The 72,089-nt window shown below is 43.7% G+C and overlaps 2 protein-coding genes and 1 pseudogene across 2 annotated transcripts; 2 read left to right on the forward strand and 1 right to left on the reverse strand.

The window, feature by feature from the left end:
- Nucleotides 1–25,494: 25,494 nt before the first annotated feature.
- Nucleotides 25,495–28,388, forward strand: LOC136463156 (uncharacterized). Its single transcript, XM_066462180.1, has 6 exons — nt 25,495–26,186; nt 26,301–26,377; nt 26,529–26,586; nt 26,663–26,882; nt 26,992–27,403; nt 27,525–28,388. The coding sequence occupies exons 1-6, from the start codon at nt 25,604–25,606 to the stop codon at nt 27,876–27,878; spliced, it is 1,704 nt and encodes a 567-aa protein (XP_066318277.1). The 5' UTR covers nt 25,495–25,603; the 3' UTR covers nt 27,879–28,388.
- A 3,301-nt stretch (nt 28,389–31,689) lies between these two features.
- LOC136465448 (uncharacterized) lies at nt 31,690–32,585 on the reverse strand. The gene is made up of 2 exons (XM_066464175.1): nt 32,117–32,585; nt 31,690–31,712 (listed from the first exon to the last, which is right to left on the reverse strand). The coding sequence occupies exons 1-2, from the start codon at nt 32,583–32,585 to the stop codon at nt 31,690–31,692; spliced, it is 492 nt and encodes a 163-aa protein (XP_066320272.1).
- A 27,104-nt stretch (nt 32,586–59,689) lies between these two features.
- On the forward strand, nt 59,690–60,268 carry LOC136465450 (uncharacterized; annotated as a pseudogene).
- Nucleotides 60,269–72,089: the final 11,821 nt, after the last annotated feature.

Genomic DNA, 72,089 nt, shown 5'->3' on the forward strand with positions numbered 1-72,089 from the left:
ACATAGGGTTCAAGATATATTTCTAGACAAGGAAATTATATGCATCAAGTGGTTCCAATCAACTCTTATAACCTAATGCATCAAACACAAAAGATTCAAGTAATATTTGTAAAAACATAGGAGGCTTAGAATGTTTCGGGGCTTGCCTTTGAGAAAAGAAGTGGGCGGTGATCTGGGCACTCAAGGAGCTCTTCTGGAGTCTGCTCCCCTTCTTTAGGAGCTACGGCTTGAGGAGTCCCCTACTGATCCCCTTCCTCTTCTTCGTTGAATTCCAGCAACGTTATCCCCTCGGTCGATCCTATATGCATGATCATGGAATAAGATATCACGAATGCATGTATGACAACACGTATAATATGATAAAAGGTGGTGAATGCATCCTCATAAGTATTTTCAACAACATGGTGCTAAAGTAATGACAAGTGCATCCTATTTTACTAAGTAGGTGCATATCTTTTCTCTATTACTTAAGCAAACACTTTTGCAATTTATTTATCGAACTACCAAAACAGCAGCTACTTGTTTTAATCATAACTGGAGTTATATATAGCACAATCATATGGTTGTGGATATTCTAAAAATCTTATGAAATTGTCTACAATTTTATTTTGATACTCTCAGGGTGATTCAATAGTTATCTAGGTCAAAAAAAACCAGTCAAGCAAATCTGTCCAGAGAACAAACAATTAGGGCAGCAAACTTCTAATAGCCAAAACTCTTAAACCCTAAGGCCTATGACCATGAACATTTAACACAAGGTAGATTAGTAAGTTATCTACAACTTTGTTATTAACAAGTTTTACAGAAAAGGCCATTATCAACATGAAATCATCCACAAAACCGAAACTATACATGCAGCCCTTTATTTGAATTATAAAGTGATAATTAGTTAGTTGCATACAATGAATTGCTTCTAAGCCTTACTATGAACATAAACAGTCACTATGCATCACAAGCACCATAGAAAACATCATGGTCAATCACAATTTAATTACTTAAATGCCTTTATTAATTTAATTAGATAATTAGGGTAAATAACAAACATACACCAAAAGTGCACAATAAATTCTCATAAAATTACAGTAGCTTCCTAGTGCTTTCAATAGGCTACTGTGAAAATTTCATAAGATTTGGTCATGCAAAACATCATATGCAAAAATGACAAGCTAGCAAAGGTTATTTCAATGAAAATAGTAAACCCTATAGAAAAGTGTCAAACAATAGATTATATAATTTTTCTACCTTCATATTAGTGACATACTACTTTACAAAAATTTGCATAGCAATAAGTTACATATTTTTATCCCTATAATTTTCCTCAGAAAATGGCATTTATTAATAGATAAATAGAAAGATCATATTTCAATCAAGTTTACTACAAGCTTAATATTTTTTCTAGCTAGAGCATGTCAACACAAGACTAACAAAATTGGAATTACAATTTTATCACATTTCTAGCTCAAGATATATAATTTACAAGATTGTAAACATTCAAAAAACATTTATCTAAATACATTTTAATAACCAATAAAAATACTATAAACTGTACATATCATATTTTTATAAAATACTACACTTCCTAAGGAACACAACAAAATTGGAATCACTCAAATCGGACCTCTGTAGCTCTAGATATTGAATTTACAAGATCCTCACAAAATCTGAAAAAAGATTAAAACGAAAACGACCAAACCCTAACATATGCTACGCGTACACAGCCTACTTCACCCGAGGGGGCTGACGGCTGGGCCCCTGGGTCAACTGACCCCACATGTCATATGGACAGAAGCAGGGGCTGCGCTTTGACCGGCCGTAGCTCGTCGGCGGTGAACTTTCTAGAGACGCGACCACCACCAACGGACTCCTCTCGTCGAGACGCATCTATCGGTATAGGTTAGCAATCGATTTTCACAACTTCTATGCACACAGCGGTGGACAGAGTGGCTCAGTGGCGTGGTTGTACGGTCAGCGGCAGTGAGCTCGTCGGTTCCGACGAACTGACGGTGGCTCGGCCCTAATGGCCACCGTGGGAGCATCTATGGCTCGAGTCGGACACAGAGCGATGGAGAGGAAGAGCGGTTAGAGCTCAGGGAAGTATGGCCGTGTACAAGCTCGCACATGGCGGCAACAATGGCGGACGCGGCGGAGCTGCGGACTCGCTCGGCTTACCTACTATCGAGGGAAGGTGCAGCTAGGTCGAGAACGCAGCGAGGTCGTGGTGGTGTTGTTGGTGGGAGGAGAAAGATGGAGGCGCTGCTGCGGCGATGGATTTCATGGCGGTGGCGCTGCTCTATTCAGCATCCGTTCAAGGCGGAGAAAGAAGAACAGGCAAGGAGAAGCAAGCAAGTGAATGGAGAGGAAGACAGCAGGCGCGACGCTCGGTTATTCACTATGACCCGCCGCGACATGTGGGGGCAGCACCGGTGCACTGCTTCCACATGGCGCGCGCAAGCTGAGTCGGTCGGCCACTTAGTCAGATTCAAAAAAACTGAAGGAGCTGCTAATACTACCTCAAAAATGCGCCTGAAACCCAAACTTTCTCCCTCCGTAACTCCTAATTTGTGGCTCATAAGCGAAATCTTCCTTAACCAAAGTCATAGCCCTATATACCATCTACAACTTCTCTTAAAATACCAAAGTCTAATTCACAACAAATAAGGAGTAAAATCATCTCAAAGTCAGCTCAGCGAAACTGTAAACGCGCTAGGACTTAGAAAAATTCTTAGTGTTGAAAACTTGAGTTTTACTGATTTTTGTGAGCTAATTTCAGGCATGTTAGGAGCTTAACTAGCCTATGACCCAAAAATAAAAGTTGTTGCTCTACTCAAATACTACAACTTTGCTTTAGTGAACACATCCATGCAAAGTCTCTATGACATAGTTCAAACTAGGTCAAACACACCACTTTTAAATGATGGCTTACACTAGAACTATAACTTAGTGACCAAACTAGCCCTAGTCATGAATACCAAGGTTGTTCATAATGACATTCTAAACATGTTTAATGTATTCTTAAGGTCACACAAGCATTTTATACATTGGGTACATATTTCACTTCCTAGGTTATCATGCATATCACCACTTAGGAGCTTGATTAAACAAAGTGGTCTACATGAACATTGTTCCATTAGTCATCCTATGTGTAGATAAGGTGTTTTAGTGACTAACATTACCCACTTGCACTCATTCATACATGATCATTTGCATACATACAAGGAAACATGAAATAACAAAGCATGTTTCATATGTTTCAATCATATGTTTCAAATATAAAAGCTTATATATGAATGCTTGATGCTCATGCTCATGCAATGTAAGTCAAATTATGCAAGGCTAACACCTAGGGTGTTACAGCCCCTCCCCCTTATAAAAATCTCATCTCAAGATTTGCAAGACCTACCATTCTTGGAAAAAGGTGGGATAAACCTCACGTAAATAATCCTCCCGTTCCCACATGGCATCTTGTTCACTGTGATTATTCCACACCACCTTATAGAACTTAATGATCTTACTCCATGTTACTCTTTCCATCTCTTCTAACACTCGGATTGGTTTCTCTTCATAGGTCAAATCCGATTGGAGCTTAATGTTGGTGGGTGTAATGACTTCCTCAGGTATACGAAGACATATCTTCAACTGAGAAACATGGAAGACATCGAATATGGCACTCATTTCTAGTGGAAGTTGTAACTTGTAAGCGACCTTCCCTTTCCATTTAGTAATCTTGTATGGCCCTACATATCTAGGCGCAAGCTTTCTTTTCACTCCAAACCTCTGTACTCCCTTCATGGGTGACACTTTTAAGTATACATAGTCTCCTACTTTAAAAGTCAGTGGTCTTCTTCTTTTATCAGCATAACTCTTTTGTCTTGACTGAGCTGCTTTCATATGCTATTGGATAATGTGCACCTGCTCTTCAGCTTCAGTGACAAAGTCAATACCAAAGTATCTTCTTTCATCGGGCTGAACCCAATTCAACGGAGTTCTACATTTCCTACCGTACAAAGCTTCAAAAGGAGCCATTTGATGCTTGCTTGATAACTGTTGTTGTAGGAGAACTCGGCCAAAGGTAGCCATTTCTCTCATGAACCCTTGGAAGATATAACACAAGCTCTCAGCAAATCTTCTAAGATCTGGTTCACTCGCTCAGTCTGTCCAGATGTTTGTGGATGGTATGCTGAACTTCTGATTAACTTAGTCCCCAAAGCCTGGTGCAAGTGTTCCTAGAAACGAGCTATAAACTATGGTCCTTGATCTAAGATTATGGTCCTAGGTACTCCATGTAGTCTCACAATCTGGGAAACATACAGCTCAGCGTATCTCCTAGCTAGATACCGTGTGTTCACCGGTATAAAATGTGTTGACTTGGTGAGACGATCTACAATGACCCATATGGAATCATGACCTTGCTGTGTCAAAGGAAGGCATGTAATGAAGTCCATACTTATTTCCTCCCATTTCTAGCCTAGAATAGGCAATGGCTCAAGTAATCCGGCAGATTTCAAATGAATGGCCTTTACTCTACTGCAATTATCTCACCTAGCGACATAGGCTGCGATCTCCTTCTTCATTTTGGTCCACCAAAAACGGGTTTTCAAATCTTGATACATTTTACTACTACCCGGATGGATAGACAACTTGGAAGAGTGAGCTTCATCTAAAATTTGATTTCTAAGCTCATGGTCCTTCGGTACCATAAGTTGGTCCTCAAACCATAGCACACCTCTTTCATCTAATCTGAAATGCTTGATTTCTTGCTCTTGCATCTTTCTCTTGATGTGAAATATACCTACATCTGTCTTCTGTAGTTCTATGATTTTGCTCTCAAGTGAACAACTGATAGTGATATTATGCAGTACAACAGGATGTAGCAAATTAAATCCATCTTCCAACAATGCTTCCACAGTGTTGCAATGAGACCTCCGACTAAGTGCATCGGCCACAACATTGGCTTTCCCTGGATGGTAATGCACTTCCAAATTGTAGTCCTTAATCAGCTCTAACCATCTTTGCTGTCTCATGTTTAGCTCAGGTTGGGTAAAGATATATTTAAGACTTTTATGGTCAGTATATATGTGACATACATTGCCCAACAAATAATGTCTCCATATCTTTAATGCATGAACAACTGCTGCAAATTCCAAATCATGTGTAAGGTAGTTGACTTCATGTTTTCTCAATTGCCGAGAAGCATAGGCAATAACTCTTCCTGCTTGCATGAGCACACACCCCAAACCTATACCCGATGCATCACAGAACACATCGAAAGGCTTTTCAATGTCGGGCTATGCTAAAATAGGAGTTGTTGTTAATAGAGTCCTTAGGGTGTGAAAAGCTGCTTCACACTCTGGTGTCCATCTAAACTTTTCATCTTTCTGAAGGAGCCTAGTCATGGGCTTAGCTATCTTGGAGAAATCTGGAATGAAACGACGATAATAACCTGCTAACCCTAGAAAACTCTGAACTTCATGAACCGAAATCGGTGCCTTCCAATCCATGACCTCTTATACTTTAGATGTGTCTACAAAAATTCCATCTCTCGATAAGACATGACCCAAGAAAGGTACCTTGCTCAACCAAAATTCACACTTGCAAAACTTTGCATATAACTTATGTTCCCTCAATCTGGACAGAACAATTCTCAAATGCTCTGCATGATCTGCCTCATTCTCCGAGTAAATCAAGATTTCATCAATAAACATAACCACGAACTTATCGAGCTCGGGCATGAATACCAAATTCATCAAGTACATGAAGTAGGCAGGAGCATTCATTAGTCCGAAAGACATGACCAAATACTCATACAAGCCATACCTAGTGGAGAAAGCAGTTTTAGGTATGTCCTCTGGCCTGATCTTTATCTGGTGATAGCCTGACCTCAAGTCAATCTTAGAGAATACCTTTGCTTTTGCCAACTAATCGAACAAGATATCGATACGAGGCAAAAGATACTTGTTTTTGATGGTCACATCATTAAGTGGCCTATAATCCACACACATTCTCAAGGACTTGTCCTTCTTCTTCACAAATAAAGCTGGACATCCCCATGGAGATGAACTAGGTTGAATGAGACCTTTGTCCAACAGTTCTTGTAACTGAATTTTAAGTTCAGCTAGCTTATTTGGTGGCATCCTATAGGGTCTTCTTAAGATAGGTGTCGTACCTGGCACTAACTCAATCTTAAATTCCACATTCCTATCAGGTGGTAAACCCAGTAACTCATTTGGAAATACATCAGAAAACTCACAAACCACTGGAATATCACAAAGGGTAGTGGCTTGGATAGCACAAGACAAGTTTTGGAGTTCAAAGTTGAGGGAAAGTGGTACTAGGAAAGCATTACCTCCCTTTGGCTCTCTCAACATAACTGTCCGAGTACTAGTATCAATGAGAACACCATGATGTTTCATCCAATTCATGCCTAAGATCACATTTATAGATAATCCGGGCAATATTATCAGATCCGTTGTATACTCCCTCCCTTGTATAGAGATATGCACATTTTTAACCATCTTATTTGTAGAGATAGTGGCCCCAGTAGAATTTATACTATAACCACCCTTACTCACCTCAACTATTTTCTGATCATGTCTAGATGCAAATGCTTGGCTCATAAACGAATGAGAAGCTCCCGAATCGAATAAAATAATTGCAGGATGCTTGTTAACAAGGAACATACCAGCAGTGACAACTTCTCCCGCAGTAACCTCTTCAACAACAGTATAATGCACGTGTCCAGGGAGTGCCTTATGATTCACCTGCCTCTGATTTCCCTGGTTCTGATTGTTGTTCTTCCTGGGATGGGGGCATTCCTTGACCCAATGACCCACTTAATTACAGTTGAAGCAGGGTTGATTGCTCTTGGGTCCTATTGAGCTTCCTTGCCCTCCATTCCCCTTGGGTAAGGCAATAGTGAGTGCCTTACAGAACACTTTCTGAGGTCGGGCAGAAGGCCTGGCCAAGGAGGGGACGACGCTCGCTTCTGACTCCGACCCGCTTCTCCGATAGGAAGGCCTGGCCAAGGAGGGGACGACGCTCGCTTCTGAGTCCGACCCGCTTCTCTGACCGGAAGTACACCGAACCTCTACTTATAGCTCTTCTCCGACCGGCGTGGTCGGAGCCGACTGGAAAATGACCGAACGGGGACGCCCGCTCGGTAAGGACCCAAAGAATCAGGCGGGGCAAGTAAGGCAGGGCGCTCAAGTCAACCACAATATCGAGGACCGTACCCTACACACCTGTAGGATAGTACTGCTAGACCATGTCAGAAGGGTGCTCTGCAACCTTCCAGACATGTCAGAACACGAACAGTGTTGTGGACGCCGACATTTGTCCTACAGTATGGTAGGCGCCGACATTCACCATACCAGAAGAACACGATGGAGCCTACCACATGCATCTGAGCGTCAACAGTATTGTGGGCGCCGACAAACCGTCTTATACCCGACAGCGTGGGCAACAAGACTAGGTAGCACACACATTCTCTCTCTCTTGTAAGGCCATCCCATTAACCTATAAAAGGGAATGCGCTCCCTCCTAGAAAGGGGGAGAAACGAACAGATAACAGATGGATCATTCCGACTCACTCTCTGCTAGCTTTAGACATTATAAAGCTATACAGAGCATACGTTTCAATACTTAGCGCACGTAGGAGCTCCCGTCACTCTCGGCCCTTCGGTCCAGTGTCCGACCGGACCTCTAACACCCACATCTTACTCTCACTCGTTTGTAACCCTACAGCATACTTCGAGCACCTGGGCTCAGGAATAAAGTCACCGACCGACTCAAACTGGACGTAGGGCATGTTGCCTAAACCAGTATAAACCATGTGTCATTGAGTGCTAGGCCACATCCGATCACAACGTACATCAAAACGACAAATATTTACTTGTTAGTCACTTCTCGCACCGACAATTAGGAAGATCAAGGATGGGATGGCAAGCTTCATGTCGGCGGAATTGGTTCATGAGAGCAGGAACTCGAGTGCTGGTGCTCATAGATTAGCCAAAAGCTCGGTTTATGAATCTATAGGACGACATGTATGGTTGTTATCTCCTCTGCATGGAGTTTATACTCGCTACTATGATATTGAATAAAGTCGGTACTCTTTTTCTCAGAAAAAAATGAGTCGAGGCTTACCTATTAAAATATCACTGCAAAGGACTGTTATTGACGTCAGACACGGCATGAAACCCCTAGCCGCTCAGTTCTGAATTTTCTATTGTTTCTTAGCGATGATCGAACGAAGCATTGGAGTTATCAAACCGAACTTCATATCATCAAATTTCGTCTATTCAGTTCGACAAAGGACTAGAGCTGCCCTTAGTCCTATCTATACAATATATGTCTATGTAGGAGAGAGAGAGAGAGAGTAGGAGAGAGAATATCATGTCACTAGGTCTGACAAGAGCTGCTAGCGTGACTTTTGAGGCTGAGCGAGAACATATGTGCTCGTCCGCGTCTATCTCTCCTAAAATCCCCCACCAAATCTCAATCTCAATCTCTGATGCCGACTTCGCCTACTTTACGAAGCTGGTGTTCCTACATGCTCGCTCTGCCATGCCCAATTTCTTAGATGACCGGGAGGCATGGCAAGGTAAAGGGCGTGAAGGTGAAAGGCAACAACACGAGGATGAAGGGCAGGTGGAGGCGCCAACACTGACGCCAATAGTGGCGAGCTCGCTAGGCGTAATAGAGCTATGACCAAGCGAAAGGCATGGCACCAGCCATGTTGGAGACAGATAGAGGTAGGACCAGGAGGATTTGAGGTGCAGTGTTGACAAGGGCAATACTGACTTTGGCCTATGTGGATGGGATAGAGGCATGTTTCCTTCGGGGCTGCAAAGGACCACAATTGACGATGATTGTAAAACCTAGGTATCATCATGGAAGACATATCCATCTCCTTAACATAAAGTGGATCAAGATGACTTCTATATGTATACAGTGTATCTCACCAAGGTGGCAAGGTACTATAGTAGGCATACTGCCATACCCCGATTTATAAAGATTCTTTTTGTAACGGGTTAGAAAACCAATCAAGATCATGACTTTCTATAACCCTACTCCCTCAGACTACATAAGAAGGGGTAGAGAGCCCTGGGACTACCATCCTAATGTTTATCTAAAAGTTGTCTTTCTTTTTCCAGATATGAAACCAATGTCTTGCCATAGATGACATTTTTAAAGGGGGAAGTATGTATAAACATTAATGGGGAAAATGGCCCTTACTTCATGACTCATAGGGGTCTCAAACAGGGGGGTCCTCTTTCCCCTCTACTTTTTAACTTAGTAGGGGACGTGGTTTTCTTTTTCGGACGAAATCTCCTAATATTTTCGATATATCATTTTTATTCGTAGGTGCCGATAAGAAAATATCTATCTTTTTCGTACAAATTTTGTTTAAATTTACTTAAATTCAAATTATATTTTATTTGAATTTGGTCCGATATTTCCGATATATCATGTTTATCCTCTTTATCTGTGACCCCCGATAAATTTTAATTTTCGAAAATGATAACCTTGGTAGGGGATGCTTTGGCTTCTATATGTTAAATTCTGCTAAGCAAAAATGCTACATAAGGGGGTTAATCCCACACCTTGTGGATGGGGGGTTAACACTACTCCAATATGCTGATGATACAATTCTCTTCATGGACTATGATGGGAAATCTATTAGAAATGTCAAGTTCATACTTTACTGTTTTGAATGGATGAGTGGCTTGAAGATAAATTATCGACTGAACAAAATGAAGTTGCTAATATGTTGAAGTATAAAGTGGGTTGTCTGCCAATGGTTTATTTGGGTATACCAGTCTCTGATAGACATTTGGGGATTAATGCTTTGAAAGGGGTACCTAAAAAATTACAAAAGCACTTACAATCTTGGAAGGAGAAGAATCTGACCTGGGGGGGGAGATTGATTTTAACTAATTCATCTCTAAGCAGCCTAGCAATTTACAGGATGGGGTTTTATTTACTACAAGAAGGTATACATTAGCAGATAGACACTATTCGAGCGAACTTCTTTTGGCAAGGGGCGGGGGACAGTTTCAAATACCACATGATTAAATGGAGGAGTTTATGTATTCCAAAAGATTTTGGGGGTATAGTTATATCATTGATACTAGGCTGATGAAGGAGGCTTAATAGGAAAATGGGGGGGGGGGGGGGGGGGGGGGTGGAGAATCTTACAAGCTGATATGACAGATCAATGCATTAAACTGGTACACAGGAAATATCTAAATAGACATGCCTTTTTTTCAAGCCTCAGGAGCGGGCCGTTCGCAATTTTGGAAAGGGGTCTTAAAAGCCAAAGAAATTCTGAAGTGGGGCTGTCAGGTTCAAGTAAATAATGGGGATAGTACTAGATTTTGGGAAAAAGTATGGGTAGAAGATATATCTCTCAAGTTGGAATTTCCAACACTATATGAGCTCTGTAGAGACCAGGACAGTTTGGTAAGCGATTATTGGGCAGGGGATGGTTGGAACATTGAGTTCAAAAGAGCTCTGGGGGAAAAAGATTTTAAAGAACAATGGGAAAGACTAACTGGTATCCTAGTAGATGGTTACAGGCTATATGAGGGGAAGGATCAATTTAATTGGGGACTAGAAAAGTCAGGAAAATATTCCACAAGATCAATGTACAGGAGATTGATTTTTAGGGGCGTTAATAATAAAATAATGAAAAAAACTCTGGAAAAGTAACACAAGATTGAAGTTTTTTGTGTGGTTGGCTACACAAGATAAGCTTCAAACTGTGGGGTCAATTTAGGCAAGAGAAACTAGAAGGGGAACATAAATTGCTGTCTTTGTGGGGTTAGGGAGCAGATCATATTTTCTTTCAGTGTCGTGTGATCTGGTTTTGTTTATAGAAGCTCTTGGTTGGGATAAGGTCTCAGTAACTCTACAGGAGGTCTTTGAGGAATGGATCCCTCTGGGTGATACTAATTACCATACCAAACTTTTCATTCTTGCAACTGTGATGTGGGGCGTTTTCTTCAATCTTCTAACGAATTTTTTTCACAAAATTCTTCGTTTTGCTCAGAGTTGGTGCGTTCGGTTGAAGGAACAAGATGTAGGGTTTCTGGACGACAAGATAAGAAGAACGGAGGCCTGGCTGATGGACTTCTGGAAGCGAACTGAACATCTGGAGATTGAAGGAGCGTTGTAGACCTTTCTAATCTTTTGGAGTAATAGGGTGTTTTAGTGGGTTTGCTTCTTGGCTTTTAGTAGTGGTTTTGCTTATGCCGCTGGTGGCCGGTGAAGTGCAAATGGTTTTGGAGACGCTCCCTTTTTTCTTTTGCGAATGTTTTGGAGACGCTTTCTGTGTGTTCAGCCTTGTTAAGCTTAAGCAGGTGTTTCCAGCAATACTGTGTTGCCTTTTTTTTTTGTTTTTCCTATATCAGACTCTGTATCGAATTTGCTATTTATTAAAGCAGAGTTTTCCTCGGTCAAAAAATGTCATTTTTACTTTATAGACATTCTCCAAAAATTTCAGGATTGAAGTACTAATCTAAGAGCATCCTCAACGGTACGACAACAACTAGCTTATACATGTCATAATGTCACTGTCACTTTATTATGTGAACTCTACATGTAAATGATTTTTATTCTACACCTTTTTTCCTTCCTTTCCTCTTTCTTTATGAGCAGGCCTATAAATGGTCTCGTATTCTGTGTGAGATAGGTGTAGAGATAAGAAATAGCCTCTTCTATTTTCTATCTTCTCTCGTCCACATAAGCAAAGTACTGACATGAGTTCCTATGAGCTAGCTGAAGTGGCAGACCTAAGGGTACTATCTTACTGCTTTTGTTTAGCAGGTAGCTCAACATCACCCATGTAGGAGCGGGTTACCTAGATATAAAACACTATTAACGCTGCAAGAGGGATCATGGAAAATAAATTATGAAGATATCATTCCAGTTCAGCTTGAGGGCATAAACCAAATGCGAAGTTTTTCTCTATTTTATTTAGTGACATTAATTGTCTAGATTTTTGCGGTTGTAGTAGGCCTCATAAATCTCCAGTTTGTAATAGTTATCATCAGCCTTGTGTACGAGCTGGTGAAGCGATCGACAATGACTACTGAGTAGTCGCCATTGCTAGCGACATTGAGGCGGGCATGGAGAGATGGTGATGCATGGTAGAGTTGACAGTAGCACCTAGCAGGATACACTGACGGCTTTTGCATGCGGCTTGTCGTGCATGTTGTAGGGCAACACTTTTTATCCTATCAAAACATCAAGATTACAAGTGGCTTTATCAAAACGTTATCGGAAATTCTCCCTGCAGGGCGTCCGGACGACAGCTTGCGCAACGGACCGGCCCAACAGGCCTACGCTTCTCTATTAAAAAAAATTGTCGGACATCGATTCCCCAATCCTCCTTGCTTGCTCGTCACGGCATTCTCCACCACCGGTCCACCGCACCACACCATCGACTGCCGCGGTAGATTCAACCGCATCGCCAGCCGCTCGCCTTATCTAGCACGGGGTCGCTCACCACGACGTTCTCCAGTGCGGGGGCGTCTCCCCGCGGGCACAACACCAACCCACCGTGACCTTCCCTTCTCTAGCACGGGGGGCCTCGCTGCAGGAGGCGGCACCCGCCTGACCGCCGCCGCCGTCTCCACCACGGGGGCTGCTCGCCGGGGCGCCACCTCTCTCCGCGACGTTCTCTAGTGCTGGATGCTAGTGGTGCTCGCGCATCACCGCTCGCTCTGGCTCCCACCGCCACGTCCAGGATCTACCGGCACAGGCGCCCCCTATGTTGCAAATACATGTTTTAAGTGTTTGAGACGTTTCAGAGGTAAGTTGCAGTTGTTTCATATGCATGTTGCAAAAATAGATCGGGGATGTTGCACATGTTGCATATGTTGCAAGTGTTTCGGAGGCATGGTGCAAGTGTTTGTTCAAAATGTTTCATCTGTTCCAGACGTATGTTGCAAACGTTTTGATCTGGATGTTGCATTTGTTTCACACATATGTTGTAACAATATGTTTCCAAAGGTTTCATCTGTTCCAGTCTTCTGTTGTAATAAGTGTGGTTTATGTTGCAAGTTGCAGGTGTTCTATCTGGATATTGCATATGTTTTCACACATATGTTATAAGTGTATGTTCCAGATATTTCATTTGTTTCAAACATATGTTGCATTCATGTGTTTCATATTGCATGTGTTTCATGTTGTTTGGAGAGTCAGAGGGTCCGGGGGAATCATAGTGGCACGGCACGGGCGCCGTGGAATGGGGCTCGGTGAGCCGGCCGTGTCCGACAGATGTGGCGTGCGGCGCGCTGGAGCTGGCGGTCGGGGGCACGACGGGGTGGCGTGCGCCTGTGGGGCGGGGCGAACGGATGGGGGCGGGTCGAATTGAGGGGGACTGGGCGTTGCAAGTGAGTCATACGGATACGATGACGGCACGATGCATATGCGGACAGGGCGGTTTGTGCAGGCGCGCGTGGGAAACTACTGACAGAATCCTATCCCGTTAGCTCGGCGTGCCAGCACATCCCAACTGTTATACCCGGTGTTGAGTCGCATGTGCTTCATCGATTCAATTCTTCCGGCCCTACCATGAGTAATATTAGTGTGGCCCAATGGGAGGGGAGAAAAGAATAAACAGCGGTCCACAAACTAAAAACATAGCCCAATAGTGGTCAGCGGCTCCACCTTCTGTGCTCTGGAGGTAAGGGTGGGCGTTCGATTATCGGTTCGGTTCTCTCGGTTATTGATGAAATTTGGTTCCTGGAAAATGGGAACCGATCGGTTCCAAAAAATTTTAGGAACCGAGCATTTCGGTTCTCGGTTATTTCGGTTAGGTTCCGGTTCTAACCGAACTAACCGAATTTTTTCATAAGACCTTAGGACAATAATAAATATACCTGTTGTAAGGCAAATTTATGCAACACTATGTTCATTTTTCATAATAATAATGTATAAAAAAAACAATAGCAATACAGTAACACAAATATATAGCAGTTCAAATATAAAACACTACACATAAACCAAACATAATCTTACAAATACAAGTAAGTGAAGTGTAATTCATGTAATTCGGTTCTTTCGGTTAATTCGGTTAACCGAGAGTAGGAACTGAATTTTCTTCGGTTATTTCGGTTCCTGAATATTAGAAACTGAATTTTTTGGTTTCGGTTCATCCGGTTTCGATTCCGATTCTTTCGGTTCTCGGTTAAATTTGCCAGGGACGACTCGGAGGTGCGCCAACAAGAGATCGAGCACCGGAGTCCAGGTTCCTGGCTGAATAGCCTTTTCTATTTGTTTTCAAAATGGAACACTAGCCTGTTAGATTCTGTGGCAGACGGCAGTACAGCACAGCGAGGAATCTCTCGCTTTCCCTTTTTCTTTTTGAGCAAAATCTCTCGCTTTCCTAGAATGGTCTGTCGGCCAGTGTCTGAGTCCGGCCTCAACTTCCCTCTGCACCGGGCCGAAAGGAGGAAAAAATGTTTCGAGTGGGTAAATTAGGCCCAGTGATAGGTCCAGGATTAGGCCCAATCCAGTCTCTAACCTTAATTCAACCACCCACTTTCATCACTTCTTTTGGATTGCATTTGAGCTTACAGCTTTGGTCAATCACCCAATAAACCTAAAATATATGGGGTTCTTGGTTGTCCAAAGTCAAATAATCCTAAATATTTACAAAGTTTGTAGAAAAAAAAATTATGATTCAAAAGAGTTTCTTTACGTGCATTATGAAATGTACTTCTTAAATTTATCTTTTTGATATTTTAGCATGGTAGCTGCTAGTAATTACCTCTCAGTGTCTCCCTACAGCGTGGCGCCTCCTTGCATCGTGTGGTGTCATTCAATGACCCTCGGTGTTGTGCGGAGTCACTTGTTATCACTCAATGTCCTACGACGGCGTTCTTGGCATTAGACGGCACCACTCAATGCATGCCAATAACGTTGTTGGTCTCCACATGAGTTAGTCACGCTGCTGCCGGGGCGACATCGGCGGGCACAAACCACTCAGGCATGCCGCCATCGGCAACATCATCGGGGCTCGACCACTTAGGCACGCCGTCATCAGCAACGCCACTAAGCTTCGCTCGAGTCGGTCACACACCGTTGACAACGTCACTAGAACAACCTGAGTCCGTCATGTCGCCGCTGACAACACTAGGCTCAACCCGGTTTGGTCACGCCCTCGTGTAAGGACGGAATGGCTCCAAGTAATTTAAGCTTTGACAAAGATTTGTTTGAAGGTATTACAATATAGGCCCCGTTCTCTTCGCTGAAAAATCAAGTCGAAACACTGTTCCGGCTGATTTGTTGGGAGAGAAAAACGCTGTTCCGGCTAAAAAAACAAGCTGAAAAAGACGGATTATAAGAGAAGCGAACAGAGCCATAATGTTTATATCAACTATACCGTAACAATTAGAAAGTACTTTCAAGTGTGAATCTAGTGATGTCATCTTCGCAAAACAAAATTTAGGTCATAAGGGGCTAATTGTTTGAACATAATGATATTTAAATCTTAAAATGCTTGCGTAGAATGAAATAGAGGGGTACCTATTATATTGCTTTGTCATTGTGTTGGTAAATCATTAAAAAAAATTAACCTTGAATAATAGGCCACCTTAAGAAAATGGGAAGATACTTCATGACTAAGGGTATAAGGAACATTTATAACGGACGTCGACCTTAAGTTGGATATCAAGGACTCTAAGGCCGACCCCTGCTACATTTGAGACCAGAGCCTACCTTTAAAAGTGTTTAGTTCTAGGAATGGCCTACGATGAGGTCCGATGTTGCACCCAGTCCTGGTGTTTGGTTTTGAGAGATGTGTGGTAGAACTATCCCTATAAGAGAATATTCCTCTAGAATTTGGGACATTGTTCAAGTTTGTTTATGCATACACATCCCCTCTTCTTCCTCTCCTTCACATCTAGGCCCTGTCGTGTCCCCGTGGGCTCTCCAACAGGCTCCGACTAACGAGGGCGGTCGTGATGGGCAAGCCGCCTAGTCTGGCCAAGGCAGGCAAAGGGTTGTCAGTGGCCATGCCGGGCGTGAGCAGTGACCACATTGGGAGGTGGCGGCGATGGTCACACTACGACGACTGCAACAAGCCAAGCCACCTAGTTGGACCGGAGCAAGCGGGAGCGACATTGGTGGCCATGTGGGGTAGAGGCTGTTGCAGCTCTGTTTATGGATGGGTGCCGCTCTCGGTAGGAAGAATGAAGAAGAAGGTGAAATAGAGTGACATACAGTCCCCACTTGATGGTTTTCTAATAGATCCAAAATAGCGTCGCATGTTCTTCATCCATGTCCCTCATACCAAAAACATTCATCGTATCCCCTCAACCAAACAAAGTGATGGGATCATTCTAACCAGAATGCCACTGTCTTGTCCCATCTTGTGATAGAACCAAACATTAAATGGTGCCTGGTTAAAAATAAAAAAAATAGGTACCAATGTTCCTTGATGGTCCTCGCTGCTCTGTCTGGCACCGCTAGCACACCGTTCCCCCCTCCTGTATCCATCCCAAATCCACAATTCCTCGGCCACTACTTTCTAATTGCACAATGTCTTGCCTCTGCAACGTTATTTGACTGTGCCATGTTCTACAACTAACAAGGGATGAGGGGACAAAGATGTAGAGTTGCGTCGTGGTGGCCATTGTGAGGCGGAGGTGCGTGATACTAGCAGTTGCTGGGGACTACATGGAAGGTGTGGTGACGCTCCCTTTCTTTGTGGCCTTGGTATCTAGGGGTGTGCTTTCTTGTTCTGTCTCCCTCCTCGGCCTTGCAGGGCAGGCCGGTGGTAGCAACTACTACTAGTGGCCGAGGCAAGCGACTTCGATCATGGCATATGCTAGTCTTCAAGGATGAGCAACTGGTTCTGATTTCCACTCATGTATTTTTTCCATTGCCTAACCACATGTTTTTTATACTTAAGAGCAATTCTCTAATACTACTTGGAATTTGTTGTGAAACATATCGCCAACGGTTAGAATATTTTTCTCTTTGTCTCTCATGATTAATGCATACAATATATAAAAGTAGAAAAGCATAGAGACATAAAGTAAGGAAACTATTTTTTATTCTTTGGATATTGATAATTATAATATAAACCTCCCATACAAAAAAGTTTTAATAACAGAACCGAAGAATTTAATAAAAATCTACATAGAGAATGGACTTGTACTATGATTAGGATTCTTATCATCCTTTCGTTGGTTCATATATGTTTTACAACAAAATTGACGTCAAACTGTCAAAGACGCCACATCGTTCTTGCAGGCACCCGTACCACGTAACTCTGAATTTTGTAGCAACTAGTAGCTACCTAATCCTGACATCATGGGGATGCTATGATTCCCCTGATCACAGTTGACCTTCTCTCGTCTCGATGCAGACAGGGCCCGTCGCGTCCCCTCCCCGGTATACAAGAATCATCGCCCGATCCAGATTAGCTAACCACGGCTTATCCTGCTGCATTTCTTTAATCTTGTGCATGTGTTCATCACATGCCCCGACATACCGTCCAAAATTCCTCTTTGTCTCGGCTCACCATGGTCGCCCATCGCAGATTCCGGGCAAAGTGATTTTTTGGGACTGTGTGGGGGAAGACACACCCATGCTAGCTTGGTCCGCCCCGCCCGGGAGAGACGGAGACTGTTGCTCTGTCGCCTTCTAGGGCAGTAGTATCACTGCTCGAGTATAGGCTCTACTACGACTGAGGTCAATCGAGGGGTGGACAACGAGCTAACTTTAGTCCCCTATCTGTTTGGTTCAAGGAGCTACTAGGCATTAAAGCCGCTGAACAAAGATTAAAGCGCCCCTAGTCTAACACCTCCTTCCCCATCCCAACAGCTCCTTCCTTGCGCCCGTCCCCGTCCGCCCCTGCGGCCTGTGCCCGTGCTCGTACCACAGTTGCTCTGCTGTGCTTGATCTCGCGGCAGACTCCTTTCAGGCAAGCGGGGGATCTCGCGGTGGCAGAGAAAGGCTGCGGCGGCCTGAGGTGGACGGGCCGCAACGTGCAGCGTGGCTTGAGGCAGGCGCAACGCGGCGTGCGAACCGGTGGGGCGGGAGCGGTGCAGACCGGTGAGGCGGGCGCGACGTGGAAACCGGGAGGAGAGAGAGCCACGGCCTTGGATCTCGCGGCCGCACGCGGGCTGTACTTTTGGGCTTTTAGTCTCTTTAACCACCCAAGGGATTATTTGATAATTTAGGGACTAAAATAGACTAAAATAGGGGGACTAATGTATAGTCTCTTGGAACCAAACATGTGCTAAATTTTAGTAGCTTTTTTTTTGTCCAGCCCTGATGCAGAAGGAAGAGGAAACATAATCTTTTTTTTTTGTCCTTGCGTTATATTACAGGACAGAGGGAGCAAAACATCTCATTGGTTTACGCTCTCCATTTTTTATATTGCTCAACTGTCTCATACAGTAAATTTGAGCTTCGAGTAATAACTGTGTGCTTACTCTGAAGATAAGGTGAAGCTGTTTAATCGATCTGTAGAACGGTGCTGGGGCAGAAAATTCTATCGAGCAATGTGATTGATGTGAGATTGACATGTAATACTACTACTATATATAAATATAAAATTAAGAATTGGGTTTGGAATGAGTCGATCTCGGGTGTCACTAAAATTGTCCTTACGGAATCATTCCCCATGTTGCCCAACGCAACGACTCGGTATTTGCTGAGTAAATTAGTCGTACGGTTTCACGTAACACCTGTGGAAACCGTCCCCTCGGTGATTCTTCTGCAAGATTCGGGGACAAAGACGTCCTATTCATAATAATTTCATTACCATTATACATGCTTAAGAGATCCGATGGAATATGTACTTTTAGAGTTGTCTTAAGTGAAAAATCGATAGTTTATGTAAGATTCAGCCTGTTCGCTTGTTGGTTTCAGCCGGTGCTTATCAGCCAGCCAACAATGTTTTCTTCTCACAACAAACCAGCACTAGCCGGGCTTATCAGTCCAGAAACCAATCAGCGAACAGGCTCATTCTTTAGCATTAGGTAACCCTAATTCCTAACTCTATACTACAAATGCTTAAATACCCAAAAAGAAAAAAAATCGATAATTTTGTGGATTGACGTGGAATTTAAACTAACTTCCACACAGATCCACTACTACATAAATGATTTTGCGCGACACCCCTTTGGACCCTTCCGAGGCGGGCACATTTTTTTGCCCGTCACGGTTAATCCCAGGATTTTCTAAGGCGGACATTTCTGCCTGCCACGGTAAATCAATTTACCATGGCGGGCGTCCTAAGACGTCCGCCACGGAAAATGCCCTATTTTCCGCGGCGGGCATATTAAGACGTCCGCCACGGTAAATAGATAAGGGCAAACTTAGGTTCGCTCAATCTCACCCAACTCCCTCACAGCAGCCGAGAGCGGCGGCGCCCTTTATCTCTCTGTCTCCCCCCAACTCCGAGCACCGCCCCTCCACCTCTCTCCCCACGACGCCCTCTATCTTTCTCTGTCTCCCCAACTCCGAGCACAGCCATGGAAGCCGGCGACGCGACATGGGAGGCGCGGAGAGCGAGGGCGGAGCGCTGCGGCCTCGGGGCCTCAGGGTGGCGGAGGCGGACATTTCTGCCTGCCACGGTAAATCAATTTACCATGGCGGGCGTCCTAAGACGTCCGCCACGGAAAATGCCTTATTTTCCGCGGCGGGCATATTAAGACGTCCGCCACGGTAAATAGATAAGGGCAAACTTAGGTTCGCTCAATCTCACCCAACTCCCTCACAGCAGCCGAGAGCGGCGGCGCCCTTTATCTCTCTGTCTCCCCCCAACTCCGAGCACAGCCATGGAAGCCGGCGGCGCGACGCGGGAGGCGCGGATTTGGCCTTAGGGCCCGCGGATCCAGTGGCGGATCGAAGGTGGTGGCGCATCCTCCTTCTCCCAGCGTGCGACGGCCTTCTTCCATGGCGGCTGGGCCCGGCCCCTCCTTCTCCAAGCGTCCGACGACGCGTCGTCCGACGACGCGTCGTCCGACGGATCTGGCCTCGGGGCCCGCGGATCCGTCGTCGCCGCGGATCTGGCGATGGCAGCGGAGGTGCAGCGGCGTGGCGGCGCAGGCACGGCGATGCAGCGGCGGATGGGCTCGACGCCGGGCCTAGATGGGCTTGCGTTGGGCTCGTTGTTTTTTTTTGTTTTTTTTTACGTTTACCGCGGCGGGCAACTGGGGTCCATCATGGTAAATCTTGATTTACCGTGATGATCTAGGCGTGGCGGACGTAGTTGCCCGCCGCTGAAAACCAGATCCGCCCGTCGCGGTTAAACTTTGTGTACTAGTGATCCACCTAAACACACATGTATTGAGGTGGATACATGGACACCAAATAAGGCCTTAGATGGGTAGATTTACTAATGTCTAGTTATGCATCAACCAAATTGAGCATCTCATATATTTAAAGGTGATGGTGATAAACATTTGTTAGAACATCTAACTAATTGAAGGCCATATTAGTCCTCACAGAATGTGTTAGGAAAAAACATAAATCTATAAATTCTCACAAAAACATAAACATTTTATCATCAAATCAGTAGATCTAGCTAGTCATCATTAACAATAATAGTCATTGGATCCATTCCTTTTTTCTATAAAGATACCCACCTCTACCATTATGACAAATAACGCAACATAATTTCCTAAATCTGCATCTAAATGACCTTCCTCTTTTCCAAATTATAAAGTGACACCTAAATTTTCATATACTCCCTCTTTTCAAAATATAAGTTGTTTCAGTTTTTTTAGTTACATAGCCTTTGCTATTCAACTAGATATACACTATGTCTTGATACATAGAAAAAGCTATATGTGTACATGAAAAGGCCAAAACGACTTATAATACAGATTTGAGGGAGTATTATTGATATGTTCCATTGTATAGAAAATCAAAATTAAATAAGCCATAAAGTTTTATATAAATTATTGAAATCTACCATTATTGAACATAAACTAAAATATCCCATAAATGCACACTACATGACCTTTGCCACTATTTTGAAAGAATAAATAATCATAAAGTATACCTATATATGTAATTCTAAATTACTCACAGCTACCACTATTAGTACATAAAAAGCTAATTCAAAGTAAATATACATGTTGTGCTCTGCCATCCACTCACATATACATCCTTGTGTGAGAGATATATTTCAACCATTAGCAATCATGAAAAAAATTCCCTTAATGAAGCACCTATATAGGTGCATAGAAAAATCAATTTATAATTAGTACATCATGACAGAGTGGATGAGAGATGATGAACCAAGGGACGAAAAAAAACGAGTTGGAGTGAGAGACGACCGTGAAACGAGAAGGGCCAAAGTAAGTGATAGAATAAGAGAGATGAGAGTGATGGAGGATGAAACAAGGGACGGAAGGATAAAAAAAAGAAATTTTCATACTTTAATATTAGATATAGAGTATGTGAAGAAAAAGTCAGTATCAGTGACGCATGCGTATGTAAATGGTCACAATGGCCATTGAAAATTCCTAACACGTCAATTAGTCGACTTTGCGGCCTAGTAGACAGCTAGCTACATTTATTTCTTGAATTGTCTTCTACTTGCTCGGAGGCACTAATAGATCAAAAGATATATCTCTAAAGTGAAATTATGGCGACTAATTTTGTTTGTAGTGTATTTATAAAAAAAATCAGTAAAATTTTGCTCAAATTAAACTTGTTAGCTAGCTGCACCTCTCCGATCCAAATGTGATCAGAGAAAGCAGAGTAGTACGGCAACTTTACACGGTTTATCTCACATGATGGTCCTCGTGCAGCTAGCCATGCATATTGATGAGCTCGTTATTGCCACACAAACGGGTGTCGCTTAATTCCTTTTCCTGGATCCTGTGCCTGTGCGCGCCTCCCTTGGATTTTTATTTCACCTACATACGCATGGAGGGGCAGCTCTCCCCAAGAATGCCGTGACAACGCAACCACATCCTGTCCATTAATTCGTGTGTGATCGTCATCCCTTTTTCGGAAGCTCTCATGAGGCCGGCTTGGATGCCTATCACTTTCTAGGTACCCTTTTGCATCCCCTAATAACTTGCCAAACAACAAACAATCAACGACCAAATTAAAAAGGTTGATTTGATGTCATGAATTCTTATGCTGCATATATATTATATGTATAAGAAAACATATATATGGCGCCCTACCATATATTTATTATCGGGCTCAAGATTAAGGTGATGCTTCTTTGCTTATATGGAGGCAAAAAGGCTGCTGTAGCTGAATCTATGTCTCCACTTCACATCAATCCCGTGCCTTTGCTTGTTTTCGGCTAAGGCTCCGTTTGGCATGGCTTCCAAGTGCTCTTGCTTCGGCTCTCATGCTACTGTAGCGCACTAACACCATAGCTACTGTAGCATGAATAGATGTCTCTCTAGCTCCGCCAAAAATGAATTAAAAAATGGAGGAACAGGAGGAATTGCGTTTTGGGGGTTTCTCCTGACTCTGCCACAATATGCTACAGTCATAGCCGAAGCTGGTGCCGGGAGGAGCCCCTCCAAACGGAGCCCTAAATGTGTATGAACAAAAACTTAGCAAATAAGTACTAACCAAATTTCGGTAGGGATATTTAATTTGGGCACAACTCAAACAAAGGAAGAAAAAGTCCCACCACTCTCAGACCTATCTATATTACTCGAGATACCTTATAACTATATATAAATCATCCACCACTCCCTTAAGAAAAACTTAACCCACAATACCCATATATCTATTAATAGATACCGACTACAACCATATTAAAAAAATAACAGGGGTGAAAAATATGCATGCTTTTTTATTATTCACCTCTACCATTATTTTAAAATCGAAGCTCAACTCTACCATTATAACAAAAGATTAAGCCAAATACCCTAGAGAAAAAGGATATAACATAATAATGCATAAGTTCAATGCACACACACACTATATATATATATATATATATATATATATATATATATATATATAGGGAGAGGCTATTCAGTAGCCAGCTACAGAATAAGTTATTCTGTAGCCACCTCCATTTACCATAATTTTATATACTAATTTACGATAATGTCAATATATATTTACTATAGTTGGGTTACTATAACACACTGGGATATTTACCATAACGTTACAGTAAACCACTTAGTAAAGAGTTACTATAATCTCATAAATTAACATAATAATTATCGTAACTCAAGGTGGCTACAGAATAAGTTATTTTGTAGCCAGCTACAGAGTAGTAGTTCTATATATATATATATATATATATATATATATATATATATATATATATATATATATATATATATATATATATATAGACACACACACACACACACACACTATTCTACAGCTGGCCACAGAATAAGTTATTCTGTCGCCACCTCCATTTACGATAATTTTATATACTAATTTACGATAATGTCAATATATATTTACGATAGTTGGGTTACTATAACACATGGAGATATTTACCATAACGTTATAGTAAACAACTTAGTATGGAGTTACTATAATCTCGTAAATTAACATAGTAATTATCGTGACTCAAAGTGGCTACAGAATAAGTTATTTTGTAGCCAGCTACAGGGTAGTAGTTCTATAACGTCTACCCTGTAGCTTCCGTTCACTTGATCATTCGATGTAAAACGTAGTTAGAAACAGGAACATAACTAGGTGCAAAAGGAAAAGATAACTGATATAATACCACATACAAGAGGATACCTTACCTATTCCGATAATGGGGAAAAAACAAGTGTTTGTTCAATAAACAAAAACGATGTAACCTATTATTTCTCCCTCCTAGACAATGTGAATGGTCCAAAGGATTGAGATCATGGAGTTAGCGGAGCACAACATGTAGCCCATAAATTTCCTCTAGAATCGACAAGAAGCACCAATGAGACTATTGATCTATAGAGCAGGGCATGTGAGTTGGACAAAACAAAGAGGATACAGATAAAGTTATTTCTCAGAGCTTGAAACATGTTGCTCAACATTACAACGTTAGAAAGGAAACAACAAAAGGAGCAAACTTTTAGTTGATGAAATGTCATCTCTGAACCTCAACAAAATTTATTCTATTAATCAGCAAAATCAAAGAAAAGAGAATAAGTACACATGGAGCAAAGTGATATATAGCCCAAACAAATAGAAACATCATTATGGTAGACCTAGATTGAATTATATCTATCAAGTAATAGGCATAATAGTGACCATAATAAAAAATGATGGCCGATGGTAAGTAAAAGCACATTTTTTTTGATAAAGTCATGATAATATAAAAGGTATATGCGCACTTGGATTCTTGTATTAGCTGCACTATTGCACTGGCCACATTGCTATGAATTACTCCTCCGTTCCAAATTATCTTAAGATAAAAGATATTGTCCTATTGGTTATTAAGATTTAGTTTTTACTTTTCATTACTTTTCATGTGCTTCAAATTAAAGGGGCCTGTATGTATAAGCTACTTCTTTGCTCTGGTCACAAATATAAGTACATTTAGGTCTGTCTTAAGTGAAACATTTTTTAACTTTGACTTGTAATACCTATAAAAATGTATTATCCTAAATGAAAAGAACTATATGTTATGAAATTATTTTTACAGTAATATAAATTTGATAATATCAATCTTGTGTTGTTAATTGGTCTATACAAAATTTTAAATATACTGATGGCCGAAGTTTGAAAGGTCTAACCTACGAGATACATACGGCTTATTGTATCACTTACGATATTGGAGAAAGTATCATTTCTACACGTACGTACTACTTGTAATTACCATCGGAGGAAGTATCATGTACACACGTTTATATATGATCGGACCAATGAACATATGCTACAGAAAACCAGGGAAGCAGCAGTATATACTTGTCAGCTGCACCTCAGTTAGAATGAAGGCTAGCTGTAGCCTGTAGGCACGATCGGATGATGTGATTATGAATGAAATAAATACACAGCCATGCATGTCATGAAGCGAGCAAGAGGAACCCAGGTATTTGTCCCTTTTAGCTAGCAGTTGTTCAGACAAGGCTTTCAGAGGGACGGGGGCAGGCAGAGGTCAACCACTAACGCTTTGTTTTTCTGTCACGGATTAGCAGCTCAGATACACACGACAAGGCGGTCAGGATCCCAATCCCAAACCGAAAAAACAAAAGAAAACAGAGCGAGAAATGCTTTTGGAATCGAGCCAGATTGGCAGATTGGGTCACATGATCTATCGAGCACCTAGTAGCTCACTCCCTCGTGCATGCATATGCTGCCTAGCTAAGACAAAACCTAAAAGATCTCACTGCTGCAATGTAAAGTATGGACGCATCATTTAGTCCATGAACTTTGCTAAAAGCTCTTTCTTTTAGCTACTAAGTTTCTGTGATTAATCTACTTTAGTTTAACCTCTGTTTCTGACTTCCTCTCTCTCTCTTTCTGTGTGTGTACGCGTGCTCGTGTGTGTATATATATGTGTGACCCTTGCATTGGCACAAACTAAACACAAGGAAGGAGTCCACTAAAGCAGACATCATTTCTTGCTACATTGTTCAACACCAGTCAATGTAGAAGGACAAGGCCTGTGTCCAACTCTCCCTTATTTTATTCCCACACTACCTTGCTTATGCTTGTTGCCCTTCCCTCTCTACCTTCTTCATATCATTGTTGCCCTCCTCCTTCCTTCCCCTTTCCTGCTCCTACCTGCACATACTATTCTGACGATGAGATCCAGCCATGGCTGAATAGAGAGAGACTGATCGGTAGCTTAGTATACAAGATGGTAACTAGAGTAGAGCAAGTGATGAGAGAGGTCAAGGGTAAGGGGGTAGATATCCTTGAGGACGACGAGGAGAGATCAATCGATAACAACAAGCTGCTAGACCTAAACGAGGGTTTCGATGCGGAGGGAGAAGAAGGGGAAGTTGGCGATGACGAGGAAGACGAAGGTGAGGAGGGCGACGATGATGGCGGTAGCACCACTGATGTTGGTGGTGGGAGTGGGAGCTCAAGCAACAATAGCAGTACCAACAACAATTCCGAGAGCAAGAAGGCCGATGGCAAGGGAGGAAGCAAGTCAGAGGTGAACGGTGAGCAGAGGGTTCCATCGGTGCGGCAGTACAACCGGTCCAAGCTGCCCCGGCTCCGGTGGACTCCTGACCTCCACATGGCCTTCGTCCATGCCGTTGAGAGGCTTGGTGGGCAAGAGAGTAAGTACTATTTATCTTGATCATATATATATAGAAGGTCATGATTTATTGCAGTTGAATTAGAGGGGAATGGTATTTTTACTAATATATATAATCCTCCAATTTTATTGACAGGAGCGACCCCTAAGCTGGTACTTCAGATGATGAATGTTAGGGGACTCAGCATTGCCCATGTAAAAAGCCACCTGCAGGTGTGGTAGATCTACTACAAATCCTTTGCCGAATGATCACACTAGCTAAGCTAGCAGCAGATAATCAATTTGGTGTTACCGTTGTTACCTATATTATTGTAGTACTCTTTCTGAATTCTGATGATAATGATACACACTAATTTATTTTCAGATGTACAGAAGCAAGAAGCTAGACCAAGATGGTCGCCCGAGGGGAGCTGTTTCCTCAGGTTTTCATAGCACAAAAATACTCTCGATCTGCATGCATATATGGATCACTCATGTATTGTTGATTCGCCGATGCAGTGTATTCCCCAATGGATTTCCATTTCATGAGAGCCGATCGGCGCTTCCATGACATGTCCTTCTTCCAAAGAGCAGCCGCGCTCTCCTCCTCCAGGCCGGACCGCGGTGGCTTCTTCGCGTCGAGGAACTGCAGCGCTCCGGAGTTGAGCCGTCTCTATGGACTCCTCCACCATCGCCCGGCTCCGACCCAAACTTTCGACTTGAGAAATTCTAGTTTCAGGTATATATGCATTCAGTTCGTCTTTACACTGAGCTCCTGACTCCCGACAAACACAGTATATATATATGAGCAAAAGCAAACCCTAATTATATTGTTCGTTTCTGGCCAGAAATCATGAGTGGGCGTCGTCGAATCAGCAAGAGGCGACCACAATCTCCAGTAATCACGTCATGGCACCGTCGACTTCGCCCCAGACACACCCACTTGCATCTTCCGCGGCGCTGAGGAGCGATCGGTGGTGGTGGCCTTTCACTGACGCCGGCGCTGCTGCTGTCGCCGCCGTCGAGCACAGAGCAGAGACAGGGGCCAATGTAAAATTCGACAGTTGCATCGGGAGCAGCTCTCGGCCACTTCCGTTGGCCATGTCGCCGACCGTGTCCGGAGATCGTCGTCTTCCGTTCAGATGGCGGCACGGGGGAAGCGGTAGAGATGTCGTCGTCGGCTACCCGGGTAGCAGCTCCAAGATCACAACAAGATCGTCGTCGGATCTCGTCGTCATCGACGATGGCCAGCATCTCGAGGTACCGTACATACGTACGTGCTCATTTATATGCAGCGTTCGCACTGCATGCGCTCTAGCCCTAGATCCGTTCAACAGATCATCTCTGACACCCACATTGTATGCGCGATCGATCATTTCAGCGGCAGAAGCACGTAGAACCAAGTTCCTCCGCCACTCCGCCGGACAAGGCGTGCCTCAAGCGGCGGCCGTCGCCGGTGGAGGCCCAAGATGCGACGCCGGACCTACAACTCAGCTTGTCCCCTTCTTCAGTGTTGGCCAAGAAGAGAAAAACAATATCGTCGTCTTCCATGGACACCACCAGCTGCGAGTTCTCGATCTCTCTCTCGCTGTCGCCACCCGCCGCTGCAGTTTCCATGCAGCAGCAGCAGCGGCAAGAAAAGACAAGACGAAGCAGCGACAGCAACGGCGGGGGTGAAGGCGTTCTTGGGCAGAGTACTTTGGATCTGACCATGTCGATCAGGGCATTGGAGTGAGATCTTTCAAGTACTTTGGCTCATCAGCATGGCCTTCCAAAACTTGCACACTGCGCCATGCAATAAACACCGTTAATTTAACCTCCCTGTCCCAGTACATAGATATATCATATGTGGATGCATGTCATGCTTGGTTATTGTTTCTAGGAAGACCACTGCTGCCTCTCTATATTTGGCCCTTATGTAAGCATGGCCACATGATCGATCGCGCTACCTTTATTCTTTTGTGACAGCATCTTTGGGAAACAAAACCCCAGCAAGACTACACAACAATTTTAATCGGTACGTAGTACAAGTTGTTGTTATGCATTTGGGTGTTTGAAAGTGCATAGCCATATGTGGAGATTTTTTTTCTAAAAGGATATAGACATTCAAGTTTCACCTCCTCCGTATTTCTGCATTTTGGTTTTTGCATGGCTGCAAGTAGTTTTTTTTCATAGATCATTGTACTAGTCCACCATCTATATACCCACGTGCTTCTGCACGGGTTAGACTCTTTATAATATCATGTTTAATACCTCAACAAATAAATAGCAGTTATCTTTGCGCTATCCTTTAGTTCATTTTCCAACGCAATATGTGTATATATCTCTGTAATTTTTATCCGGTGGTGATAAACTTATCAACTACTACGTATGGTTGGAGACATAAGTGTTATAGGTTAATTTTTATCCGGTGGTATGCACTAACCTCCTCTATTTTGCTAATTGAATTTTTCCTTATCAAAGAATTATATGTGTCATGTTAGTTTTTTTCTAAGAAAAACACAGTGCTTACAGTGTCCATCAATATAGATAGATATGTCAAGAAATTTGAGTTATAATATATGCATGAATTTTATAATTATTTAAAGTTAGTTTTTATGTATTAATAATAATAGAAGTGGGTAATTTTAAAACATATATTTGCGTCATTTTATAGTTATTTATATAGTGCTTAAAATGATACCATCAATGTGTGTGCGCGTCATAATGTTCCAGTTAAAATAAATGCATGCATACTTTAAATTAGTTTTATTTATAGTATTAGTATAAAAGAAATATGTAATTTAGGAACATATATATGTGGTATTTGTGGTTATTTACAAAATTTTCCATATATTAGCATATGTTGTTGATTTATACTTAGATTTGATGGGGATATTGTAGTTTATTTTAAAAGTGGCAGAAATGATGAGATACCAATTTAAGGGTTTGCTTAGTTTATCTATCAAAATGGCATGGTGGATAGTTCAAATACAAATTTAGGTTGGTACTTAAGATTATGTTTTATAATGGTATAGGTGGATAATTTAGATGTAGATTTAGGGGTTATTATATATGTTGTTTTTATTAATGGTAGAGGTGGCTAGTTTTTAGAAAAAATAAAATATATCTAATGACTCTTATTATCAATGTATTATTAGAGTCTACCGAATTGATTGCTAGATTTTCTTTATTTTTGTAAGAATTTCTAGGATTTATTTTTTCTAGTGTATTTTGTGAGTATGAACATGGAGGTCTCTAATTAGTAATATTAAGTGACGAATACAGGGACCCCTAGGTATCCTCATCAATACCAAAAGCCCGCACCCTAGCAGGGGGTGAGCCCAGCCAAGCAGAGTGATCAGGAGAGGAGATAGATGGCCCGAGGGTACCTCACAGAATTTGGTGGACAAGACATGAGTAGATATAGATATAAATCGATATGTGCATATAATCTTATTAAGATAAATCTTTGTAACTAACTAGGAAACCAGGGGTGAAGCAACATTAGGGCCAGCCGAGTGCACTGGCACCAAGGTCAAAACAAAATTCTAGTGATTAGTTGCTCATTTTTACCTCTTGGGCACCATGCAGTCCCAAACATGTGTACCACCATCACGTGTTCAACTCACAATGCAAGCGTGAGCTTAACTGCGTGTACATAGCTAGCCCGACAACAGCAAGCGGCCGGGCAACATCATATCATCACAACAATATTGCAAATGTAATTTAAGTTTGTAGCAAAGTTGTTTTCCGACATTTGGCTTTTGGAGCCACAAGATTAATATAATTCAGGTGGTGGGTGTGATAGAACCGTCCAATTTATACAAGATCAAGTATGACTATTCCCGTTTAACACGTTAACGCGCGCATACTTTCACTTATATAAACCCGGTAGTCCGCCGAGTGTCACGAAGGACATCGGTAAATCAACATCATAACCAAGATCGCATGATTAAGCAAATACACATCATATACACAGAGTTGCAACAAAAATAATGTTTACAATGAGTTCACAAATAATAATACAAGTTTGGGTTTCAAAACCGATTAGTGAAAACAACATAATTTTCAATGATTACAATAATATAAGTTCCAAATACATTGCTAACATAAGTGACATCCTCTGATAAAAGCATATAGATGAGAAATAAATATAGAGTCACCAAGCCCACGGCGGTTAGCCACCATCTTTAGCAGGTTGAGAACTTCACCTGCAACATGGTGGGATAAACCCTGTGTAGTCGAATGTACTCAGCTAGACTTACCCATCATAAACCAGAAATAAAGTAACACCAAAGAGTATGCACTACTGGAAACGCGTGCTTTGCCGAGGGCCAAATCTCGGACACTCGGCAAAGACACTTTTTGCCGAGAGCCAGCCACAGGAGCCCTCGGCAAAGAATGGCCCTCGGCAAAGAGGCCCGCCCTCGGCAAAGAGGCCTTTGCCGAGGGTACGACCCTCGGCAAAGACAGGCCCACGGCAAATAAAATCTTTGCCGAGGGCCACGGCCCTCGGCAAAGATGCCCTCGGCAAATTAGGCCCGTTGGGTCACAGCGGCCATTCCCGTCAAGCTTTGCCGAGGGCCACCCATTAGGCCCTCGGTAAAGGTTTTTTTTTCTGTGAAACCAGTTTTTCGGCAATTTTTTTTAAAAAAGTCTTTGCCGAGGGCCCTACACCAGGCCCTCGGCAAAGATTTTTTTTGAACCAGTTTTTCGGCTAATTTTTTTTTATAAATCATCTTTGCCGAGGGCCCGAGGCGAGGCCCTTGGCAAAGAAGCCCTTTGCCGAGGGCCCGAGGCGATGCCCTCGGCAAAGAAGCCCTTTGCCGAGGGCCAGGCTAGGCCCTCGGCAAATAATTTTTTTGGGTTTTTTTAGCCCAGTTTTTTTGTGGTGCTACAATACATTGTTTTGAACTCAATTTTAAAATTTGGGCCAATTTTGACTTTTTTTTGTATATTTCCTTAATTTATTTTGATTCTTTGATTTTTTTCGAATATGTCAAATTTGAACTGCAGGTGCATGGAATATTACAATGTAGTGTTTCGAAAAATGTTATTCATGTTAATTGGTGCATGTTGTATCCACGAACTCGCATCAAATTTCACGCATCTTCTTCGCGTAACATGACGACCGACTTGCCGGAAAAGTGTTTTAAAATTATATAAAATTCATACGAAGTCCGAAAATCACGAAACTTGGCGAGATATCATTTGATCGCATGTGTAGGCTGTGGTAAAAAATTGAGAAGGTTTCGAGCGAGTTGCGATGTCGGATGCCTGAAACCCAGACATCTCCACTATGGTCATGTCTGGGTTTCAGGCATCCGACGTCGCAACTCGCTCGAAACCTTCTCAATTTTTTACCACAGCCTACACATGCGATAACATGACATCTCGCCAAGTTTCGTGATTTTCAGACTTCGTATGGATTTTATATAATTTTAAAACACTTTTTCGGCAAGTCGGTCGTCATGTTACGCGAAGAAGATGCACGGAATTTGATGCGAGTTCGTAGATAGGGACTCAACATGCACCAATTAATATGAATAACATTTTTCGAAACACTACATTGCAATATTCCATGCACCTGCAATTCAAATTTCACATATTCGAAAAAATCAAAGAATCAAAATAAATTAAGGAAATATACAAAAAAGTCAAAATTGGCCCAAATTTTAAAATTGAGTTCAAAACAATGTATTGTAGCACCACAAAAAAACTGGGCTAAAAAAACCAAAAAAAAATTGCCGAGGGCCCTTTACCGAGGGCCTGGCCCGTGGCCCTCGGCAAATAATTTCTTAAAAAAAATAAAAAAATCTTTGCCGAGGGCCCTGGATCTGGGCCCTCGGCAAAGGGCCCAAATCTAAATCGGGCCACCAGCCCAAATTCTCGATCGAAATCTTGTCAAAAAAAATCCCGATCGACCACATCTCCCTCCCCACGCGCCCGCTCGCGGCCGGCCCCCGCGCGTCCACCACCGCCGCCGCGCACCCCGCCGCCGTGCGCCCGCTGCTGCACGCGCCGGCTGCCCCGAGCCCGGCCGCCCCGCGCGCCCCACCGCCACGCGCGCACCCCGGCCGCCCCGCGCCTCCACCACCGCCGCCGTGCACCCCGCCGCCGCGCGCCCCACCGACGCGTGTGCACCCCGGTCGCCCCGCGCCTCCACCACCGGCGCCGTGCACCCCGCTGCCGCGCGCCTGCCGCTACGCGCCTGGCCACCCTGCGCGCCCCACCACCCCGCGCTCGGCCACCCAGCGCGCCCCGCCGCATCGACACATCTCCCTCCCCACGCGCCCCTCCGCTCCGCCCCGCGCGTCAACCACCACCGCCGCTCACGCACCCTCCGCCCCTCTCCCTCTTCTTCCGCCTCTCCTTCCCTATCCCTTCCTCCCCTCTCTCCCCCCCTTCCCTCTCTCCCTCCAGTCCCCTCCGTCCCCCTCTCCTCCACCTCCTCCTCCATTTCACCCCCCCTCCGTCTCTCTCCCCTCCTACTCCTTTTTCCTCCCCTTTCTCCGGGCCTCTCCTCCCCACCCCTTCTCCTTCCCTCGACCCTCTTCCGTCTCTCCTTCCTCTCCTCTCCTTTCCCCCTTCTCTGCCCCCCCCCCCCCTCTCTCTCCTCCCCTCTCTCCCCCTCCCCCTCGCTCCTTTCCCACCACGCCTAGTGGCGGCCGAGGTCGCGCCCTGCCTCCCTTCCTCGTCTCCGTCGAGCAAGGGGAGGTCGGCCGCCTCGGCCGGCCCTCCGGTGGCCCCCCCTCACTGGCCTTCCCGCCCCGACCCCAGCCCCCAGGCCGCCCCCGTCGCCGGCTGCTGTTGGAGGGGAGGAGGCAGAGGGTGAAGTTGGAGGAAGAAGAGAAGGAGAAGAGGAGAAGGAGGAAGGGGAAGAAAGGAGAAGAAGAGGAGGAGGAAGGGGAAGAGAAGGAGAAGAAGAGGAAAAGAAGAGAAGAAAGGGAAGAGGGGGAGAGGAGTACTCCAACGCCGCTCGACCTCGCCGGAGAAGAAAGTGACCCCTGCACCGCGACGCCCGACTCCATCGCAACCCTAGGTAAAACTCTCGTTGTCGGCCTTTGTGCCGTATGTGGTTGTGTGGGCCTTCGTGCCATAAGTTGATATGAGGGCCTTCGTGCCGTTGTGGTTGTCGACCTTCGTGCCGTTGTGAATGTCGGCCATCATGTCGTTTTTTTGTAGGTTTTGGAAACCTCCCCGTGCAGGGGAGGTGCTGTCGAAATTTTGAACAAACAATAACCTATTGTCTTTTTATGCAGGAGAAGAGTACGTCGAAGGGGACCCAGAGGACCCCGATCGTCTTCGTCGATGTCGTGGTTCTGCCTGCACTGCGTCACCTCGCCACTGCGTCGATTCACCACTGCCCCGCTAGCCTTACTTCACCGACACCCTAGGTATAATTAACCTCTTTTTCCGCATGTCTGTCGTAGCCCATGCGTAACCCAGTTAGGCGTCTCCCGTCCGAAAGAGATACGGTCATAGGTATGTGGATCTTTGCGTATCTGCGACCGTATCTGTTTCGGATTGTCCACGTTTTTTGGACAGCCTGTGGATGCGTAGATGGGTTAGTTTCCATGGTCTGCTCTAGTCCGAGAAGGAGTTTCGGCAACACCTCCCTGTTGTTCTCCAGATACACACTCTCTCTTGCAGGACGTGTATCGAGAGAACAACGGGGAGGTGCTGCCAAAATTCTATCTCGGAGAGGAGCGGAGCATGGAAACTGACCTCATCTACGCATCCACGTTTGGGATTAGGACCTATCCTCACCTATTAGACAGTAGGAACACCACGTAGATGCAATTGATGGTCACAATACTCTATGCTATAAATGTTAAAGGATGGAGGACCGTCAGTGGATGTACACGGGCTGGAGAAGCGGAAGTGACTACGACTATGAATGGGTGAAGGGGACAGATGGTTTCTTGAAACATGCATTTGGCCCAGGAGCAAGAGGACATTCTCTAGTTTGGTGTCCCTGCAACAAATGTGACAACAGGAGAAAAGTAGACGAGAAGACCATGGGTAGACATCTTGTGTTCAATGGTTATACGCCTGGCTACCAGCAGTGGATCTACCATGGTGAAGCAGATCGTATAAGAGCGGAGGTGGTGAGACCACGCCTAGAGGCTTTTGATGATGATGCTGGGGTAGCAGACATGCTAGATGATGCCCACCAAGCTCACTTCGCTGAACGACATGAGAAGGAGGAGATGGAGGAATCCGCAAAGGACTTCTACAAAATGTTGGACTTGGCACAGAAACCCCTTCACGAGCGTACAATGATTTCTCAGCTGGATGCGATTGGACGCGTAATGGGGTTGAAGGCCAAGTTAAACCTGAGTCGAGAAGGCTTCGATAAGATGTTGGCCGTGTTTGGCACCATGCAACCGGAGAAGCACACTTTGCCGATGAACTTGTACGAGACAGAGAAACTCCTTCGTATGCTTAAGATGCCGTATGACAAGATACATGTTTGTCTGAAGGGGTGCGTCCTATTTAGGAAAGAACACAAGGATACAAATTATTGTCCGAAGTGTAAATCCTCCAGATACCTGGAGGTAGACTCTGGTGATGGTCAGAAGAAGCAGCTTCCGATCCCCGCGAGAGTGCTACGGCACCTTCCTTTCCTACCGAGGATCCAACGGCTATTCATGACTGAGGAATCCGCGAAACAGATGACATGGCACAAAGATGGCAAACGGTACAATCCTGGGAAGATGGTACATCCGTCTGATGCTAAAGCATGGACGTATTTCAATGACAAACATCATGATGAAGTAGCTGAGGCCCGTAATGTACGTGTCGCACTGGCAACAGATGGGTTCAATCCTTATGGAATGATGGCTGCCCTATACACATGCTGGCCCGTTTTTGTTATCCCCCTCAATCTCCCTCCCGGCATCTCCTTTCAATGGCATAACGTATTCTTGTCGTTGATAATTCCTAGACACCTGGGGAGTAATATGGGTGTGTTCATGGAGCCTGTGATTGATGAATTGATCCATGCTTGGGAGAAGGGGGTATGGACATACGATCGAGCTACAAAGACAAGCTTCAAAATGCACATTTGGTACCACTACTCCCTGCATGACTTCCTGGCGTATGGGTTATTTGCCGCCTGGTGTGTTCACGGGAAGTTCCCATGCCCAGTATGCAAGGAAGCTGTGAGGTTCATTTGATTGAAGAAGGGTGGAAAGTATTCATTGTTCGACCAGCATCGTCAGTTCCTCCCTCTAGACCATGAATTTAGAGAAGACATCAAGAGCTTTACAAAAGGTGTCAAAGTGATAGACCCTAAACTGCACTTGAGGACTGGTGCCGAGGTTCGTGTTTAGATAGATGCTCTCATGCCCAATGAAGAAGGTGGTTTTGTGGGATATGGTGAGGAACATATGTGGACTCATAAATACGGCTTGACGAGGCTCTCCTATTTCGATGACCTTCTTCTACCACATAACATTGATGTAATGCACACTGAAAAGAATATCGCTGAGGCACTTTGGGGAACTCTCATGGACACTGACAAGTCTAAGGACAACGTTAAGGCTAGAGTGGACCTAGCGATGTTGTGCGATAGACCGAATCAAGCGATGCAGCCTCCTAGTGGCCGAAACAAGAACTGGAAAAGGCCTAAGGTCAATTTTGTCTTGCAAATCGATCAAAGGAGAGAGGTACTAAAATGGATCCAGATGTTAATGTTTCCAGATGGATATGCAACGAATCTTAGCAGGGGATTGAACTTAGGCACTCTGCGAGTCAACGGGATGAAGAGTCATGACTACCACATATGGATTGAGCGGCTTCTTCTGGCGATGGTTCGAGGCTATGCCCCTGAGCATGTCTAGCAAGTGCTGGCAGAGTTGAGCTTTTTCTTCCGCTAGCTTTGTGCCAAGGAGATATCTCGGACCGTCGCTCAGGACTTGGAAAAAGCAGCACCTGTGTTGCTCTGTAAGCTGGAGAAGATCTTTCCACCCGGCTTCTTCTTGCCGATGCAACATCTGATTATGCACCTCCCGTCCAAGGCACGTTTGGGGGGCCCATGCAGGCCTGTTAGTGCTATCCAATCGAGAGATATCTAAAGACTCTTCGCAAAAAATGTACAAATAAAGCCAGAATTGAGGCTTCCATTGCAGAGGCATGCCTTCGGGAGGAGGTGGCAAACTTCACAACGCTATACTACAAGCCGAACCTTCCTAGCAATCATAATCCACCCCCTCGTTACAATACTGGCGAAAATGAATCGACCCTGAGCCTTTTCCAAGGCCAACTCGGCAGCGCAAGTGGATCAACCCCAAAGCTATTGAGAAATGAAGAGTGGCGCAGTATCATGCTATATATGTTGAATAACCTTACCGAGGTGCAACCATTCATCAAGTAAGTTTTCAACGAACTTATTTCAATATGCCATCACTATTCTGCATCCAACCCCATTGATTCTCGTTCGGACAGGGAATTTGTTCGTGAATTCTGGCATCAATCAAGGGATCCTACCTCGCATGAACAAGACACCCTTGTTTCATGGGGTGCGGGAGCGGGGAGGCCTGATTTCATTTCTTGGTTCAAACAAAAGGTAATGTCCAATTTAGCTCATACGTTCGATCGTCCAAGGTGATCGTACGTTTGATTAATATAACGATCTATCATGCTTCACCTTGTAGGCCCAGACCGATTCGTCCATGAGTGATGAGTTGAAACAGGTTGCAAACGGCTGTGACGTTAGGGTGAAGTCATTTACCGGCTATGACGTGAATGGATATCGCTTCCACACAACAAGTTACGAGCAGATTCGGACCAAACGAAAAAACACAAATAGCGGAGTTTGTACGCCCGGCACTGATGGCCTCGAGTATCATGGTAGAGTTGAGGAAATCTATGAACTCTCATTTCATGGAGACGAACCTCTTAAACCTGTCATGTTCAAATGCCACTGGTTTAATCCTCGATCAACGAGATGAACCCCTCATCTTGGGCTAGTCGAGATTCGAGAAGATTCCATCTATCCTGGAAAAGATGTCTACATTGTGGCTCAACAGGCCATGTAGGTGTATTATACTCGATACGCCAACCAAGACAAAGAGGATCTTAAGGGTTGGGCTATTGTGCACTAGGTATCTCCACATGGTAAACTACCTGCCCCAAACGATGATGATTACAACTTCAACGCAAACACATATGATGGACAGTTCTATCAAGAAGATGGGCTACCAGGCACATTTGAGATAGTCTTACCCAAAGCAATCGAAATGGAAGTAGACAACGAAACAGTTGATGATGAGGTCGATGGAGATGTGGTGGTAAATGCCAAGGACATAGCAATGCTTGAGCGATTACTTCTAGGCAATGACGACGATGACAACATAGAACCTTCGGATAGTGTTGCCCATTTGGACAATTTTGACAGTGATGATGAGACCTATGATCCCAATCATGAAGATTATTCCTAATACATGTAATACTATGGTTTTTTAATTTGTGTTTTGTTTATATATTTTGAATCTATTTCTAATATATGTACTAATTAGTCTTGTTCATTCTTTGTGATTGCAGGTGATTGGACAAAGATGGCGAGCAGACATCCATGCTGTGACACGCCCTCGGTTTACGGGAGAGACCGCCCTCTCCTTCGAGGTGAGGGGTCGTCGTCCGGGGCAGCGTCCATAGGAGGTGACGAGAGGAGGACCAGGGGCAGCCGCCACAGGAGGCAGCGGTCTCCTCCCTCGACACGTGACGAGGTGCTGGAGGAGGAGCACGTGATGGCCATGGCCACGTCCTCGTCGGAGGACGAGAGGGGTCAGCAGACGAGCGAGGGATATGAGGCGCTCGAGGGCGAGGGAGGCGAGGCGCTTGAGGGTGAGGGAGGCGAGGCGCTTGAGGGCGAGGGAGAGGGTACCGCTACCCGGACTCTCTACGAGCGAGGTCCCACGAGCCTCCCTCCGCTTCTGCTTCCTCACAACCGCCTAGTGATTTGGCCTATGGCAAAGAGGTAAGTAACTATGGATGTTATCACAACTACTTCATAAGATATGTTGGAAATCTTAAGAGAAACTGATAAATTTTTTTAATCACTTGTGCAGGGCCTGGTTGGTTTTGTCGGGTACTCCAGCACGCACCCCCGCGAGCATCCTTGGTGTTTTGTGCAGGAAATGGTACCCCAGCATTGTGCAACTGTCCGTAGAGCCGGTGGTGCGGGAGCTGGCCTCCAACTAGGACAGGTACGCGCTGGTCACGGATGACACTTACCGCAACAAGCAGGAGCGAGTATTAGCGGAGTTTTGGGTAAGTCTCTCTCGCACAACATTGCTTAATACATCACATTCATTGGTTAAATCTTTTATTGAAATAATGAATGGATACATCGGTTTTGTATGCAGAAATATTTCAAGGCCGAAGAAGGACTTGAGGCCCAGGCGGATCGGGTGGCTGCCGTAGCTTGTAGGAAGTACGTCACCGAGATGCACCACCATGGGTGCGTAAAGGCCCACATAGACTACTATAGGTCGGTACTTAGGCAGTCCCTCCCCAAGCCTCAAGCAAGACGGATTATGCTGACCCGGGACCAGTACCTTGAGGTAGGCGAATAACATTCATAATGATTCGTTTTGATATTAAGTAGGTTCAATTTCATCTTCTTATATGTCAAATACTCGATGACTTGTAGGTGATTCCCTGGTGGTGCCGATCGTATCCCGAGTGCTGGGCCATGATCGTGGACAAGTGGTTATCACAGGACTTTGTTGACATGCACGAGAGGCATCGGGAACAGTGTCTGATGAGGTAAGGTCCAACTCACCATCAAGGCAGCCGTAGCCTCCCCGGATACAAACAAGCATACGTAAGTGATTTCTTTCATTTATTTTGACGCTCAATTCTGCTTGATTTCTCACCATCTTCCCGTCTTTCTCGTAGGAGGCTGCGCACCTGGGCGAGGAGGTCTCGGAGTTCTCTACGTGGGCTACGTCCCACATGGGCAGGGCGTCGTCCTCTGTCTCCTTCGACCCGGCTGCCCCGCCCCAGGCGTACTCCGACCCGAACGTGTACACTAAAGTCCAAGAGTACACGTCAACGGTAAGGGAGATCTATGGGGAAGATTACAATGTGCGCACTGAGCCCATTGATGCAGAGGCGATCATGAGGCTTGGAGGAGGCAAGAAGCATGGGCGGCTGTGGATTGCAGACGACGCCATCGACTCCACCACTGTTCCCTCCCTCGACGCTATCTAAGCACGGAGCATGAGCTCCAGCCAGCCCATATGTCCACGGCCTTCTCCAGCACTGTAGCAGGTCCAAGCACTCCAGGTAATTCCTGTTTTACTCGTCGTATGTAGATATTTACACACCTAAATTAGATTTGCATTACTGATACATTGGAGTGAAATATTGCAGGCCGAGCTACAAGAAACAAGAAGGCAAAGTCAAGAGCAGAACACGGAGCTGACCGCACAGCTGCAGGCCTAGAAGGTCGCATTCGAGGCCGCTGCAGGCCCAGAAGGGTGTACCTGTGCAGTTTTCAGCTCCTCCACCTTCTACTCCTGCAGCTACTCCTGTAAGTATGAAAATTCACTTTTCGCTTGTGCTTTGCATGTATGTCGGCCTTTGTGCCGTTGTGGATGTCGGCGTTCGTGCCATTGTGGATGTCGGCGTTCGTGCCGTCGTTTCTTGCAGGTTTTGGAAACCTCCCCATGCAGGGGAGGTGCTGCCGAAATTTTCAATTGAGTCTAATCTTTTTGTATTCCTAGATTACTAGATGCAATCTCTAAGTTCCAAAACTGTTTTCCCGGATTACTCACACATGCAATCTCTGCTCCTTTGTGCAGCTTCCGTCCGCGGGTTCCAATCAACCCGCTAGTGCGTCACCGGGTGATCCTGCTTTTCCTTCACCATCGTCTCATAGGCTAGCTTGATGATGACTCGTGCTAGGTGATGTGGTTGGACATTAGCATGATTTGTGATTTATGGTTGTGACTTGTGCTTGGATTTCATTAACTTGTCATAATAAACATGTGAATGATGATGAACATGTGACTTGTCGTTGTAATATATTGTGATTTATGGTTCACAATTACGGTTGTGATATATTGTGAGAAAATGGGTTCTGTGTGATATATATATGAAATGCTTGTGTCGATGGAATGCAAAAAACAAAAAAAAATTTAAATTTCTGCCTCTTTGCCGAGGGCAATGACTAAGGCCCTCGGCAAAGAAGGGTCCTTTGCCGAGGGCCCTAACAATAGCCCTCGGCAAAGATTTTTTTGGAAAAATCCTGAAAATTTCTTTGCCGAGGGCCAGGGAGCAGGCCCTCGGCAAAGGTTTTTTTTTTAAAAAAAATTCAAAAAAAAACTATTTCTTTACCGAGGGCCGGCCCTCAGCAAACAATTTTTTTTAAAAAAAAACTTTTGCCGAGGGCCTTGGCAATAGCCTTCGGCAAAGATTTTTTTGGGAAAAATCCTGAAAATTTCTTTGCCGAGGGCCAGCGAGGAGGCCCTCGGCAAAGATTTTTAAAAAAAATAAAAAAATTTATTTGCCGAGGGCCGGCCCTTGACAAAAAAAATTCAAAAAAAAAACCATTTCTTTGCCGAGGGTCGGCCCTCGGCAAAGAAACCGCCAACGGCGCCGGCGCGTGACGGCTTATTTTCTTTGCCGAGGGCCGTCCTGGCCCTCGGCAAAGGCTTTGCCGAGTGCCCGATAAAGGGCCCTCGGCAAAGACCCCTTCGCCGTCTAAAAATTCCCCGAGGGGTCTTTGCCGAGGACAGCCCTCGGCAAAGCCTTTGCCGAGGGTTTCTGGTCCTTGCATGCGAGTCCATCTATATACCCGCGTGCTTCTGCACGGGTTAGACTCTTTATAATATCATGTTTAATACCTCAACAAATAAATAGCAGTTATCTTTGCGCTATCCTTTAGTTCATTTTCCAACGCAATATGTGTATATATCTCTGTAATTTTTATCCGGTGGTGATAAACTTATCAACTACTACGTATGGTTGGAGACATAAGTGTTATAGGTTAATTTTTATCCGGTGGTATGCACTAACCTCCTCTATTTTGCTAATTGAATTTTTCCTTATCAAAGAATTATATGTGTCATGTTAGTTTTTTTCTAAGAAAAACACAGTGCTTACAGTGTCCATCAATATAGATAGATATGTCAAGAAATTTGAGTTATAATATATGCATGAATTTTATAATTATTTAAAGTTAGTTTTTATGTATTAATAATAATAGAAGTGGGTAATTTTAAAACATATATTTGCGTCATTTTATAGTTATTTATATAGTGCTTAAAATGATACCATCAATGTGTGTGCGCGTCATAATGTTCCAGTTAAAATAAATGCATGCATACTTTAAATTAGTTTTATTTATAGTATTAGTATAAAAGAAATATGTAATTTAGGAACATATATATGTGGTATTTGTGGTTATTTACAAAATTTTCCATATATTAGCATATGTTGTTGATTTATACTTAGATTTGAGGGGGATATTGTAGTTTATTTTAAAAGTGGCAGAAATGATGAGATACCAATTTAAGGGTTTGCTTAGTTTATCTATCAAAATGGCATGGTGGATAGTTCAAATACAAATTTAGGTTGGTACTTAAGATTATGTTTTATAATGGTATAGGTGGATAATTTAGATGTAGATTTAGGGGTTATTATATATGTTGTTTTTATTAATGGTAGAGGTGGCTAGTTTTTAGAAAAAATAAAATATATCTAATGACTCTTATTATCAATGTATTATTAGAGTCTACCGAATTGATTGCTAGATTTTCTTTATTTTTGTAAGAATTTCTAGGATTTATTTTTTCTAGTGTATTTTGTGAGTATGAACATGGAGGTCTCTAATTAGTAATATTAAGTGACGAATACAGGGACCCCTAGGTATCCTCATCAATACCAAAAGCCCGCACCCTAGGGGGTGAGCCCAGCCAAGCAGAGTGATCAGGAGAGGAGATAGATGGCCCGAGGGTACCTCACAGAATTTGGTGGACAAGACATGAGTAGATATAGATATAAATCGATATGTGCATATAATCTTATTAAGATAAATCTTTGTAACTAACTAGGAAACCAGGGGTGAAGCAACATTAGGGCCAGCCGAGTGCACTGGCACCAAGGTCAAAACAAAATTCTAGTGATTAGTTGCTCATTTTTACCTCTTGGGCACCATGCAGTCCCAAACATGTGTACCACCATCACGTGTTCAACTCACAATGCAAGCGAGAGCTTAACTGCGTGTACATAGCTGGCCCGACAACAGCAAGCGGGCAACATCATATATGACTGTTCCCGTTTAACACGTTAACGCGCGCATACTTTCACTTATATAAACCCGGTAGTCCGCCGAGTGTCACGAAGAACATCGGTAAATCAACATCATAACCAATATCGCATGATTAAGCAAATACACATCATATACACAGAGTTGCAACGAAAATAATGTTTACAATGAGTTCACAAATAATAATATAAGTTTGTATTTCAAAACCGATTAGTGAAAACAACATGGTGGGATAAACCCTGAGTAGTCGAATGTACTCAGCTAGACTTACCCATCATAAACTAGAAATAAAGTAACACCAAAGAGTATGCAAGGCTTTATAGGTGGAGCTAGTTTGACAAACTTTTTGCATAAAAGCCACTAGTTGAGCTATACATTTTACAATTCGGTAACCAAGTTAATTATAGCTATTCATCTCTAGATTAGCAACTACCCTATGCTAAACATGTGGAATATCATTTAGTAACATGCAATAGTAACCATAGCCAGTGTAACATTTCCTCATTAATAATAACCATCAAATTCCATTAATTAATGCTATGTTGCCGCTGCTCAGTCAAGTTCTCACTATCCGGTAGAGACGGTGATTCAAATCGATTCCTACTCAGCTGGGAAATTATTCCTAACACAAACCCATACTTCCCCCATCAGGGTCGCATCGGGTCACCTTTGGTACAACTCAGGAACCAACTTCATGGGTCCGATTAGCGCCACACCCTTAGGGATTCTACCAATTTGCCAGGAAGATTGGGACTCGAACCCGCCCTTGGACTCACAACATTGGCTCTCCGCACATCCATACTACGAACCAGGGTGCGCACTTTCACTTACCGGGTTCCGGCTTGAGTTGAGCTACTCGGCTTCATGGTCGGAATGAGTTATCCGGCCAACTAAGTGCTAGGCATGAGTTCAACATGACATGAGGACGCACAGCGCATCGGTCCTTAACCGACATAGACGGGGATAAATAGGCACCAAGACCTCCATGCCTTGTTGCTTCTCTATCACAATCCCGCCTGGTCTCCTTTTATTTATCAACACATGGTAATTTTTACGATAGCAAATATAGCCAACCATGCTTTGGTATCCACCTATATATCGCAGGTGACAGGAAATCACCTGACTTCTACCGGTCTAAGCATTGCTAAGCATACATTCAATCCTAGACCTACATCGGGTTCAAGGTATATTTTTGGACAAGGAAGATATATGCAGCAAGTGGTTCCAATCAACTCCTAGTACTTAATGCATCAACATAAAAGGACTCAAGTTGATTGTTTGAAAACATAGGAGGCTTGGAATGCTCCAGGGCTTGCCTGGGATCCAACACTAGGTCAGTGTTTGTTAGATGACACTCGCTTGGCGAGCATCTCCCATCTCAGCACTTGATTAGTACTTCCATCTTCTGGATTCACCAAATTCCATCTTTGGGTTCGGCTCTAACATCACGTCCTTCACGTGGTGCATATAGTGTACCTTGATGAGATACAAGATGCAAGTGCATGAATATGAAGAATGGTCACATCATAATGATTTAAGCACTAGAGAGCAAGTCATTCAACTAAGTAACTAGGGCTACATAATTTAGAGCATGCACCAGCAACATCAAGAATGGCAATCAACTTAAGTGCATACACAGAATTTGGACAGCAGAACAACAGTCACGTGTTTGAACCATAACTAGAGTTACAATCATTCAATAAAAGTGATCTTGGACTTTCTGGAAAGCTAATGAAATTGTCTACACTTTGTTATTCATTCCAAAAGCTAACTCATAGGTTAACATGATTAAATATGCTAACATCTTAGGTCTATACCGATAAGGACAGAAAACTGACATCAAATTCAGAAATATATAACTGGAGTTCTAATCATCCAACAAGCATGATCCTTAACTTTATAGAAATATTATTAAGTTATCTACAACTTTCTTATTATCATCTTTAGGTGATTCAACAATCATTTGGCCTTAAACACACAAAGCTATAATTCTGTCCAAAACATGGATAGAATCTGACATGCAACTTCAGACAACAATAAGTTGAGTTCTAGCTTTCACAACAAGGTGGTTATAGACTTTTTGGAAATCTTAGCAAACCATGCACAACTTTTTTATAAACACCACAAGCTAATTCCAAAGGTAACCAGGTCAAACATCACAAAGAAACATCTCTATCCAGATTAGGACATAATGTGTCACTCCACTTCACAAGCTCATAACTGGAGATTAAACCACCAAAAGGGGTGATCTTTAATAATTTGGAAAGCTCATGAAAATCACTAAACTTCTTCTATTATCTCCAAGACATGATTAAAATCTTAGCAAAGTCAAACAACACAATCATTCATATCTGAACAGAGAGCATGCAAAACCTAACAGGGAAAATATAAAATCTATAGCTCCTAAATTATCAGGCCTATGGTCATGAAAATTTAACACAAGCTAGATTATGAAGTTACCTACAACTTTGGTATTCGCCATATTCCCAGAAAACATCATTTGCATCACGAAACTAATTGCACAACCAAAACTATACCTACAGTCTAGACAGCTGAGGCATACCACATTCATCTCATATTTAGTTGCTACAAACTAACATGTTCTTGACATACATGCTACTCTAAATAGCTTGTGACCATATTCAAACAATCACAGAACATACTAATATCTATGAGAAGAATCATTGGACAATAACTACATAGATCTATTAGCAAACTTTCATCCTCTATGTATATAATGCAATATATATGCTATTTTTAGTGCCATATGAGAACAACTAGTTTTGGCCACGTGCGAGGGCAAAGGCAGCGGCAACGGCGAAGGCAAAGGAAGTGGCAACAGCAGCAAGATGCTTCTAGCAAGCATGTGCAAGGCGGAGAGGGAGGTCGCAGGGCTGGTGGCGGCCTGGCTCGGGCTACGAGCCCGAAGCTATGGGCGGGTTGACGAGTGGCTCTGCCCACGGTGGCGATGGCGCTAGCATAGAGCAGCGAGATGAGGGAGTGGCAGAGAGGGTGTGGGGAGGCAACTGAGGGGCGTTAGGGCAGCTCGGCATCTTCACATTGTGGGGGTGGGCGAGGTGGCGGTCATGCGAACAAGCACGAGGGCCATGCGGCTGCGGCATCCTGCGCTCGGTCCGCCATGACGGGCTCCAGTTTGAAATCAGCTAAGGAGCTGACAATACCACCTCAAAAATACAATTGAAACTCCATCTTCAACCTTCCTTATCCTCCGATCTGGCTATCCTATGATCACGGCACAAGAGGCAAAGTTGTAGATCTTTGTGAGGTGAACAAGATTGCTTTAAGCATCTAGAGCTAACTCGGCCTAGATTTGGATATATGGATCTTCAAAGGAGGGTTCCTCAAAACCAAATTCTATAGTTCAGTTACAGGCTGACTGAAACTGCATTCTTCTCCCCCTTCTGACTCCTAAACCATGGAGTCTTAGCTTAAGGAACTGTGGTAAACTTTGTAGGGCTACATGACTACTACAAGTTTGCTTAAAAGAGTTGGTCTAACTCGGATTAGTTAGAGAGAACTAGCGCTCCAAAGAGGGGTACATGAAACTAAATCCCACACTTAGAACATTCAGGCATCGGCAAGGAAGTTTAGTGCAAGTAGCCGTTTTGGGAGCTAATTTTGAAGGTCCAAACTGGATCCAGACTTGATGAAACTTATTTTTTTGTCATCTCCATGGATAGTACTTCAACTCATATTAAGGAATCCAAGTGAGCTAACACATGAATTTAGACGATAAAATGTCGCGAAGAAGTTAACTTGCTGCTGTCACTTCAGGGACAGAAAAATTTACCGGGAGCCTAAGACAGCAGCTGATTTAATCTTCAAGCCTCTGTTTGACTTAGTTCCATGTTGATCTGGCTCTTGGTCCAAAAACAAAGTTTGTTCTACTCCACTCAAGCTTCAATTTTTATTTAATGTGCAACTCCATGCAAGCAATGTAAGTGATTGGTCAACACAGGTCAAAATAGCATCATGGTAAAGCTTAAATTAGAGTTTTAGACCGATTGAGGCATTTTCTTGACTTTTGCTCAGTATGAACCCTTCATGACTTTTGTTGTAGAGTTCAATTAGAGTCATTTGGGCAAGGTAGAAAGGTTTGGTCGACATCTCATATTCCCATTTACTTAATAAAGCAATCCAAGAAAGATTATAACTTATCATTTCATGTGACTTCTTGATTCCAAACTTCATGAAACTTTTCCACTGGTCAAGATGGTTGCATGTTGATGTAATGTACATGAAATAAGCATGTTTAACATTACTCTTGCATAATATTAATAAGGGTACACATATAAGTAAGGGTGTGTTGTCCAAGTTTAAGTTGGAGCTCACTCTTATAGATTTGATCTTGACACCTTCATCACCACTTAACATGTCATGTTTGAGCTCAAACCCATTACTTAACTGGTGACAAACACCTGGGGTGTTATAGTGGGTGGGTGGGTCGGGGGTGGTGGTGTTTCTCCCCCCATCGACTTATCAAAAAAAATGACAACAATATTAACATGCGAGTGTGCATCATGTGTGACCCCCTCATTTCGTAAAACTGCTCGCCCAAAACATGAAGCTTAAACCCGTGTAAAATCTACTTATGGCCTTGCTCCTATGTAGAATGAGCTCGCTTATATGTAACATTATTTCTCTTACATTTTCATCCTCAATTCATATAATAGAGTTAATCTATAGGTATAATTTAATTGTTGCCCGAACAAATTAACACAAATGAGGTGGGACTTTCCACCCACGTGGTCCACTATGTGCTAAAATTAGAGTATTAAAGGGAGAGGGAATTAAGTCACAAAAAGGGAGAGGGATCACTATGCGCATGCATCCTCAAGCTGCTCCCATGTTCTATGGGCTACATTTCATTCCCGACGTATGATAGTATAAATCGGTTTCTTCCTTTTTTATTTAGACAAGTGGATTTATCTATTTCTTTCAAGAATAGGAGATATATATTTCAATTGATTGCTCACCAACTCTCTTCTTTTCAATTAAACTAGCCAGGTGGCCCATGCGCGAACATGGAGTACTGTTTTCTTGACCAAAGGTAGATTATACGGTCAGGAGTTGCAAATTGCAAGTGAGAAGAAAAATTGTAGACTTGACGAAATATGTCATTTTAACATACATTAGGTATTCCTCATTTTAGTAAGCATTTCTATTAATGTTTTTGTCCTTGTGTATTATATATGTTGAATTTTTTATATTCCTCATTTTGGTAAGTATTTTGAAAGGACCTTGATGTCGCCTAGAGGAGGGGTGAATGGGCCTAGAAAAATCATCAACACAAATTCAACGCAGCAAGTCAACAACTGTCAGTAGTACCAACTTTAATCGGTAGTACCAACGTTTGTCGGTAGTATGCTAAGTGTGACATCCGACTTAGTTTGGAATTTGTCCCATAGTAGCCCATGTGCATGTTAATAAGATATTGTGGGGGGTTTAGTCCCACCTTGGTTGTTTAGAGTGGGTTAGACCAACATATAAGGCTTCTAGAGTCCATCCCACCATCCCTAGGTTAGTCCTTTTACACAAAGCGAGGATGAAAGCGTAAGTGAGATGGTGGTAGGTGTGGTTCGCTCAGCATGTAGAGTAGATCTGAGCCGTTTGGACTCAGGGGCGTTACAAATGGTATCAGAGATGACCTGTGCGGCCACGGGCGCGTGCGGGTCAGGTGCCCGAACATGAGTTCATTGCGTGTGTAGGTCCTATAGGGTGCATGACATGACACATGTGCTGGCACTGGATGCACGATCATGTGCGCTAAGAGGGAACATTCCTGGTCATCGTTTGCCCGGTTGTGGGTGTGTTGGGCCGACGAGGACGTCGGTTTGTTTGAGGGGGTGTATGTAAAAACTGGCCCAGTTTGGAATTTAGCCCATAGTGGCCCATGTCCATGGTAATGAGATATTGTGGGGGTTTAGTTCCACCTTGGTTGTTTAGAGTGGGTTAGACCAACATGTAAGGTTTCTAGAGTCCATCCCACCATCCTCAGGTTAATCCTTTTACGCAAAGCGAGGACGAAAGCATAAGTGGGATGGTGGTAGGTGTAGTTTACTCAGCATGCAGAGTGGATCTGAGCCATTTGGACTCTAGGGCATTGCACTAAGCATCGGTAGTACCGATCCCTACAGGGAAGCTATGAAATTTGAGATAAAGAGCTCCAAATTCATATATGAGTTTTACCCCACTTTCTAAGATGTAGATGAAGATGATGTGGTACTCCCTTGCCCTTGTACCACCTCCAGTTCATAGATCGGGGCCTCTAGTTTGTAGATCGGGACCAAACTCTAGAAATTTTCATCAAACCAGTATAGAGCAATACAAAGCAAGAACATAAGAGAGATAAGGTGTCCGGCCCTCAATTTGAGAGTCCTAGTGCACTTGTATTTGCGCCAGGATCATGCACAAATACGCACAGAAATAACAGAATGGGCACATAGATTTAATATAAAATACCGAGATTTATTGATAATCAAAATATGGTCTTACGACAGTTAAGGTTCAAATGGCATAGCCATAGGCATTACATAACTAGTGAGGTTCTACTGCCATGAAGCGGCAATTTATTACAACAGGGCGGTAGATACTACAGTGGAAACTACAACATAGAGATACTCTAATCCACAGCCAAGCTTGAGCGTGGTCGAAACCCTATGTTCTAGTGACTCCTAGCAAATCCGTAAATCTTCGCGTGGCTCCTAGTCCTCGTGGTCTGCCTCCTCGTCGATGTTGTAGTCCTCTTCGGGGTCAATATCTGTGAGTCATCAACAGATGAGTACATAAAGTACTTAGCAAGCTCTAACCTTGGGGTACAGTGGAGTGGATGGTGGAGGCTTTTTCGTGGAGGTGGTAAGGGGATGGTAATATAGTGCAAATAATATTTGGGCCCTGGAAGAGCATTACCCTTCTTGCCAGTTCCCGGGTTAGTATCACAAGTTATTTAAATAATCACATTAGCATAGCTCCATTTCACATAAATAAAAGATGACTAATCATAAGAGACCTCATCCCAGTGATTGCCCATTCCAAGGATGTGGCTATTCGAATAGATTCAATACGCTCTGCAGAGTGTGTACACTTTTCCCCACATGATAGGCGTAATTCCCAACCATGATTAGTGGTGGAAATAGGCCTAACGAGATCCCATACCCAAAAGACTCAACCTTAGATTTCCATATAATTCTACCATGGCATCTTAGGGGCCAGAAACGACTTGGATGATCACTTATCATCCAATAGATAACAACTTGGATGATCACACAGCATCCAATAGATATAAGTATATATGTAGGTGCTCACACATGGCACAACAACAATTTTACATGGACAACCACATAGCATCCATGCCGACCAGATCATAGAAGATCACCTAGCATCCGTGTCGTCTCCTGATAGTCCGTTGCCACGCCGGCCTCCTCATAGAATTTATACTTCTATCTAACAGGGTGTGAGATCCGGTCTACCCATATAGACATGTGGCTGTACAAAATATTAGGCTTGGCGAGATGGCCTATGAACCGGTCCTTATGCGACCGAGGTGAGTATCTACCAACAAGAATCCTCACTAGGCGATCCTACCAAGGTAGTTTATACCACATAAACTACCCCTCACTCGCCCCTGGTCTAAAATGGGTTTGCTAAATACACATTCACATAGTTTGGTTCTTAAGTTCATCCTTAGATTAAAAGTCCATAGAATATTATAAAGATTTATATCATATCACAAGTGCTCATATTATAAATATATCACAAGAGCTCATATCATGTCACAATTTCAATATATCACATAGCCATAACCAGTCACAACATCTCACATTATTCATCCTCATGAATATTTATATAAAATAATACGGATTATATAAATCAGATTTATTAGTTATTTGTTAGGTAAAGTGGAAAGTAGTGGGTTCATGATGGAAAAGGTGAAACATGGTGGTGGGAGAAGGGGAGTTAGGACTTGCCTTCGTTGTGCTCTCCTTCCGGTTCAACGTAGTCTGGACTTAGCGTCCTCTGTTGGTCGTCGCTAATAATTAAGACTACCGCTAACCACAAAAGCAATCACAAAAGCAAACATCGAACTATATGGTGGTACTAGATAAAATAAATAGGGTTTGATTTTAGAAGAATTTTGGTGGTGGTTTTACGAAAAACGGAATTAGAATGGAGGATATATGATTTTTAGAAGTTAAAAAATAGGGTTTTGGAAATTTATGGAATTTTGGAGATATTTGGATGAATGGAAAAGTCATGGTAAATGTGTGGGTAGGCTCTAGGGTGCCTCTAGTATTTATAGGAATTTTCTTGGAATTTTTCTATGTAAGGAAAGTGGTTTTCCGTCACTCTGTGTACACTGCCCGTGTGACCTTAGCAAATATCCGCATGTTGTGCACTGTGTACGTGAACTAGTGTGTCTGACAAGTGGGGTCAGGGCATCGGTGACACGTGTTGCTGACATGTGGGCCATCCTTCGCCTTCCTCCTCAAACGAGCAGTACGCCGTTTTGGACCTAGGCCCACGTGATAGAGGAAGAAGAAGGGACGAAGGATGATGGTGCTCGGACGGTGGTCACCGGCTGGCTGGTAAAAGCAGAGCAAGGCATGGGCCTCATCGGAATTGGCCTCATCGGTGATGTCCTGGACTAGAGTTCGTCACAGCGTGGCGGACAGTGCTCCGTAGGCCGAGCCACAACTGGTGGTGGGGTTGGTGGCAGCGGAGCGGGTTTACGGTGGTGGTGAGAGCTCATTGTAGTGGGTGCGGTGGCGCGGTGCTGTGCTCACCCTCGCACAGAGTGCATAGGCATGTGTTGGGTGTGTGTGAGGTGGTTACAGGTGCGTGGAGAATGGATACATGCTTGGGCATTCCTTTTCGGTGGCGGCGACACTAGCATGGAGCCATGGCTCATCGGCGGGTGCTACATGGTAGCAGGCAACAACATAGAGAAGAAGGGTGCTAGGAGTGATGAAAGAGGTAGAGGAAAGGTTCGGGTGCTCACCTGCTTCCCAACCTGGCTGGAGATGCGCTATAGAGGGATGAATTGGAGCTCGGGCTCCATGGCGGCGGTGACACCCAATTTGGGGAAAATAGGATGAATCTGGGAATAAGAGGGGAAGGGAGGAGATAAAGGGGAGATGGCTCATTCCAGCTCTAGGCAGAGTTCAGAGTGGTGGTGGTTCAGGCAAAGGCTCACCGGCTGTAGCACCCGATTTTAAGAACAAATCTCACATGTAGCTACAAATAAGGGTAATATCCAAAGACAATGCTCAATATATAACATACTTAGTATAAAGGATATAACCTTACACAGCAAATAGTAGAAAGACAACTCTGATCTTTGAGTGAAGACTCCAATCCACAGGGACAACTGACTGGTTGATCACAACCCTAACTCCTCTAGACTAGCAATCTGGTACCCATCCGGGATTTTTCCAAAGATTTAAAAAGTAAAGCAAGCGTAAGTACATGTCGTACTCAACAAATATAACATGGGGTTCATGAGGCTCAAAAGACTGACACTGGTTAACTGCGATTAACTTTTAATGAGTCATGATTTTAGCAATAGGGTGGCAATAAGTTTATTCACAAGTCCATATAAACACATGATCAGGTAAACATGAATAATGAATAGCATAAACAGTAATAATTAGTGAGCATCTTCATCATCAGTATCATCAGTGTTCATCATCTATTCTGTAAATGTTCCAAGGCCGCTCGTGACCGTGAGCATGGCTGATATACCAGTTTTACACTCCGCAGAGGTTGTACACTTTCACTGTGAGTCATGATTTACCTTTTCGCCCGAGGTCGCGAGCCTCTTAACCCACTACCAAGGAAGGTTGGTAGGGTTCAATATGAAGCCTTTTAAAGGTTCGTCTAACAAGTTAGGGCCATTAGATTCACTCGGCAAACAGATGTAGAGCCCCCCTTCCTAATGGCACAATGACGCGCAACCTATACTCAAGGGGACAGAGGCCGCACTATACCTGATTCGTCAAGCCATTCTTACGCTAATAAAGGTAACCACTAACAAGCTAGAAAAGGTCCTCATACTAAGCTAAAGCCAAAACCATGTAGGCCTCACAGCTGTACTGTAAGTCTTGGATGATCACTTATAGATAAGTCCTTAGGGAGAGGAATCTAGAGCACCATAAAAATATCCCAATGCTCTAGCCCCCTGGTTCCATGTTGCTAAAAAGCATCTTTTAGCGTTTTATTGTATATACCATTAGTCAAGTTACAAGATCATGGTCTTTAATTGAGCACTAGCATCATACTACCAATGCAATACCCCATAGGTGACAAGGTACAAGGTAACAAAGTACTAGGAAATCCTTAGTGGTAGTCAAGATAGACACATGCAACATGAATTAAATGATTAAAGGTATATATGACAACAAGGAAGATCCCATGCTATACTTGCCTTAGACTTAGATCCTTCTTCTAGTCCAAACCTTCAATGGAACTCCTTGATCGACACGTAAAGCTCACCGACTGGACATGATCATAAAGCACCACACAAGCATCCATGCAATCATACACGAAGCAAACAATAGAACTAAATTAGAACAATACACCAACCATAATAAACAACAAGTAAAAAGGTTTTAAAGATGTTCTACACGTTGCTACGAACACACAGACGCAAAAATCACTCTAATCGGAGCTATAACGAAAAAGTTATGAATTAAACAAGATTTTCTTTAAAATAATAGATTAAATCTAACTTTGAATTTCAAAAGTTGAAATTATATTTAACAGTAAGATAAATATGTAGATTACTCCATTATGAATCTAACGCAACTTGAATGAGTCAAATCAGAGTTAAAACGGAGAAGATATGACCTAATAAAGATAGTGGCAATTTTGTAAATAGATGGAACTTGATTTTCGAATTTAAAATAAATAAAATCTGATTTTAAATCGGCAAAGGACTGTGGGTACTATTTAAAGAAAAGGCAGGGACTCTTTAACAAAATTTCAGGGATGGCGGGTTCTATTATACAAAAATGCAAGGGCTCTTTTGTAAAACGGCCGCGCGAAGGGGTATCTTCTAATCTAGGTCGTTGATCTCAGATCGGGCGGTGCAAATCAAATGGAGAAACGGGGGTCACTGGAGCAGCGCTGTGCGTGGTGGCGCCATGGATGGAGAACAGAGGACCTCGCCGACGATCGTCAATCCGACGTTCTGGGCATCATCGGCCATGGGATTAGCACGGGGTGGGAGAGCAGAGCGAGTAGAACTCGATTAGGGGATTAGGAAGACAAGCGAAGGCACAGAGGCGTGCATGAGCTCGATCGAGCGGATCAGGACTCCGATGAAACAACGGCGATGTCACTACGGTAATAGAAGGCAAGAGAGAGAGCTAGCGCGGTACCATCTGCTTGCTTACCTCCTAACGAAGCTCAGCGAGCGGTCCCAGACGACGACGGAGCGGCGGAACTACGAGGTGAGCACGGTGGCGACGGTGGCTAGGGTTGCAGCGACGCGGTGACTCGGTGGATGTAGCTTGCTCTAGAGCTCGGTAGGGAGGCGGCACGATGCGGGCAGCTGCTATTTATGGCCTTGGGAGCATCGCGGCGCGCATGGTAAGGCAGATGAGGCGGGGCGGCCTCGGACTCCTATGCGGCGACGGTGCAGAGTCCGGCGTGGACGGGAAAGGAAGACGATGCGAGGAAGGAGATGATGGCGCTGACATGCGGGCCCCACTTGTCGGCGACACACGTGGGAAGGGGGCGCGGTACGGTGACGCAGCTGCTTGCTGGGCTGGCTCGGTAGAGAGCGGGGTTGGGCTGCCTGCGGGAGAGAGGGAAACAGCGTGCAGGGAAGAAGAGGAGCTGGGCCAAGCGACTTGCTGGGCCGGCTAGGCCAGAAGAGAGGGAGAGTTTTCCATTTTCCTATTTTCCTTTTTCAATCCAAATTCAAATATGATCCAAATCAAATTCAAATATAGTTTCAAATATACTTTTCAATTCAAATAAAAATGAGAAATTTTGGTAAGCTTCCCAACAATAAATTTTACAAATTTTTTTAAACTCTTTTATTTTCCAATTCTCTTTTTCTTTCTTTTCCATTACTTCAAAGCCATTTTTAATTTATTTCCAAAAGCAATTCAAACCATTTTGAATCTTGATTCAAACCACTCAAGCAATAAATCAAATGCACCGGCATGTATGCACAACTATGTTGCTACTCCTTATGATGAATTTTAATATAATGAAAATATTCTTTTTTCTATATTTTATGAGTACAAAATACAAAATTAAAAGCAATTTATATCTTTTTCAAAAAGATCAAATTTTAGGGTGTTACACCGGCCGGGCCTATTTATAGGCCGGCGAGGTTGGTCGCGACGGCGAGATCTTTTCCCGCCCACCTAAATATCTCCGCCTGCACGTGCTCGAAACCAGGCGTAGGATGATGCGCTGGAAGCTTTGGAGGTGACTTCTTGTCCGCGGTAGTCCTGGGAGTGAGGGAGAGCTCGAGAGGTCTCATCCATGGCGGCGGAATTCCCGTACCGGTTGCTCTGCTGGCGTTGATGTGCCATGGAGAAACAAGGGAGAAGGAGAGGTGGCGATTGGACGGTTCATGGAGAGGGACAGCTAGCGTCAACGCTGTTGTCTTCTCTAGCCCTGAGATGGAATGACGGCAGGGCCGACCGGCGGACACGAACGCGGGAATCACGTCGGAGGGGACGAAACTGGCCATCGAGTCCCACCCATCAGTGAGGAGAGGGAAGGGGAAAGAGCTGCCGCTGTGCCTAGTTGGGTCGAGGGCGTGATGCCGGCCCACGCGGGGAAGAGGAGAAGGGAGGGGAGGAGGTGGGCCGCACCCGCGGGCCAGAAGGGAAGAGGGGGAGGAAATGAGCCCGAGATGGTTTTCCTTATTCTTGAAATGCTTTCCTTTTTCTTTTCCCAGAATTCCATACAAAGGTACTAGAGAGGAATTTCAAATCCGAAATGATTTCCAAGGAATTGTACGACCATAAGTTCAACAAACAAAAGCAAACAATTTCACACTTACCACTTGATGAATTCTATTCGCATCAAAATAATCCTACGCGGTTGAATGATTTATAGGAAAATTTAAAAGTTTAAATTTTTAGTGATTTTCAAAACAATGAAAAATTTTAGGGTGTTATAGACCTACTCCTTAAAAAGAATCTCATCCTTGCGATTCAAACTGATCCTCGAATAGGTATGGAAATTCTTTTTTAAGATCGTCCTCTCTTTCCCATGTGGCTTCTGCCTTAGTGTGGTTGCTCCACTACACTTGACAAAATCTCACTGTTGTCCTTCTTGTTTGCCGAGTGGCGATGTCCAAAATTTTGATCGGTCTCCCTTGGTATTGTAAGTCGGGCTATAGATCCATTACTTCCATGGGTGTTTGCTCTTCTGGTACTTTTAAGCATTGTTTTAGTTGTGATAAGTGGAACACGTTGTGTATGTCTGACATTTCTGGGGGCAATTCTTGGCGGTATGCTACTGTTCCAATTCTTTCCAAAATTTTGTATGGTCCAATATATCGCGGCACTAATTTTCCTCTGACCTGAAACCTTCGAGTGCCTTAGGACCTGTTTGACAGGGCTCCTCCTGAGGGGCTCCTCCGGAGGAGCCAGAGCCGTTTTGGAGGAGCCACAAATTGTGGCTCTTCCAAAACAGCTCTGGCTTCTCTGCTTTTTACTGAAAAACGGCTCCTTCAGAAAAATGTTTGGCAGGGCTCCTCTGGAGGAGCCAGAGTCGGAGCCGGAGAGGAGCCCTGCCAAACAGGCCCTTAATCGGGGATACTTTTAAGTAGACAAAATCTTCTCGCTAAAATTCCAACGGTCTTCTTCGTGTGTCCGCATAGCTTTTCTGTTTGCTTTGTGCGGCCTTTAGATTTTCTCAGACCTTGGCTACTTGTTCTTCAACATCTTTGATCATATCCTGTTCGAACAAAGTCCGCTCTCCGACCTTGGACCATATCAGGGGTGTTTAACACTTTCGTCCGTATAGCGCTTCAAATGGAGCCATTTTCAAACTTGCCTGGTGGCTATTATTGTAAGAAAATTCAGCGAATGACAGACTCTTTTCCCAGTCTTTCCCATAGGTGAGTACATAGGCTCGCAACATGTCTTCCAATATTTGGTTTACTCGTTCAATCTGCCCGTCAGTTTGTGGGTGGTATACTGAGCTGTAGTCCAGATGGGTTCCCAAAGCGGCGTGCAAGCTTTTCCAAAAATATGCTGTGAATTGAGTACCCCAGTCTGGCAGAATCCTGCTTGGTACTCCATGTAATTGGAGAATATTATCGATATATAATTGTGCCAATTTATCTCCCCGATATTTGATCTTCACTGGGATAAAGTGAGCCACTTTAGTTAATCTGTTCACTATGAACCATATCGAATCATTTCCATTTTGCATTTTGGGCAGCCCTACTATAAAATCCATACCGATCTCGTCCCATTTCCATGTCGGAATATGTAGTGGTTGAAGTAGTCTTGCCGGTCGTTGGTGTTCCGCTTTTACCCGTCGACAAGCATCGCAGTGTGCCACGTAGTCTGCGATATCTACCTTCATTCCCATCCACCAATACTTTTGTCTCAAATCCATGTACATTTTTGTTGAGCCTGGGCGGATGGATTAGGTGGAGTTGTGGGCTTCATCTAAAATTAGCTTCCTGAGCTTCTCATCTTAAGGTACGCATATCCGATTTTTATACCATAATATTTCTTATTCGTCGACTTTAAATCCTTGAATTTCTTTTTAAGCACTTTTCACCTTGAGGCGCTTTATCTCTTTATCCTTGGTTTGAGCTTCTTTTATATGGTCTTCTAATGTTGGACATAGGTGTAGAGTATTTACTGTGCCATAAGGTACGATCTGTAGGTTTAGCTGGTGGACTTCTTGCGCTAGTTCCGGTCTTTGATCCAAGGTTGTAAGATGGTGACAATAAGATTTCTGGCTCAAAGCATCAGCAACTACGTTAGCCTTTCCCTGATGATATCGTACGCTCAGGTTGTAATCTTTAATTAATTCCAACCATCTTCTCTGTCGTAAGTTTAAGTCCGGTTGGGTAAAAATATATTATAGACTTTTGTGGTCTGTGAATATTTCACATTTATTTCTAATAAGATAGTGTCTCCATATTTTTAGTGCGTGCATCACTGCTGCCAATTCCAGATTGTGCGTCAGATAATTTTCTTCATGCTTCTTTAATTGTCTGGAGGCGTACGCGACGACTCTATCATCTTGCATTAGGACGCATCCTAAACCTTGTCGGGAGGCCTCACAATGTACTATAAAATCTCTATGGATATCTGGTAGTGTGAGCACAGGGGCTATAGTTAACCTTTTCTTTAATTGTTGGAAACTTCTCTCGCACGCTTCTGTTCATTTAAATTCTTTTCCTTTTTGGGTTAAGGCTGTCATGGGTCTAGCAATTTTTGAAAATCCTTGGATGAACCTTCAGTAGTAACCAACTAATCCCAGAAAACTATGAATTTCTGTCACATTTGGGGTTGCTTCCTTTCCGATACTACTTTTACTTTTTTCTGGTCTACTTTGACTCCGTCCGCGGTAATAATATGTCCCAGAAAAACTTCTTGTTACCAAAACTCGCATTTGCTAAATTTAGCGTACAACTCATAGGCTCTTAATTTGTTTAATACCACCCTCAGATGTTGTTCATGTTCGTCGGCACTTTTCAAGTATATGAGGATGTCATCAATAAATACTACTATGAACTTGTCCAGTTCTTCCATGAATACTTTATTCATTAAGTTCATAAAATATGCAGGCGCATTTGTTAATCCAAACGGCATCACAGTAAACTCATACTGTCCATAGCGAGTTGCATAGGCCATTTTTGTATGTCGCTAAGTCAGATTTTTAGTTGATAATAGCCTGACCTCAGATCTATTTTCAAAAAATATTTGGCCCCTTTTAGTTGATCAAACAAATCATCGATCCTGGGTAATGGGTATTTATTTTTAATTGTGACCTCGTTTAGCGACCGATAATCTATACACATTCGTAGACTTCCATCCTTCTTCTTTACAAATAAAACTGGCGGTCCCCATGGTGATGAACTTGGCTTAATGCATCCTTTTTCTTGTAATTCATGCAATTGTTTCTTCAATTCCCCCAGTTTGTTGGCTGCCATTCGGTACGGTCTATTTTCTATTGGAACGGTTCCGGGTATTAAATCAATAATAAATTCTAAATCTCTATCCGATGGCATTTCAGGGAGATCTTCGGGAAATACGTCAGGTTATTCACACACTACTGGCACACTTCTTCCACAGTCTTAGCTTCTATACTACAAACCATTAGTTGAGCTTTTGGGGCATGGGGTGACATTCTACTTTTATCCCTTTGTGATTTATTACAGTTACAGCCTTATCTCTGCATGATATATTACCATGGTGTTTTCTCAACCAGTCCATTCCCAATATTACATCTAATCCTTCTGTTTTTAGTACCACCAAGTCCGCTTGGAACTCAATTCCATTTATCATTATTTTTACTCGAGGACATTTTAGAGAACATTTGAGGACAGCTCCAGGGGTGCGTATCAAGAGAGGGGTGGGGAGTAACACCATTCTTAAATCATTTTTAAGCGCAAAACAAGCAGAAACAAACGAGTGCGAGGCTCCAAAATCAAACAACACTATTGCAGAAGCGGAGTTAGGGGCTGTTTGGATGGCACCCTGGCCAAATTTGTCTGGGTTGGACCCCAGCCTGGAGGTTGCCTGGACTCTGTTTGGATGGAACCCTGGCTATCCTTGCCTAGTGGGAGCTGCCTGGACTGGTTGCCGGGCACCCGGCATAAGAAATCGAGCGCCTGGGCTTCCCCCGAGTTGCCTGGCTGGCTGGCTGTAATCCAAAGCACAGAACCGATCAATGGAAGTAGCTTCCATTATTATATTTTTACAATTTTCCTTTTTGGAAGAATTAGTAGGTAACACGCTTGCCATCTAATAAATTTATTAAAGTAATAAGCTATCTTTTGCCACCTTCTTGGAGAAATTGTGTGATTGGCCACAATTAGCTATGTTTCCTTGCAATATTTTAATTCCCATTGTCAATATAGTTTACTGAACCAGTAGCTTGTAAGACTTATTACTATTTAGCAACATGCCAACATATATGTACTTTTGCTTGCTGTATTCCTATATTGTTGATTGCTGTTATCGTCACTGCAATATATATGTCAGACCTATAATGTTGCTTGCTGTTTTCTTCACTTGCATTTTTTCCCTGTAGTTCACTCAATGGATACAAGAGAAAGCAGCATGAATGCTAAGGGCAAGGGAGGTGAAAAAGCTGCAGGATTAAATCCAAGGGCAAAAGCTACAAATTGGCCTGCAGTAATATCTGAATTTCTCCTTGACTGGTACATTGAGAAGAAGCTAGCGATGCCTCCAAAAAGTGTTTTCAAGAAGATGCATCACACAGCTTGTACATCTGCCGTAAACTCCAAATATGGCACTACCTATACTATGGATCAAGTTCAGCGTCATTCGAGGCGGCATAAGGATACTAGTTGGGGACTTGTGGCTAAGCATATGAATGAGAGTGGCGGTGGCTGACACAAAAATGGTGACTCTCTCCAAGTCTACTTTGTGTGAACTCTCGATAATTATCTCGCCTAAATATTCATCTTACATGTATTATCTTGAATGATTCTTATTTTTTTAATGCCGCCAAATGACAGTGGGATTCTCTCAAAACCAATTCAGTTCTTTGACAAGTTGCAAGAATTATTAGGTGCTCCCAAAGTTGATAGTCAGTAGCTGACGCTTATGGAGAAGTTTCAGACTCTTGGGACAACATATTTGTCATTCTTTTGTGTATCAACGAATTATTATGTAATCTTAAGTTGCAATATTTGTTAGCCTATAGCTTGAAAACTATTGTGTGAGAGATTATGAATAGAGCTCATATGAGTTCATTACTTTTTCTGGAACATGAGTTCATGGTTTATTTGTTTCATAATGTTCTCAACTGAAAATATAATGACTTATTTTATATCAGATATTTGGTTTATTTATTCTCATGATGTGAAATCCTCCATATATCAACAATTACTTTATCAATGAAATGCTTCATATGAAAGTAATCTTGGCACTCATACACAATGATGAGTGTAACCCAGGCAAGCTGAACAACCAAACGATGCCTGGCTTCTCTACCAGCCCTGGCTCACTTCCAGGGCATCAACCAAACAACACAGCATGTTTTAGCTTTGCCTGGCCAGGCATTCTTGCAAATAAATACAGGCAACTCCCAGGCAGGTGAATAGACCAGGCAACTAGCCCAGGGTTCTATCCAAACAAGCCCTTAACGAGGAACTCACCGTACACATCATCAGGTGATGCCTGCACTTCTTCTGCACTTACGTGGTTGACTCGGCCTTGCCCAAAATTCTGGGTGTTCCTTCTCTGCTGTCCAGAATTCTGAGGTCCTATGCGTCCAATTCCTGAGGCTGCAGTTTGGTTACTTACCGTGGAAGGTGCGGGAGCAGGGGCTATCGAGTTGTTGACATATGGGCATTGCGCTATCCTATGTCCGAGCTTTCGGCATCCAAAGCATGTTTGGTCCGAGGCTGAGGTTGCGTTACTATTATTTTTAGACTGATTTCCTGTGTTGTAGCTTCGATAGGTAGGTGCTGCTTGCTGGGAGTTGGATCCAGGCGTCCTGTACTGCATAGTGGGTTGGTACCTTGGAGCATTGTTGGTCTTAATTCTGTGTCCTTTCTTGCTGTCGTGCACGCTGCTGCAGATGAAATTTACGCTTCTTTTCTCCTTCGGCCTTTAAATGCTCCGCTTCTAGCAAAATGGTGCGGTTCATCATGGTGTTGAAATCAGGATAAACATGGCTAATTATTTGCGTCCTCAAATGTGAGTTAAGTCCCCTTCTAAAGCATATTTGTTTCTTCTTGTCGGTGTTAACAGCTTCAGGTGCATAGCGAGATAGCTTCATAGATTTCCGGATATATTGGTTCACTGTCATTGCTCCTTGTTGTAGGTAGCGAAATTCTTCAGCTTTCATTTCCATCATGCCTTCGGGAATGTGGTAGTTGCAAAATTCTTCCATAAATTCCTCCCAAGTGATGGTTTCTGGTTCGGCAACAGCATCCTGGTAATTTTCCCACCATTCTCCGGCAGCTCCAACTAGCTAGTGTGTGGCTATAGTGACTTTTTCTTCGTCAGTTGCTCTTACGGCATTCAATTTTTTTATAATAGCACGCAGCCAGTCGTCTGCTGCTAACGGGTCATCTTCCGAACTATCAAAAGTGTGTGGGTGAAGCCTCATAAACGCTGCCATTTTTCCTTGCCCATTTCCATTTTCTTGTCTTCTTGCAAGGTTCTCTAATAATCGTGTTTGCCGATTCATTACTTCAGCTAATGTTGGCGGGGGTGGTGGAGGTTCTTCTCCTTCGACTGGATCATTTGCAATGTTCTGCTCAATTTCTTCTCTGCCTTCTTCATGTACTTCTTCTATTATTGGGATATTATTCTCCTGTGGTTGCTCATGCCCATGCCTTTGGTTATGCAACCCGTGGTATTGTTGTCTTCCACGATTTTGTCGGCCTCTAGGTGGTTGTGCGACATGTTCCTCTTCTTCGGATTCTTGCCTTTCAGCTAGCCATTCGCGGCGTTGCTAGATCCGGGCGGATCTTCTTTCCATCTGTTGCTTTTAAATAGCAAAGATGAGAAGATATCCCGTTGGCATCTAAGCAGAGGAAAATATTTGGAACAAAATAAATAGGCAAGCACGCATGATTTTTATTTTATTTACTTATTTATTTATTTAGTTATTTGTTAAAAGCATACAAGAGCACACCTACACACAATATATTACATTGTACGTACACTACCCTATATCTGGACATCACTGCCAGTTCAAAAACCCACCTCACTGCCGGATTTTGAACCGACAGTGGCATATCGACAGTGATGTGGGGTTGACATCACTGCCGGTCTTTAAAAACCGACACTGATCTACAGGAAACAATGTCGGTTCCTGGCTCCACCCGGCAGTGTCCAGTTGAACAACACTGCCGGTTTGTAGTGTCACCCGATAGTGATGGTTGCTTCAAGAGTGTCGGTTCTTGGCTCAAACCAGCAGTGTTGTATAAGACTAAACTGTCGGTTCGTGGATCAAACCGGCAGTGTTGTCGTAACCATCAGTGTCGGTTGATGGATTAAACCGGCAGTGTTGTCGTAACAATCAGTGTCAGTTCATGGTTGAAGCCGGCAGTGTTGACCAAACCTACACTGTCGGTTCATGGGTCAAAGCGGCAGTGTTGTTGTAACCATCAGTGTCGGTTGATGGATCAAACAGGCAGTGTTGTCATAACCATCAGTGTCGATTGATGGTTCAAGCCGGCAGTGTTGAGCAAGCCAACACTGTCGGTTTGTTGCTAACTGGCGGTGATGGCCCGTTCGTATTTTATTGTTTTATAATTTATTTCAATTTGTATTTTTTCGTGGAATCGGGTTTCGCTTTATATACGCTACGTAGACGACATGTCCATCAATATTAAACATTACAAATGTTACGGTTACAATTCAAATGTTCTTATCCAGATCTCGATCCCTCAAAATAAAAAAGAAATATTCTCGGACTTCACAGATTGTGCAATACTTCTCGGACTTCTTATAATAATCTGGCGAGCTGCTCTGGGCCATACTGGTCCTTGTACTTCATGGATTGTGCAATGCAAAATAGTCCATCTTTTTCCAATACCTCGGCTAAGATGAATTTTGCCAGCTCCGATTGTAGTGCGACGATCTTTATGTCTAGCAGCCTTTCGTGCATAAATTTCTTGCGTTGTCGTTCAAAAAAGATGATATCCAAAGAAGAATAGTAAATCATTTTGTTGAATTATTAACAGACATAAATGAAATGGAGATTATACACACCAACTTATCGGCTTCTTCCGATTTCTCGCCGATGTAGCGAAGCATTGCCCACATTACATAAAACCCGCATTCATTGTTTCCCGCCGGCTGTGATAGGTACTTCCCCTCCATTTCGACAACCTTGAATGGGACCGGCTTACCACCGATATGTCTTCTTCGGACACTGAGCAACATGAAAAGGAGAAACATTAGAAAGCGGTATGTGTGATTAGAAAATAATATGTTATTAGGATCGTTACTAATTCAGCACTGACACCAGTGCATCCAGTTGATGAAAAGGTTTTTTCTTCGAGTCCCACACCTCGAGCAGATTTTTGGCAAGATTAACACAAATGAAGACGAAATGGTTGCTGCAATCACAGAATCCTAATTATCAAATAATCTTAACGAAAAAAGAAGCATAAAATTAAAAGCCAAGAACACATACTCGCAGTTGTAGCATAAAATTAAAAGAAGTATGTGGGTTTTCTTCTTTATCGTGAATTCGTCAAAAATAGCAATCAATCTCTGTTTTAGGTCTTCCACATCACATCCATAGAGGCCTAGACATGTCCTCTCATTGACTCGCATGGGGTCCAAGAAGCCTATGTAATCCCATTTTCTTTTTAGAATGCAAAATTTTGCTATACACCTACATAAAATCATGGGAAGTGCTCAAAAGTTAACAATTTGTGTGTCGAGAGAGTAGTTAATTGTAAAATCGTGCGTGTAGGGTACTTACATAGTCCACAGCGTCAACAGTTGAACATCGAGATTGTGTTTCTGGTATAGCTGGAACAAGCACTCTCACTCGACATCAAACTTCTCTTCTTCAAGATAATTGAAAACATGTGGCGAACGGATAATAACCTCAAAACCAAAGTTGTCCGTCTCTGTTGCTTGAGCCATGTAATATTCATGTAAATGGCGCATATATGTTGTCAGATTTTTATACTCATGATCGGGAACCAAAATATTGCCCCTTACATACTTCATTGCTGGTGTTGCCGTCCCTTGTACATCATAATAGATGGTCGCGGCCTCTTCCATGGTTAATCCTGGGTTGTCTTCGACATAATTCTATATGTTCCTTAAATCTTTATTGTGTATTTCTTCGTCTCCTGTTGTAGCATATTTATTTTGTGTTTGCCTTTCAAATTCGGACTTCAACATAAACAAAGGCAGTGAGGCACAGAGATTGAAGAAACTAACACAATCTTCCATCGAGATGTGTGCTGTAATTTTTTTCCATCAAGGAGGTAACGCTGCCATTGAACGGCCTTTTTCTTTTCTGTTGGTCCACTTTGGGAGCATTAGCGACCGAATCCAAGGACCTTTTCTGCGACTGCGAGGATGTCCTTGATCTTGTTTTGGGCTGAGGTGGAGGAGGAGGAGGATGACGACGAGAATTATGTTTTCCCGACGCTGATGAAGATGGAGTCGGACGAGGAGGAGGAGGAGGAGGAGGAGGAGGAGGAGTCTCTTTTCTCGGGGCTAATGAAGATGGAGTCGGACGAGGTGGAATAGAAGGAGACCTCTGTCTTCTTGGGGGTGATGGCTCCGGATGAGGAGGGGAGTGATCTCTATTGGGAGATGGTGAGTTATCATCGTGGGTGGGCGAAGACTCATAGTCGTCCTCATCATCAGAGGACAATTGGTGGTCAAGGTTAATGAAGCGCTTGCACCAGGCCACTTGAGAGCCCTTGTTATGAGCAAGTTTTGGCCTGTCTTCCGCTATGGGGTACTCAATGAGTATCTTGTTATACTTCTTATCAAGTATTCTGTCAATGGTGACGCGAGCGTACCCTAGTGGAATTGGGCGGCAATTAATTGTCCCGTCTCCCATAGGCCAGGCCTGGCCGAGCGCCACCTTGTCCATTGTCCATTCCTGACAGATGTACAACCTGACATTGATGGGTTCAGTGATGCCGTCCACCGGATGAGGCACATTCGCCTCTTCTTCGTCGAGCGGGGTCGATTTGCAGCTGCTGCGACCCCTAAACTGTGGGCTAAAGGCAGTAGGAGTAGGGTTTTTGTGGTACTGCTGGCCCCTTGGACAGCAAAATTTGCTCAACTCATGCTTCAATGGTCGCCTCAATCCGTGCTTCCATTCTGTCTTCCATCTCTTTTAGTCTCCTCAAATACTCTGCCTCATGTTCCTCTCTACCCCTCGAGCGGCTCCGGTAAGTGTTAGATTCTTGGGGAGAATGCTAGTTTCCAAGGAACAACACCGGTTCCTCTAGTGCGACCAGAGTGCTCCTTGGTTCTGAGTGCTTGGGTGATCATGTCTTTCTCCCTATTAGAAGTGCGAGTCCCTTGCCTCACCTCCTCAGTTACCTAGGAGATCCTCTGGATGAGTTCACTCATGGGTTGATTTGAGGAGCTAAAGCTCCCATCCTCGGTGTGCCGTACATTCCTCCCCATACAGTATATTACCGATCTAGGCTCCCAATCGGCGGTCTCAACCTGAACGCCTTCCTCAGCAAGGCGATCCATCTTTGAAGTTCTGCTTCATATTCTGGCATCTTTTTGGCGTAGCCATGAGAGCTGAGATGATGAGGATTCGTCGCTTTCTGTGAATTCTTTTATTCTTCCTGCTCAGTTCTAAGTACTCCTTGGATAACCTATATCCTTGAAAGCCTACCAGAAGTTCTTCTGCTTGCTAAACTGTCCACCATCGAAATCTAGCTCTTTATTTTGGAGGACAAAATTCTTGTACAATGTCCCCTTAAAATTCTTGAAGCATGTCCCCATGATTTCTTTTGCTTTTTCTTGACTAACTCCCTGTCATACTCGGCTAGGAAAGTGAAATACTCTAGGATCTTGACATCCCATTTGTAATCCTTCTCGCTTTCGGGAACCCTCCACCGGTCATCATCTTTCCCAATCCACTTCCTATACTTAATCGGGATGAAGTCCCTAACAAGTAACCCGAGGATAGTCTTGTATTTGGTCAAAGCTATAGGTGGTGAGAGTGGATCCCTGAATTCATCAAACTCAGTAATGTGCCAGTGTGCATTCCTACCAACAGGAATCTTTGACACGCCTCGCTTGGATCTAGCCTTCCTGCTACCCAAACCCTCTAGCTCCTCGGCCGGTGGAGGCTCCTGCTAGAGACACTAAGCAAGCTATGATCCTCTCAATTGATTAGTGTGTGTGGCTACATAGTGACATGATACCAAAGTTACCTGGCCATCTTGGTCATTTTGACCCAAATCGAGCAGGCCAGACGGGGTCCATGGCTGCTCGTTCTCACCGACCTGATTGACACCGTCACCGTTTGTCGGATCATGCGGCTCTCCCGTCCCAGCGATATCAGCCGCTTCTTGTTGCCGATCAGTTCTTCGGTTACGGGGTAATAGGCGATGATGAGTCATGGATGTGACACGATCGTGGTTAGTTTTGGCCACAGACAACTACTAATAGCATATGTTCATATATATATAATATGTTTAATGCAAAGTCTAATAATAGTCCACATACAACAAAGTGAAACACCTAGAACAAATTCATTGTTTGATTGACCACATACAACAAAGTCCACCTACTCTTCTACGAAACTAAGCCTACATCAACTTCCAAATAAGAAAAGCGATGACCATAGACATAAATAAAAGCATGACATCTTTCCAAGATCAAGGAGCAATTATCCTAATCTTCACATCTCCGGCGGGTGGCTTCTCTTCGATCTCCAGTGCTAGCAGATGGCCATGGTTTGCATTCATTGGACCATAGTAGGATGGTTGCCCATGGTTTGCAAGGTAGGCCGAATGACTATAGTAGGCCCTCAAAGCTTCAGCTTCTGTGTTGTATTTTTTGTGCAAATTACTAGGGTAGCAATTGACTTGAGCATAGCAATCTTCCCAGGTTCGATAAATCCCAGGCATGTGACCAACATACACTACATACCATGCCATGGTTGCCTATACATTTAAGTAAATTAGGTTGTCATTCAAACATGATGTATTCACTATAAATCCCCCAACCATCGACACGAGGTTCTTTCACAAGTATCAGTGCAGGTAAGCATCTTTCCAAATTAGTGATACTTTGATCTAAACTTACATGGTTGGTAGGGGCAAATATGCATCTCATACTATCCTAGGAAAGTGACATGCAAAAACTCATAATAAGATAGGATTGTTGGAAAATATTCCTAGTTTAATGCACAAGGCTACATAACTATGTATTACTTGTAATCTTGCATAAGTTAATAATTATGCATTTATGCTGATAGCATGGAGAATTCCATGACAAGTTTGGACATATATTAGTTCTATAGGTCTAAAGTATATATACTCCATCCTCACATCCAAAAACATTGAGCATCGGTGGCACAGTTCCAAAAACATTGAGTACCCGCCTGATGGGAGCGCAGTTGCAATTGCAAGCTATGAGGTGAGGCCAGACATTGGTTTCACATATGTATCCAGCCAAGCTCCAATGATGCACAAGATGGTTTCACAGAGAAAATGTAAGTTTGTTTCACAAAGAAAATGCAAGTACTCTGAAAACAAACTACCATTAACGTTCAGAGAGGAATTTCTGTCAAGTATTACGAGTCCCTGCTATGTTTATCCTGGTAACCAAAAATAAAATTACGCTTTTGTTCTTATCAGTATACTGATGAATAGAGCTAAGCAACGTGATACTAAGTAACAATGTACTACTTACTAGCAATGCGTCCAGAAACACAAAGAAACAGATAGCACACACTGTGTGGCAAACCTAGGTTCTAGCATTCATAGCTGCATGATCAAACTATATGACAACACACACTGCATGATCAAACTGATTCAAGTAAGTAGCTGTGGGATATTTCATTAGACATGTAGTGGGTAGTGACCCACGCACTCACCGTGGGGGTGGGAAAGCAGCTGTCTGCGTGCTCCTGAAGGCCTCGGTGGTGGGACGAACAGTGCGATGCTCCGGACGGCATGGTGCTCCGGACGGCGCGGTGCTCTGGCTTGGCACAAATGGCGCGGTGCTCCGGCTTGGGGCGGTGTCTGGCATGGGGTGGTGCTCCGGCATGGGGAGGTGCTCCGGCGTGGGGCAGTGCTCCGGCGTGGGGCGCTACTCCAACGTGGGGCGGTGCTCCGGCGCGGGGTGGTGCTCCGGCGGCGCAGGGGAGGGGTTGGCGCAGGGTTGAAATGAATTGGGATAATTTCAACTCGCGCCACTTTATAGCAGTAGCTCATCACTGCCGGTTCTGCTTGCAAACCGACAGTGATGGGGCACATCACTGCCGGGTCACTCCCCAAACCAGCAGTGATGTACTATAGCAGTTAGTGTTAAGTTAGGTGTTAAGTAGGATAAGTTTTTGTTTTCTTTCGAACTCCTACTAGCGCAATGGTTAAGACCCCTCAACTTAGCCCCCAAGACCCGTGTTTGAGTCCCAGGTGGCCTAAATTTTTTTGTTCTATTTTATAAATTATTAATTTATTTTGCGAAATAGCTTATCACTACTGGTTTTGCTTGCAAACTGACAGTGATGGTGTACATCACTGCTGGGTCATTCCCCAAACCGACAGTGATGTTGTGTAGCAGTTAGGTTTAACTTAGGTGTTATGTAGGATAAGTTTTTGTTTTTTTTCAAACTCCTACTATCACAACGGTTAAGACCCCTCAACTTAGCCCCCGAGACCCGTGTTTGGGTCCCAGGCGGCCCAAATTTTTTTGTTCTATTTTATAAATTATTAATTTATTTCGGCAAATAATTTATCACTGTCGGTTTTGCTTGCAAACCGATAGTGATGGTGTACATCACTGCCGGGTCATTCCCCAAACCGGCAGTGATGTTGTGTAGCAGTTAGGTTTAACTTAGGTGTTATGTAGGATAAGTTTCCGTTTTCTTTCAAACTCCTCCTACTAGCGCAACGGTTAAGACCCCTCAACTTAGCCCCCAAGACCCGTGTTCGAGTCCCAGGCAGCCCAATTTTTTTGGTTTAATTTTATAATTTATTATGCGGTCTAAAGGTCAAAAAGATAAGATAAATGTGTTGCATCCCTAAATCGAATCGAAGCCTACAAGTTCCAGAGCAGCGGATAAACCATTGAGCTATCACCTGATTTCGGAAAGATTGAAGGAATTTATTCCTTTGAGTGATTATCTGTCCCTGCTTTGCGCGTAGGCCCTTCAACTCCCCGGCCACGCTAGTCGCGTGGTTCCCATATGAAGAGCCACTGTTTTAATTACCCGCGTCCATGAAGCGCGGTTCCCACGAAGAGCCCTTCAGTTCCCCATGAAAGAGACGCCGCGTTTACCCGTCCATTGGCTGCTCACGCTGGTTCCCAATTAAATGCAAGCGCGCTCCGTCTTCCCAACGTAGGCGCGCTCCGTCTTCCCAACGCAGGCGCAATGGTAGTTCAACTGTGGTTCCCAACGCATGCAGGAGCGCTCCGTCTTCCGAGGGGTGCGAGTTATTGCACCGTGATCAGTTCCACCACCAACACGCCTATATAAGCCAGGCCCCGGCCCAGCCCCCATGCACACAGTCGGCCGCACCACCGTGCGTCAAGAAAGCGAAGCATCGCCCTTCTCCCATGCACACCTCGCCCCGGCCCTTGACCCGCCTACATGCACAATGCCTCGCCGCTTGAAGACAACATGGGCAAAGCTGAACCCGTCGTCCTCAAGTTGCCCCCCGACACCTCCACCGACACCATCGTCCGAATCGGACCCCGAGGTGAACCTCGAGGACGATCCGGACCATGAGACCGCATCGGAGGAGGAACTGGAACCTCTTCCGGTGGAGGAGGTCGTCTTCAACTCGTTGGAGACGGCTCGGAAGGAGGAGGACCGGCACCTCCGCGCCATCACACAGAAGGAGACCGACAACTACATCCTAATGCGCATCGTTGAGATCTCCAAGGAGGAGGAGCCACCACCGCGAGGAGGAGGAGAAGCACCGCCGTGAGGAGGAGGAGCGCCACAGTGAGGAGGAGGGTCGCCGCCAGGAGGAGACCGAGCGGCGTCTCGCGATGGACGCAGAACGGTGCCGGCGCAGGGCTGAGCGAAAGAAGCACGAGGAGCACCGGCAGCAGGGGGACAACGCATGCGGCAGCACCGGTAGTAATTAGTAGCACTAGTAATTAATCAATGCCTTTGGTCGATGTAATAATTTACTGGTGCTGAAAAAAACCGTGTCGTCGAATCCTTAATTTGTTTGATCATCATCACCTTGGGTTGATACTTTGCATTGCATGGCCTATCGTTTTATTTGCTTACATATTGGATGTTGCATTTTGTATGACCTCGTTTTGCTTACCTCGTTTGTCATGAAGACCGTAGTATATGATATGCTACGTACCGGAGATCGAGGGGGCCAACAGGACTGTTGCTCTTTTAGATAATACCGTGTTGCAGCATATCTGTTATCTGTCACATCACTGCCGGGTCATTCTTTAAACCGGCAGTGATTTCTGTGTATTAGTTACAGTATAAGTAACTTATCTTTTCCACATCTTTCAAACACCTCCTACTGGCTCAACGGTTAAGACCCCGCAACCTAGCCCCCGATACCCCGTGTTCAAAACCAGGGCGGCCCAATTTTTTTGGTTTAATTTTATAATTTATTAAGCGGTCTAAAGGTCAAAATGATAAAATAAATAAACCATGGCATACATCCTATACTAGCGCAGCGGTTAAGTGTCTGAACTCTATAGCCCGAGACCTGAACTCAAACCCGAGGGCTGACACAATTTTTTTTTAATTTTTTATATATCACTGCCGGTTTTCAAAATAAATCGACAGTGCTATAAGCATCACTGTCGGTTTCTTCTCATCACTAACGGTTACTTGAAACTGACAGTGATGTTTATATATATTAAAAAATTCTTTTATATACTGAATAAATAGAAGCATATGTATTTTATGTCGAAATGGCTTGAATTTTTTTTGGCAAGCGTGTACACCCAAATTAAGACCCCACACAGAATGTTAGGTTTTTCTAATCTTTTTTTATTAATTATATTTTTCTGTGTGCTGAATAAGACAAAAGAGGGTGAATTTCATCTTAGACCCAATAGATTTTTTTCATCCACCTCCACAACTATGTTCGTATCCTACGCACAGGCCTACTAGTACGATTATCATGCGACAACATGTGATACAACGTCCGAGATGCATGGTAACTCTAACAGTACTAGCTACTACAAGCACACCTATTTTATAGTTAGACGCTATGACTCCAATTATTATCATTATTATTTATTATCTCTCTTTTTTACATGAACCGGAGCTCGTGAAGGTCCCGATCCATAGCCTTGCCCTTATCTCAAGCTAGCTGATCGTCCCGTAGTGCATAGAGATAGCTTCCATATCCATCATTAACATCCTGCCCGGGAAGTACTTGTGAGGGTCCAGTGTTCATGGCATCTGAAAGGTCCTAATAGCTAGAGAGGTGTGAATAGCCTATTAAGAATTTTACAACAACACTAAGGCAAATAATTAGTAAACAAAATGGCGAAGCGAATTTTACGCTAGCACTACACTTGTGTTGCAAGCCACCTACCCAATTCTAAAATCTATGATCTCTAGTATATCACAACAAGACTAAGTCACTAATTTACACCTAGGTGAGCAAGCTAGAAAGAGAACTACAACTAAGAGCTACACTAACTAGTTCAACTACCACAAGCTCTACACAAGTAAAGGCACAAAGTAATACAAGAGAGTGGTAGAGAGGTATACCACCATGGCAAGTGATCAATCAATGAATACCAATGAATACCAAGGAGACAATCAAGACAGAATGATTTTTCC

The sequence above is a fragment of the Miscanthus floridulus genome, chromosome 7 (assembly GCF_019320115.1).
Source record: "Miscanthus floridulus cultivar M001 chromosome 7, ASM1932011v1, whole genome shotgun sequence".
Classification (NCBI taxonomy): Eukaryota; Viridiplantae; Streptophyta; class Magnoliopsida; order Poales; family Poaceae; genus Miscanthus; species Miscanthus floridulus.

Bases quoted from the DNA above. Each gene is read 5' to 3' on its own strand.
- LOC136463156 (XM_066462180.1), top strand. From the start codon at position 25,604: ATGCTTGTTGCCCTTCCCTCTCTACCTTCTTCATATCATTGTTGCCCT. The intron at 26,883-26,991 runs GTATATATGCAT...GTTTCTGGCCAG, and splicing joins TTGAGAAATTCTAGTTTCAG to AAATCATGAGTGGGCGTCGT. The intron at 27,404-27,524 runs GTACCGTACATA...CGATCATTTCAG, and splicing joins ACGATGGCCAGCATCTCGAG to CGGCAGAAGCACGTAGAACC.
- LOC136465448 (XM_066464175.1), bottom strand. From the start codon at position 32,585: ATGGAGGAGGAGGTGGAGGAGAGGGGGACGGAGGGGACTGGAGGGAGA. The intron at 31,713-32,116 runs GTGCGCGGCGGC...TTTGAATTGCAG, and splicing joins AGCGGGCGCACGGCGGCGGG to GTGCATGGAATATTGCAATG.